The sequence below is a fragment of the Argentina silus genome, assembly GCF_951799395.1.
Source record: "Argentina silus genome assembly, chromosome: Y".
Taxonomy (NCBI): domain Eukaryota; kingdom Metazoa; phylum Chordata; class Actinopteri; order Argentiniformes; family Argentinidae; genus Argentina; species Argentina silus.
In genome coordinates this window covers 17,728,394-17,800,482 of record NC_139654.1, presented here as the reverse complement: position 1 = coordinate 17,800,482, position 72,089 = coordinate 17,728,394, and the positions used below count along the sequence as shown (strand labels likewise).

The 72,089-nt window shown below is 44.9% G+C and overlaps 1 protein-coding gene across 1 annotated transcript; it reads right to left on the bottom strand.

Moving 5' to 3' along the window:
• Nucleotides 1–16,580: 16,580 nt before the first annotated feature.
• Nucleotides 16,581–54,814, bottom strand: LOC310824286 (1-acyl-sn-glycerol-3-phosphate acyltransferase epsilon-like). The gene is made up of 8 exons (XM_083697167.1): nucleotides 54,101–54,814; nucleotides 51,444–51,513; nucleotides 50,590–50,705; nucleotides 44,479–44,568; nucleotides 43,716–43,806; nucleotides 33,533–33,694; nucleotides 32,635–32,758; nucleotides 16,581–17,234 (listed from the first exon to the last, which is right to left on the bottom strand). Exons 1-8 carry the CDS (start codon nucleotides 54,317–54,319, stop codon nucleotides 17,009–17,011), a joined length of 1,098 nt encoding a protein of 365 aa, XP_083553293.1. The 5' UTR covers nucleotides 54,320–54,814; the 3' UTR covers nucleotides 16,581–17,008.
• Nucleotides 54,815–72,089: the final 17,275 nt, after the last annotated feature.

Genomic DNA, 72,089 nt, shown 5'->3' with positions numbered 1-72,089 from the left:
GCATTTCTGAGCAGTTTTGTTCCTCTCCATTTGCTCAGTTTGTAATGATAACCTGATCCACAGTGTGTAATTGATTCCTATGCAAATCAGAGACCCTATAAAAACAAAGATATTAATTCCAAAATTACATGAACTATTATCCTTGCATTAAGATGGACTCAATTCAACTTACTGAGTGATTTGTTGATGACATTTTTGCATTTTAGCTAATTTTAAGAGTGTCATAGCAAAGGGTCTGAATACTTATGGACATTATGTATTTCTGTGTTTCATTTTTAATAAATTTCCTGACATTTCTAAAAACGTGTTTTTGCTTTGTCATTCTGGGGTATTGTGTGTGGATTGATGGCAAATTCTTTTAATTTAATCCATTTTAAATTGAGTCTATAACACAACAAAATGTGGAAAAGGTGAAGGGGTCTGAATACTTTCCGAAGGCACTGTAAGAGACGCATTTGGTCCATCAAAAGATGCAGGATCTTCCGCAACCAAATGGTTAATCGATAAACTTGGACCCTGGGGAGCAATGTTAGTCCAGATGTTGGTGCCCCTGGTCATAATATTAGGAATAATGTTTTGCTTCTGCACCATAATGTTGGTATGTATGTTAGTATGTATTAATATGTATGTATGTATGTACAGTTAGGTCCATATATATTTGGACTCTGACACAATTTTTGTTATTTTAGCTGTTTACCAAAACATATTCAAGTTACAGTTATATAATGAATATGGGCTTAAAGTGCAGACTCTCAGCTTTAATTTGAGGCTATTCACATCCAAATTGGAGGAAGGGTTTAGGAATTACAGCTCTTTAATGTAGCCCCCTCTTTTTCAAGGGACCAAAAGTAATTGGACAATTGACTCAAAAGCAGTTTCATGGACAGGTGTGGGCTATTCCTTTGTTATTTCTTTATCAATTAAGCAGGTAAAAGGTCTGAGTTGATTCCAAGTGTGGCATTTGCATTTGGAAGCTGTTGCTGTGAACGCACAACATGCGGTCAAAGGAGCTGTCAATACAAGTGAAACAGGCCATCCTTACACTGCAAAAACAAAAAAATCCATCAGAGAGATAGTGGCAACATTAGGAGTGGCCAAATCAACAGTTTGATACATTCTGAGAGAAAAAGAACGCACTGGTGAGCTCGGCAACACAAAAAGGCCTGGATGTCCACGGAAGACAAAAGTGGTGGATGATCGCAGGATCCTTCACATGGTAAAGAAAAACCCCTTCACAACATATAGCCAAGTGAAGAACACTCTCCAGGAGGTAGGCATATCATTATCCAAGACTACCATAAAGAGAAGACTTCACAAGAGCAAATACAGAGGGTTCACCACAAGGTGCAAACCATTCATAAGCCTCAAGAATAGAAAGGCGAGATTAGACCAAAAAACATCTAAAAAAGCCAGCCCAGTTCTGGAACAGCATTCTTTGGACAGATGAAACTAAGATCAACCTGTACCAGTACTGGGTGCTCAAGTGGCGTAGCACACTAAGTCGCATACCATATCATCGCAAGGTCCCTGGTTCGATTCCGGCCATCGACATATCCTGCATGTCATCCCTCCTCTCTCTCACCCATCCTTCCTGTCAATCTCTACTATCTCTATCCCAATAAAGCAGAAATGCCCTAAAAACATATATATATGTTATATATAGCATGCATGGCTTCCAACGACACTGGGTCACTAATGTTTATTGATGATGTGACAGAAGCAGCCGGATGAATTCTGAAGTGTTTAGGGATATACTGTCTGCTCAGATTCAGCCAAATTCAGCAAAGTTGATTGGACGGCGCTTCACAGTACAGTTGGACAATCACCCAAAACATACTGCGAAAGCAACCCAGGAGTTTTTTAAGGCAAAGAAGTGGAATATTCTGCTGAGTCAATCACCTGATCTCAACCTGACCGAGCATGCATTTCACTTGCTGAAGACAAAACTAAAGGCAGAAAGACCCACAAACAAACAACAACTGAAGACAGCTGCAGTAAAGGCCTAGCAAAGCATCACAAAGGAGAAAACCCAGCATTTGGTGATGTCCATGGGTTCCAGACTTTAGGCAGTCATTGCCTGCAAAGGATTAAAAATGAACATTTTATTTATGATTATGTTAGTTTGTCCAATTACATTTGAGCCCCTGAAAATAGGGGACTGTGGATAAAAATGGTTGCAATTCCTAAACGTTTCATACGATATTTTTGTTCAACCCCTTCAATTAAAGCTGAAAGTCTGCACTTCAATTGCATCTTGATTGTTTCATTGTTTCAATCCATTGTGGTGGCGTACAGAGCCAAAATTATGAAAATTGTGTCACTGTCCAAATATTTCCGGACCTAACTGTATGTATGTTAGTATGTATGTATGTATGTATGTATGTATGTATGTATGTATGTATGTATGTATGTATGTATGTGTGTGTGTGTGTGTGTATGTATGTATGTATGTATGTATTAATATGTATGTATGTATGTATATATGTATGTTAGTATGTATGTATGTGTGTACCTGGTACATGGCGTTGTGGGCCTCTACTGCCCTCTGGTGGCCCAGGGTGGTGTGTGTGTGTGTGTCATGGATTGGCTATTTTCCCATCATAACCTGACAACATTGACCTCACTGAACTGTTGTTGCTGTTCTTCCACTTCGCCGGGGGTCGCCCACTGGAAGTGTTATTATTGCCTTTTGTGTGCAGGATGTTGCTGCTCTTATTTCCTATGACCGGCAAGCTCTTCTGGACATAAGATAAATTTGTACTTACCACAACTTTGACCTACCGCACACGGATCCCATCTCTAGCTGACCTACAAGGCCTTTGTTTACCTGGCGGGCGCAGGTGAAAGAAATGCCGCAGGGGATGGAGGGCTGGTGTCATGGTCAGAGTGAGACGCCGCAAGGACTGTTCTCCTCTCATGGACCAACGCATTCAACTCCGGCAATTCCGAAGAATACAGGAAATCGAGAGCCGATCTGCGCAGGGCCATCAAGACTGCAAAAAAGAATTACAGAGGCATGGTCGAAACACTATACCAGGGCGCTGATGTGTGAGGTATGTGGCACGGACTACAGACTATTACAGACTATAGACAGAAAGCTGACAGCTTGGGTAACGTAGCTACACTACCGGACAAGCTTAACAACTTCTATGCTCCATTCGACGCCCCCCATCAAGGCTCTCGCTGCTCGCGAAGACAACATGCTAGCAATCAACGCGGCCAACGTGAGGAAGGCTTTTAAGCGTGACAACAAGCCAGTCCAGACGGCATCCCTGGCCGTGTCCTCAGAGTAAGCGCCGACCAGCTGTCAGCTGTCTTCACGACATATTCAATCTATACTTGTCCCAGTCTGTAATACCCACCTGTTTCAAAGCGACCACTACCATCCCAGTCCCCAAGAAGAACAAGGTAACCTGCCTCAACGACTACCACCCCGTTGCACTCACCCCAATCATCATGAAGTGCTTCGAGAAGCTGGTTAAGTCTCACATCAACTCAACTCACCTGCCACTCTGTACCCTCTTCAGTATGCATACCGCCCCAATAGATCCACAGACGACGCCATCGCCTACGCCCTGCACACCGCCCTATCCCACCTGGACAAGAGAATGCTGTTCATCGACTACAGCTCAGCATTCAACACCATTGTCCCCTCCAAGCTCGTCACCAAGCTCAGGGACCTGGGTCTCAACACCTATGTGACGGCGCGTCAGTGCCGAGAACAATACATCTTGTAGGCTGTGTGAGACTAAATGGTAATGAGATAAATGGCATCACGCAATTCCTGCAGATTTTTCAGGTGCACTTTCAAGCTGTGAATCTCCCGTTCTACCACATCCCAAAGGTGTTGTGGATTCAGATCCGGTGACTGTTCATGAAACCAGTTTGAGACGACTTTTGCTTTGTGACATGGTGCATTATCATGCTGGAAGTAGCCATTAGAAGGTGGGTAAATTGTGGCCATGAAGGGATGCACATGGTCAGCAACAATACTCAAATAGGCTGTGGCATTCAAGTGATGATTGATTAACGGGCCCAAAGTGTGCCAAGAAAACTGGATTTGAAGGCTGTATCTCTCGCAGTGAGTGCAGCTCTAAATAGCGCAGTCAGAGCTGCACTCACCGCGAGAGATACAGCCTTCAAATCCGGTGACATCACCAGCAACAAGAAAGCCCGCAACGACCTCCGCAGAGCGATCAAGGTAGCCAAACGGGAATACAGCAATAAGATAGAGTCAAAACTATACAGCAACAACCCACGCAGCATGTGGCAAGGGCTACACACCATCTCAGACTTCAAAGGGAGACCTGGCTGCGCAGCTACTGTAGCTAGCTCTCTCCCGGAGGAGCTGAATAGCTTCTACGCCGATTTCGAGGACTCCAACGCCATCCCACCAGAGAGGACACACACCGCGGACAGCACTGCCAACGCCCTGGTCATCACCGAAGCAGACGTGCGCAGACAGTTTGGGCGCATCAACATCCGCAAAGTGGCCGGACCAGACGGCATCCCAGGCCGGGTGATCAGAGTGTGCGCAGCGCAACTGGCTGGTGTGTTCACGGACATATTCAACCTCTCCCTCTCCACAGGAATAGTCCCCTCCTGCTTCAAGTCAACCACCATTGTCCCAGTGCCGAAGAAGAACAAGGTAGCATGCCTAAACGACTGGCGCCCTGTTGCTCTCACTCCCATCGTGAGCAAATGCTTTGAGAGGCATTTCAAGGCCCAGATCTGCAGCATGCTCCCTCCCACCCTGGACCCTCACCAATTTGCCTACAGGCAAAACAGATCCACTGACGACGCCATCGCCACCGCACTCCATTCCGCCCTCACCCACCTGGAGAAGAGGAACACCTACGTGAGGATGCTGTTCGTTGATTACAGTTCAGCATTCAAAACTATTGTCCCCTCCAGGCTCGACACCAAGCTGAGGAACCTAGGCCTCAACTCCGGCCTATGCGACTGGATACTGAAGTTCCTGTCGGGCCGACGACAGGTAGTGAGAATGGGCTCAAAGACCTCCACCCCTCTGACCCTCAACACAGGAGCCCCCCAGGGCTGTGTCCTGAGTCCCCTCCTCTACTCCCTGTACACCCACGACTGCGTGGCCACTCATGGCTCCAACTCTGTGATCAAATTCGCTGATGACACCACAGTGATTGGCCTGATCACACACGGCGATGAGACGGCCTACAGGAGAGAGGTCGACTGCCTGGCCCAGTACAGCCAGGAGAACAACCTCTCTCTCAACACCGACAAGACCAAGGAGCTGGTGGTGGACTTCAGGAAGAAAGGCCGGGAACAGGACCCTATCACCATCAACGGGTCTGCAGTAGAGAGGGTCAACAGCTTCAAGTTCCTTGGCGTCCATATTTCCAACGACCTCACCTGGGACGAGCACACCAATCAGGTAGTGAAAAAGGCTCAGCAGCGCCTCTTCCACCTCTGGCGGCTGAGGAAGGTTGGCATGGGGCCCAAGATCCTGCGTACCTTCTACAGGGACACTACAGAGAGCATCCTGACGGGAGGCATCACTGCCTGGCACGGCAACTGCACCGCCCTCAACCGCAAGGTGCTGCAGAAGGTGGTGCGGACAGCTGAGCGCATCAGTGGATGTGAGTTTCCCTCCATCCAGGACATATACAGCAAACAATGTGTCAGCAAAGCCCGGAGGATCATCAGAGACCCCAGCCACCCCAATCACAGCCTGTTTGAACTGTTGCCATCCAAAAGATGGAGCCTCAGGGCCAAAACTCAGAGGCTCTCCAACAGCTACTTCCCCCAGGCCATCAGGCTCATGAATAAACCTACCCCGAACCCATGACTTTACCCCCAGCACTCTCACAGAATGGACTCTACCAGCACATAGTCACTTTAACAACACCTCTTACACCAACAGCACAGTGCAATAATAATGACATTCCACTGAACCACTTTACTTTTTTACTCTACTATTTATACTGGAATTGTGTCATGTCTACTGTCTTGTGTCCCCAACAATCGTCACTGTCCAACCGTCTCTCTTATATTGTACTATGTCAATTATTGTCTTGTCTCACTTATCTTGCACTATGTCACTTATTGTCTTGTCCTACCTCATTGCACTACTGCGTATTTGTATTATTTGTATTTGCTGCATTGTCAAGGAACCGAGCCCAAGAATTTTACTCCCTGCACTCGTGTATGAGACGTAACAAATAAACTTGAACTTGAACTTGAACTCCACCATGAGAAGGTGGACAAGTATTCCTAATAAAGTGTTAAGTGAGTGTAGTTTCTCTGGGAGATCAGCCTCCCAGAGAGAGACATAACCTGCTAGCCTGAAACATCATTTCTTTGTAACATCGAATAAAGTACCCTCTCCAACCTTCAGATCTCTTTATTTCATCTCATTGCAAACCTGAAAACTATTGTGTTGCTGCGGTAGTAATTACACATATATCTAACAAGACACAGAAGCTACATTAGCTAGTTGTTCCAGGAAGACAGGACATCGAGGCCATCATCACTGCTATCTCCACCACCACGCAGCAGTTGTAGCTGGCAAAAGAAGTGGATGGCTGGATCAGACAAGTTGGCTACATTCGCTGTGGTTCAATCAATAAGGCAAAGATGTTGTAAACATGTTGTGTTTTGTGTATAAAACTATTTAATTTACTACAAAAGAAACTACTATTTGATTTACCCTTACTGTACGCTATGTAGATATTGCAAGCTAGCGAGAGAAAACTAGACCGTATGGATAAAAAGTATGAAATCCAGGGGCGGGCCACTGCTGTTTAAACCTCCACACAAGGACACATTCTGATGAATGTATGGGGATATTGATACAATCTTAATCAATAACGATAGCCATGTCATATTTATCTAGCTAGATACCACTGTATCTTGACAATACTAATTATTTTAATGAACTGTAAGCCTACCTACATTTTAGCTGCCCCCTATGCTCGAACGCACCATTTGTTTGTTTACACGCTAAGGTTAGAGGTCATTACAGTGGTAATGCTGAAGTGCGTTTCAAATGTAACCGTTTTTAACAGCTCTGCGTTCTTGCATTCTTGTGAGTATGATCTTTCAAGTGTTCTTATAGGTATGTTCTTGTAAGAACGCGAGGACGCAGAGCGCAACAACCCATTTTGGAACACAGCCATGGAGTGTCGCGTCGGAGCTAGTCAGCGGGTATCGAACTCACAATCTTTCGCTTACAAACCGGCCAAGCTAGCTACAACACCAAGAGACTTAACCCCCTTGGCAGAGCTGCTAACGGGCCTTACACAGGGTCGTTGCACTATCCTTTACCAGAACTTAGCGATGGAGAGATGCAGCTGGACTTCGAGGGTTCAAATTGCAGCTAATTTAATGTAAACATGCACAGAATTCAAGCACGAGCGTAACAAATGTGGGCTAAAGTAGAAACACTGGCACCACATATTCCTGAGTATGGACTCACAGTCCAGTGTCCAAGGTACATCTGTGTGTGTGTGTAGTAGTTAGCGTACTGGCCAGCTAGACTTCATAAGAATAAGACGAACATAGCTGGTGTTTGATATTAGCGAGTATGTCAAAACAATCTGTCATTATCGTAACACCAAGGATCAAGGAAGTGATTGGCGATGGCCTGACATTTATTTTAATATACACTGCTCAAAAAAATTAAGGGAACACTTAATCGTCACAGTGTAACACCTGTCGCCGAGGGCGAGTCTAGTATGGCCTTTCTGCCATAAGCATAACTGCTTATGAATGATAAGTTGATTAAAATAGGTGTAAACTGCATCACTGCTTATAAATGATAAGTTGGTTCGAATATGTGTAACTGAATAACTAAATAAGAGGAATTAGAATGCAAGTGTATGACCCTGGGTCAACATATCTGCTTGGGCCTCATTGTGATGACAGCTTACTAACACGGAAGGTACTAAGAATATAGAAATATAGAACTGTTTGATTGTGTAATCTTACTCAGGGATGATTACTGAAGTATGCTACCATATGTACTAATGTTAATTTTGATGATACATAGTTTTATCACGGCATAAGGAGGGTTAATAGTGTAAGACCTGCGGGATGAAGTGGGTCAGGTTGCGGAAATCCCCAACAAAAAGTACCCTTGTGTCCATAATGAAGCATGAGTGTGATAAGAATGTTTAGCAGACACAACAAAACGTACCCTTGTGCCCATAATGTATTATTATCAAATGTATTATTATATGTCTTGTGACACTGAGAGTTGAGGGACAGAGACACTTCCTAAAAATAACTTCCTTAAAAGCACTTCATATGACCTGGCAAAAACACACTGAGTCAACCATAAAGATCCACGCACGAAAATACACACACTATGATTAACACATATATTTAGAGACAAACACACAAAACACCTGCAGGTGTTAGACGAACAGGAAGCCACATAAGAGAGGGTGGGGGCAAACAGGAAGCCACATTGAAGGACTTTTTATCAAGAATACAAAAAGAGTTCCCCGGAACAGTACAACGGTCATTCCCCGCTGAGGAGCGTCAATACCTGGAGGACCGGAGCAGGACTGTGTGTGTTGTAAACTACCCCGGAGTGGAAACTGGAGCTTTCATACTCTAGCATCCGAGCAGATTCTCCTTGACCAGAGCTCACACTCTGATTGAATTCCGACTGACGGCCTGGCCACTCAAGCACAACGGAGGACCTTGGCGGACCTTTCTTTGTACAACAACGGCTCCTTTCCACGGCCGTGGCGGAAAGAGGAACCGGCTACGCTCGACGGAGTGAAACTGGGACTTCTCTAAATTTCACAGGCAGAGTAGGGACAGACTGATAGGTTTTTATTCTTTTCTAATTTCTATCGTTTTTGAATACTACCATTTTACCATTTAATCACTCTGCCTGTAACGCTGCAATGCTTTAAGCCATCATTAAAGAATTTAACCTGCATTTAAAGGAACAGTTTTCTCAATTTTAATTCTTAATCTTAATTTTTATATTTTTTTATTTTTTAAAACTTTAGTTTTATTCATATAAGGAAGTTTAGTATTCCATCCATCATAAGCAATTTTACCTCCTCCTGGTGACATAAAACATAATAGACTACTGTGCATATTACATCCTAGGATCTGAAGGGTTATATCTGGCCCCTTATTACCTCCTTTGGGTAAATTATCCTTACCGATAAACCTTTTATCCGCAACCACACCAACTGGCACTCATGTAAGATTAGAGCAGTCGTTAACCATAGAGATTACCCACTTCTGTGTACGGTTTTATTTGGGGTGATTTTTCAGTGCAACTGAGGTGGGTCGAGGAAGATATGGGAGGAACTATGGGACGTAGACTGTTAACAGCGGAGTGAGTCTAATCGACACCAACCTACATAGGACTATTCAGTAGCTGATAGGGTAAGACCCTGCAGGCTGAGATCCATACCTGTTATCAGAGGGTTGGTCCGGGGCTCCTGTACAGGGCCTGAATTCCGGGGAGACACACCAAGTCAGTTAAACTTCAGGGATATCAATCTGCCCATTTAGGAAGCACAAGTGATTGTGAATCAATTTCACCTGCTTTGGTGCAAATGAAAGTGACAACAGGTGCACTGGAGAGGCAAAAGCAAGACAACCCCCAAAAAGGTAATGGTTTTGCATGTGGTGGCCACAGACAATTGCTCTCTCCTTATCCTTCCTGACTGATTCTTCTCTAGTTTTGTGTTCTGCTAGTGTCCTTGTCACTACTGATAGCATGAGGCGGTACCTGCAGCCCACTCAGGTTGCACAGGTAGTCCAGCTCCTCCAGGACGGCACATCCATACGTGCGGTCGCAAGAAGGTTTGCTGTGTCTCCCAACACAGTCTCAAGAGCATGGAGGAGATACCAGGAGACCGGCCGTTACACGAGGAGAGCTGGACAGGGTCGTAGAAGGGCATCAACACAACAGCAGGACCGGTATCTGCTCCTTTGTGCGAGAAAGAACAGGAGGAGCACTGCCAGAGCCCTACAAAATGACCTCCAGCAAGCTACTGGTGTGCATGTGTCTGACCAAACTGTCAGAAACAGACTCCATGAGGGTGGCATGAGGGCCCGATGTCCTCTAGTGGGACCTGTGCTCACTGCCCAGCACCGTGCAGCTCGATTGGCATTCGCGAGAGAACACCAGAATTGGCAGGTCCACCATTGGCGTCCTGTTCTCTTCACAGATGAGAGCAAGTTCACACTGAGCACATGTGACAGGCATGAAAGAGTCTGGAGACGCCGTGGTGAACGTAATGCTGCCTGTAACATCATCCAGCATGACCGGTTTGGCGGTGGGTCAGTGATGGTCTGGGGAGGCATATCCTTGGAGGGTCGCACAGACCTCCATGTCATAGCCAACGGTACCCTGACTGCTGTTAGGTACCGGGATGAGATCCTCAGACCCATTGTCAGACCTTACGCTGGTGCAGTGGGCCCTGGGTTCCTCCTAGTGCAGGACAATGCCCGGCCTCATGTGGCCAGAGTGTGTAGGCAGTTCCTGGATGAAGAAGGCATTGATACTATTGAATGGCCCTCTCGTTCCCCTGACCTAAATCCAATTGAGCACCTATGGGACATTATGTATCGGTGCATCCGACGCCACCAAGTACTGCCACAGACTGTCCAGGAGCTCACTGATGCCCTGATCCAGGTCTGGGAGGAGATCCCCCAGGACACCATCCGCAGACTCATCAGGAGCATGCCCAGATGTTGTCGGGAGTGCGTACAGGCACGCGGGGGCCATACAGACTACTGAATCACATCATGAGTTGCCGTGATAAAATTCACACAAGTTGGATCAGCCTGTGATTTGAATTTTTTACTTTGATTTTCGGTGTGATTTTGAATCCAGCCCTCAATGGGTTGATGATTTTGGTTTCCATTGACCGTTGTTACGTCATTTTGTTCCCAACAAATTATACAATGTACATCAGTAAAGATTTTCAACTTCAATAATTCGTTCATCAAGATCTGATGTGTCCCTTAAGTGTTCCCTTAATTTTTTTGAGCAGTGTATTTGCATATCCCTCCAGTCTAGTGTCTACTACTACACCATGTATATTCCCCGAAGGTGCCGGGTTCGGCAGTCTGCCTTGTCTGTCCTATCTCTTCTATACTCCCTATATCTAATTCCCCACTGCCTAAAAATCTCAATAAAAATACGGAAGAGGTATGTGAATATATTGGAATATTTCTTGAAGTACAAATGAAAAACAAATGAAAACAAGCATGGTTGGATCATTGCACATTTATATTGTTTCAGATCAGGTTTAATTCAAGTGCCAGCTATTGAGAAAATTATAGGTCATTACAGAATACAAAGTACATCATACTTATAAGGGTCAAAGTATCAAAGGATAAGAGCAGCACGATTTCATAAACCTTCTTAGCAGTGCATTGTAGATGAATCGATACATAATAAATCAAATTGAGTTAACATACAAACAGTAAAGTAATAATAACTTTACAGTTTAAAAATATAGTCTAATCTTTATTCCATGTTGGGAAATATTTCAAAGACATTCTTACCAAACGCATAGGCAGAGGTAGTATTTAAAAGGTGCTGATGAGAGGTTAGCATCTTTTGGTGGTCTCTCAGACTATGATTTTCTTCAATTATATAGTTTTACTTCTGAATGGTAAAACAGATATGTACGAAAAGTGACATTTTGATTCTGGACTTTTGCCTCATTCATAATTTGGGCTCAAATCTAATTTGCAGCAAGCCAAAACTCAAATTCTATAGGCTAACTGTCTAAATAGTTATAAATGGCACTGGACATTGATAGACATTTTGCTCCATAGTATTAAAAATACATTGAAATAAACTCCTCTTCATTCAATGAAACGCCAGGATGGTGTTTATTTTTTATTTTTACTTAAAAGTTTACTTTTTAAGGACTAAATCTGCATTGAGCATTGTTTCTGAAAAATAAATACTTTACACAAAAATGGCCACCATACTGTGCCTACCATAAACTCATAAATTGCAGACATTTTGACCATTTGAGCTGTGCTGAACTGTTCCAGTGCTGTCCAGCAAAGGGAATCCTAGTGCAATCATCAGATGAACAGACGCAGTAGTCCAGGACAAACTTCTCCCTTTGAAAGCACAGTTTTGAGAATAATTGGCACTTTCAGATGGCGTCTTCCAGAATTGTCCGATCATTTGCAATATATTATTTAAATCAGGTCTTGACTGGGATTCTATTGGCTGAAATGAAGTGTGCATGGTAGAACATAAGGCCTTGGAGTGGCATAATGTAATTATTACCACGGTCTTATTAATCCATATGGTAAAGACTCCTTCAAAACACTACTGTAAGTGACAACAGTGGAAAAAGTAATGTTTTCATTGTGAAAAATAAGTATGGATGTACAGTACATTTGACAATACAGTGACATAACAGTGGTTTGGCTTGTACACAAAGGAACATGAAATCTACAATATTGTGATACATACTCGAGTTTACCTTGTCAATGTACACTCACGGAACACTTTATTAGGAACACTATTCTAATACTGGGTAGGGCCTCCCTTTGCTCTGAAAGCAGCCTTAATTCTTCGTGGCATTGAATCCACAAGATGTTGGAAACATTCCTTTGAGATTCTGGTCCATGATGACATGATTGCATCACGCAATTCCTGCAAACTTTTCAGGTGCACTTTCAAGCTGTGAAAGCTTTGTGACATGGTGCATTATCATGCTGGAAGTAGCCATTAGAAGATGGGTAAATTGTGGCCAGGAAGGGATGCACATGGTCAGCAACAATACTCAAATAGGCTGTGGCATTCAAGCGATGATTGATATTTGGTATTAACGGGCCCAAAGTGTGCCAAGAAAACATTCCCCACACCATTACACCACCTCCACCATGAGGTGTACAGGTGTTCCTAATAAAGTGTTCAGTGAGTGTATATAGCCGGCCATATCCTTTGAGTAATCTGTAACATGACGTAAAAAGCAACATATACAAAAATGCCTCTCAAAACAATAATTTCCTTTCGAACATAAAATTAAGGTGTTAAATACCAGCAACCTTATGGTCAATTACAAAAAAAACAAAGCAATATTTGTTGCTCAGATACAGAAAACAGGACATTGCTGACCTGACTATAGATTTTTCAATAACCCTGCACTTGTATCAAATTTGGCAACAATTTGTTTGCAACAACTCAAACCAGCAAAGTGTACATATACAGTAGACAACGTGGCATTAAAAAGAAGAAAACGTTCTGTCACTGAGACCTTCAGGAGGTCGAAGTTTAGAGCCGAGCCACCGCTGCAATGATGTTGCTGGTGAGTTTTTTTTTTTCCAGGTCATTCACCTCATCAAAACCACCACCAGGTGGCATCATTGAGCATAGTGGATATGTTTACAGTGTGTTTACAAACATTGCCATTAATTATGTGAAGAGTAGCTTATGATCAGTAGCTTAGAGAGTAGCTTATTATCAATGTGGATATAATGTTGATCACACGCATTTCAGCAGTAGGCTACTGTATATGGACACAGCGCACTCACAAAGCAAAGAGCGCAGTTCCTGATGATCTTCTGATCTTATCACCCTCGCATTTTGGCTATTTGTATTTGGAATGTGATCAAAAATCTTTATATGACTTATATGACGCCCTCATTTTCTTGTAATTACAATCTCCAAATTTTAACACATACTGTATTAGGCCACAGAATTAGGGGAGGAGGTGGGTGGATTGTAGCGTATTCGGCATTCATAACCGTTTCCCATTAACAAACAAAAATAACTGCAGTGCGATGGACCCTGTAGTATATATTGTAGCGAACGGCGGGGCAGAGCAGCTTGCCTTAAGCGGGTATCGAACTCGCAACCTTCCGCTTACAAACCGGCCGCGCAAACCACAACACCAAGAGAGTTAACTCACTTGGCGGAGCTGCTAACGGGCCTTACACAGGGTCGTTACAATATATTGATGATTTGTGTAAATCGCATTTGTATTCATTTGCATTTTGAGAGCGCCAGGTATGTATAAAAAAAAAAAAGAAAGAAAAAAAAGACGTGTCCAAACTAGTTGTCAGTAATGGTTGTCATTTTTACCAACACAGCCTCTCAATATTGTCCCATTCGTTACCAAAAACCACAGCCTCTCTTGCCAAAGAGGATGGAGAGAGCGCACGGCGGATGATTAGAGCCACCTTTCCTTTTTTTCAAGAAAATATATTTTTCTCGATTGCTCCGATTAACAAACAAAGCCGTGACAATTTATCCGGCACTCTCCCCCTTCAAATGATCCCTACTTTTCTATTCAGTCTCAATCCCACTCATTCTGTTATATTATTAAAGCCAACTGACGCTTATTCATGTTAGAATAATGCGTGATCTGCAATTCATGAGCTGCTATAATAAACTTGATTTTTCACATTTCAACATTCAACTCTGGCACCACTCTGAGTTCACGTTATATATTTCACATATTTTATGTACATATAGCTGAAATGCGTGTAATTAACTGAGAAACATTATATCCTATGAGTTAATTAATATGTAATTTCACGGACACACCGCCACATATATTCCATGTCTGACATAATTTTATTAAGTGTCCATGAAGACATTATTTCTAAATTAAGGTTCATCTAAAGACATCACCCCCCTGACAGCATGTTAGGCAGCACCCCCTCATGAAATATAATTGCGCTAAAACATTTCCCCTGCTTCTCTGCTGAGAGAATGCGTGATGACGGTATGAGAGTAGGTCCTCGTTAAAAATTACCTGATATTTAAACCATTTCCACTCTTCATCTCCGCAATTCATGAACTGCTATAATAAACTTGATTTTGCCAATCTGATGAGGCAAGCTGATAGGGCAAACCATTCTCTTCTCCATTCACCGATCTTCTCACTACCTTGTGGTGGCTTTCGGCAGCACTTGATACCGCCTATAAGCGCAGCGGCGGCGTGCAGGGATTAAACCTCTTACCTACTGTACATCCTCTGTTAACCATAAGAATATATGCATCTGTTGGACAAACACGTACCAAAGTTTTGTAATAAGTACTGGATACCTGTTTATCAATACCTGTGGCAGAGAGCCTAACCCTAAACCTGACAAACTAATGGAAGATTACAACATTTTGAAAAGGGATGCTGGACATTGAACATGCAAAAGTACAGAATTGGCACGATTTTATAATGTGATGACATTTTAGGAAAACATATGGCTATTCTTACTTTATGGTTGAAGTAAAGGGGCAATGCATTTATATTTTCTCACCTTACTGGACTGCAAGTTCAGACAAACAATCGTAGAGCAAGGAGCAAGCAGTTTCTCCTTAAAGCTATTATGGTTGAAGGTATGCAATGAGCCACATATTTTGACAAAATCGTAGAACTTCCAAAATCTAAACAGCAACAAATGCTTTGTTTAGAAAACACACCACTCTGCCTCACCGGTTAAGGAGAGAGCTAGGTCTCTCCATAAATGAAGCTTGCATTAGTTCAGGCAGGACACTAAGTCGAATGGTGCAGCTGTTCGTCAGGTGACGGACGCCTCAGGTGACGGACAGCTGATTCACAAGTATGTAAAACATCACATGTTCAGGGATTAGGCTGAAGCTGCCGTGTTGTTAGGTTCAGGTTAGTTAGGTTCTCTTCACGGTCTTTATCTACGCATGCGCCGCAGCTCCTCTATTAGTTTTGGGGGTCTTAAAAAAATCGGTTTAGAGTATGGTGCAAATTATTATCCAGCTCAAGGTGCCTGGACGCCTGGCCTGCCAACATGCCTTGCCCCCCTTTCAGCTAATGATTCTAGTCTAAACGTGTTACGTCCTGTGTGTCCACGGGTGCTCCATACATGTAATTGGGGTGGCAAAGCCAACAGTAAAAGTATGTACAATTCTGCTTGGTCTTATAACACTCTCGGCTGCATTTTATTTGGTGTTATGTCTATTAATATTCCTATGGTATGTGCTTTAGTCTCTGTTTGAATCACAGAAACTACAGCCTCCTCTTAAGGCTCAGATGGCAAGCATTCTGTTCTGTGGTGAACGATGCCTACTAAACCGATGTTCACCACCGAGGAAGGCAAACCTATGACCAGATGCTGGTTCGCACACGTCTCCGGCTCCTGTGCCAATGTTGTGGGCTATGTCCAGGAACATACACACTTCACTCCTTCTGCATCGTGGATGAAATCAAGCACAAAAAGCGCAGAGTACCGCTAATGTATGACATGGAGATATGATGGTGCGCAGCAATTAACAGCCTGACCAGGCAGATCTTGATAATTCATTGTGGGTCGCAGACATGATCTGAGCAGAACTATGTGGTGGTTTCGTGACATCCCTTGGTCAATCCTGAAACATTTGCAGGAAAAAAGTGATGGATTCACTGTAAAACACAAAGTTCACAAGGTAGAATATTCCCATGTACCTAGATAATGTAGGAAAACATCTGGCCTTGTACGGGGGCTGACTAGCTTAAGAATCTCTAAAGGGCTGTTGCATTTAGAAGACCCTGCCCTATAATACAGATGAGAAGGGCAACGGAGAGGTCGCTGTGAGGGGGTAATAGTGAATAGTTGAGGTCACATAATGCTAGAATGATGAAAGTCTGAACACTGAAGAAGGGTGTGGGGGGACACCGGAACGGTCACCTCGCGTGAAGCAGGAACAGAGGCAATCACCACAGACACAGTTTTAGTTTCACATAATGCTAGAATGAAGGATCCAGGATGCAAAGCATTCGTCCCTGCACTGAAGAAGGTGCAGGGGGACACTGGGAGGGTTTTTCCTGATACACAAGCCACAGTTGCATTGGTGTTTGTTTTGTTGGGGGTTTGATAAGCCATGGGCTGCCTGCCATATGGTATTTTGTATTATATGTTGTTAAATTTAAGGCAGGGAGCTATACAGAGCAGAGCTATCCAATTACACCTTGTAATCTATGTCCATTTCATTAAACAATGATTAAACCGACGTGTCTTGACTGAACTATGGCAAATGTCATGATGGCAGCCATGTTCCCTCTCCTTAGGGACTTACATTCACCCAGAGCCATCCCAGCAGTGTCCCACACACCCAGGTTCTCACATAGAGTTTCCTGCCAGACTCCGTCAACAGCATTGACACGGTCAGTCCTCCCAGAAACAAAAGAGACGGCAATGTCTTGATGAGGCTCAGAGGCGACCTCTGACCTTCCCCAGGGAATTTGCACTTTTTGTTGGGCTCCTCCGACTCATAAAAAGTAGTCAGCAGCCTGTGGGAGAAAGACAGTTGATATTCCATTGTAAAATGATGATAGGCCAAAACAGAGATAATAATAATAATAAGCTTTTATATACATAGCACCTTTCATAGATAAGAATGCAGCTCAAAGTGCTGTACAATATTGCGCAAAAGAAACAGATTTAAAAAAACGAGAACAACCAAAACATCAGCAAAGTGCTGTACAATGCAGTGCAAGAGCAGATTCAAAACAAAAACAACTATAACATAATTAATCAATCAATCAATACAAAAAAAGCAGCATCACTCAATCTAGTTGCATAGATAGTTGATCAATACAATAAAATCAGCAGAGATAGCAGTATAGATAAAATGCTAATTGAAAGCTAAATTGAAGAGATAGGTTTTTAACTGGCGCTTAAAGATGTTGACTGAGCTTGCTTCCCTGATTTTTTGAGGTACCATATTCCACAGTTTAGGGGCATAGTTAATAAATGCTGCATCACCAACTTTCTTTTGGGTTTTGATAGTAACCTTCAATAAGCCAGCAGCAGAGGACCTGAGTGCTCTTGACGGCGTTTAGTGCTTTAAATATAAGTAGAAGGACTTTGAAGTCAATTGTAAATGATACAGGGAGCCAATGGAGAGCAATTAAGACTGGAGTGATATGCTCTCTCCTCTTAGTTTTTGTCAGTTGCCTAGCAACAGAGTTTTTAATTAGTTGGAGCCTGTCTATAGACTTCTTGGAGAGGCCAGTAAAAAGTGCATTACAGTAGTCAAGTCTACTTGAAATAAATTAATCCATTTTTCAGCATCCCACTGAGTTAAAAATTGATTAGATTAGATTCAACTTTGTCATTGTGCAGAGTACAAGTACAGAGACAACGAAATGCAGTTAGCGTCTGACCAGAAGTGCAAAAAAGCAGAAAAGTGCAGTGTGAACAGTATATACAGGTAGTGCAATAAATGAGAAATATAGTAGTGCAGTGTAAGCAGTATATAGATTAGCAGTAGCATTATAAGCAGAATTAATAGAATGCAGTATGAACAGTGTAAGTAGCATATGAGCTGTATAGACAATGCAGTATAAGCAGTATATATGTATTAACAGTACAGAGTAAATAGCAGAATAAATATGGAGTGCCGTATGAACAGTATAAACAGGTATGTACAGATATGTGCAGTGTATTAACAGTAGTATTAAAAAAATATATAAGGATATGTGCATTATGAGCAGTATAGACAGATTATGAACAGTATAGACAGATATGTACAGAAGAGCAGTGGTATGTAGTAAGAGCAGTGTGTACAAGTGAGTATACGGTATGTACAGTTTATAGGAATACTGTAGGGTAGAGTAGTGCAATTGTCCGGGGGGGGTGGGGGGGGGTAGGTTGTCACCTAGGTGCAGAGTTGGAGTTCAGTAGGGTGACAGCCGCAGGGAAGAAGCTTCCTCTGAGGGGAGGGGAGTGGGGTGAACAGTCTGTGATTGGGGTGAGAAATGTCCTTGACGATGCTGCGTGCCTTATGCAAGCATCGTTTGCCCTGGACAGCCTCAATGGAGGGGAGTGAGGAACCGGTGATGCGTTGGGCAGTTTTCACCACCCTCTGCAGTGCTTTCCGGTCAGATGCAGAGCAGTTGCCATACCATACTGTGACACAGTTGGTGAGGATGCTCTCGATGGTGCAGCGGTAGAAGTTCACCAAGATCTGAGGAGACAGGTGGACCTTCTTTAGTCTCCTCAGGAAGAAGAGACGCTGGTGAGACTTCTTAATCAGGGTAGAGGTGTTGAGGGTCCAGGAGAGATCCTCAGAGATGTGGACACCCAGAAACTTGAAGCTGGTGACTCGCTCCACCTCAGTCCCGTTGATGAGGATGGGGGTGTGTGTGCCAGCTTTTGATTTCCTGAAGTCCACAATGAGCTCTTTGGTCTTCCTGGTGTTGAGAGCCAGGTTGTTGTCGTTGCACCACATTGTTAGGTGCTGGACCTCCTCCCTGTAGGCCGACTCATCGTTGTTGCTGATGAGACCAATCACCGTTGTGTCGTCTGCGAACTTAACAATGGTGTTTGAGCCATGTACAGGTGTGCAGTCGTAGGTGAAGAGGGAGTAAAGGAGGGGGCTCAGCACACAGCCTTGTGGAACACCGGTGTTCAGGGTGAGGGTTGAGGAGGTGTGGTTGTGTAGCCTAACAGACTGCGGCCTGTTGGTTAGGAAGTCCAGGATCCAGTTGCAGAGGGAGGAGTTGATGCCCAGTTGATTGAGTTTGGAGGGGATGATGGTGTTGAAGGCTGAACTGAAGTCAATGAACAGCATTCTCACATAGGTGTTGTTATTGTCGAGGTGGGACAGGGCGGAGTGAAGTGCCGTTGAGATGGCATCCTCTGTACTCCTGTTCTGCCTTTAGGCGAATTGGAAGGGGTCCAGTGTGGGTGATAAACAGGTCCTGAGTTGAGCTCAGACCAGCCGCTCGAAGCACTTCATGATGATGGGCGTGAGTGCAACTGGGCGGAAGTCATTAAGGCTCGTTGCAGTGGAGTGTTTTGGCACCGGCACGATGGAGGTGGTTTTGAAGCACACGGGGACAGCTGCTTGGGCTAGGGACAGGTTGAATATGTCAGTCCAAACCTCAGTAAGCTGCACAGCACAGGCCCTGAGGACACGTCCGGGGATGCCATCAGGACCAGCAGCCTTACGTGCATTAGTCCTGCTCAGTGCCGCACACACGTTGGTGGGAGAGAGAGTGAGGGGCTGGTGATCTGCAGGGAGCACAGCCTTGATGGCCACCTCCTTGTTGTCCCTGTCAAAGCGGCCATAGAAGTGGTTCAGCTCATCAGGCAGGGAGGTGTCGATGGAGGGAGGGGAGGTGTTAGCGGGTTTGTAGTCTGTGATGGCCTGGATGCCTTGCCACATGCGTCGGGGGTCAGAGTTGTTCTTGAAGCGATCCTCTATCCTTAGCTTGTGGTTGTGCTTGGCCTTTTTGATGCCCCTCTGCAGGTTAGCCCTGGATGAGCTATAGGCCCGAGCATCCCCTGATCTGAAGGTAATGTCGCGCGCCTTCAGCAGAAGTCGGACCTCACTGTTCATCCATGGCTTCTGATTAGGGAAAGTGGTGATCCGTTTGAGTGTGGTGACACTATTGATGTTGGAATTGATGTAGTCCAGAACAGAGGAGGCATATGAGTCAATGTCCGTGTGGGAGTCATGGGTGGCCTGTGTGGCAAACACACCCCAGTCAGTGTTTTCAGCCGACAAGAACTTTTGGACATCGGTTCTGGCATTCCAGACATCTTTATCGACGTAATACCTGAGATTGCCAAAACAGCGGGACCAGCTAACTCCGCTACACCGACCGGAAGCAACCCCAGACCGGCTCGGAAACGTAAACACAGGCGTGGTAGCCGAGTTGGGCTGAGAGCTCGGCTCAAGCTAACTCCACATCGACTCTCACTACCAAGCCTTTTCCTCGCCAATGTTCATTCCCTGGCAAACAAGATGGATGAACTGCGGCTGCGGATCACCACACACAAATGGATTATGGACTGTAATATCATGGTTTTCACGGAAACCTGGCTCAACAGCGAGGTACCCGACAACGCTATCGAGCTAGCAGGGCGCTACGTCCTCCGAGCAGACAGAACAGCGGGTGACTCCGGTAAGACCAGAGGTGGAGGTTTGTGCATTTATGTGAACAAGACGTGGTGCACGGACACTACCATCACCAAGAGTCACTGCTCAGCTAACCTAGAGTTTCTCATGGTTAAGTGTAGACCTTTCTATCTGCCCAGAGAGTTCACATCCACTGTTATCACGGCAGCCTATATCCCCCCGGATGCTAATGCTAAGATTGCCATGAAAGAACTGCATACTGCCATTAGCAAACAGCAGACTCTGCATCCCGAGGCAGCCTCATTGTCGAGGGTGACTTCAACCACTCCAATTTAAAGACTGTACTGCCCAAATTCCACCAAAATCTCTCATGCCCCACCAGAGGAGGCAGGACATTGGACCATGTATATACCAACGTGGCTGATGCTTACAAAGCCGTTCCCCTCCCCCACCTAGGTCAATCCGATCACCTCTCGTTTTGAAAACACTGACTGGGGTGTGTTTGCCACACAGGCCACCCATGACTCCCACACGGACATTGACTCCTCTGTTCTGGGCTACATCAATTCCAACATCAACAGTGTCACCACACTCAAACGGATCACCACTTTCCCTAATCAGAAGCCATGGATGAACAGTGAGGTCCGACTCCTGCTGAAGGCGCGCGACATGGCCTTCAGATCAGGTGATGCTCTGGCCTATAGCTCATCCAGGGCTAACCTGCAGAGGGGCATCAAAAAGGACAAGCACAACCACAAGCTGAGGATCGAGGATCACTTCAAGAACAACTCTGACCCCCGACGCATGTGGCAAGGCATCCAGGCCATCACAGACTACAAACCCACTAACACCTGCCCCCCCTCCATCGACGCTTCCTTGCCTGATTAGCTGAACCACTTCTATGGCCGCTTTGACAGGGACAACAAGGAGGTGGCCATCAAGGCTGTGCTCCCTGCAGATCACCAGCCCCTCACTCTCTCTCCCACCGACGTGTGTGCGGCACTGAGCAGGACTAATGCACGCAAGGCTGCTGGTCCTGATGGCATCCCCGGACGTGTCCTCAGGGCCTGTGCTGTGCAGCTGACTGAGGTTTGGACTGACATATTCAACCTGTCCCAAGCCCAAGCAGCTGTCCCCGCGTGCTTCAAAACCACCTCCATCGTGCCGGTGCCAAAACACTCCACTGCAACGAGCTTAAATGACTTCCGCCCAGTTGCACTCACGCCCATCATCATGAAGTGTTTCGAGAGGCTGGTCTTAGCTCAACTCAAGACCTGTCTACCACCCACACTGGACCCCTTCCAATTCGCCTACCGGCAGAACAGGAGTACAGAGGATGCCATCTCAACGGCACTTCACTCCGCCCTGTCCTACCTCGACAAGAGAAACACTTATGTGAGAATGCTGTTCATTGACTTCAGTTCAGCATTCAACACCATCATCCCCTCCAAACTGATCTCCAAACTCAGTGAACTGGGCATCAATTCCTCCCTCTGCAACTGGATTCTGGACTTCCTAACCAACAGGCCGCAGTCTGTTAGGCTACATAACCACTCCTCCTCAACCCTCACCCTGAACACCGGCGTTCCACAAGGCTGTGCGCTGAGCCCCCTCCTTTACTCCCTCTTCACCTACGACTGCACACCTGTACATGGCTCAAAACACCATTGTTAAGTTCGCAGACGACACAACGGTGATTGGTCTCATCAGCAACAACGATGAGTCGGCCTACAGGGAGGAGGTCCAGCACCTATCAGTGTGGTGTAACGACAACAACCTGGCTCTCAACACCAGGAAGACCAAAGAGCTCATTGTGGACTTCAGGAAGTCAAAAGCTGGCACACACACCCCCATCCCCATCAACGGGACTGAGGTGGAGCGAGTCACCAGCTTCAAGTTTCTGGGTGTCCACATCTCTGAGGATCTCTCCTGGACCCTCAACACCTCTACCCTGATCAAGAAGGCTCACCAGCGTCTCTTCTTCCTGAGGAGACTAAAGAAGGTCCATCTGTCTCTTCAGATCCTGGTGAACTTCTACCGCTGCACCATCGAGAGCATCCTCACCAACTGTGTCACAGTGTGGTATGGCAACTGCTCTGCCTCTGACCGGAAAGCACTGCAGAGGGTGGTGAAAACTGCCCAACGCATCACCGGTTCCTCACTCCCCTCCATTGAGGCTGTCCAGGGCAAACGATGCTTGCGTAAGGCACGCAGCATCGTCAAGGACATTTCTCACCCCAACCACAGACTGTTCACCCCACTCCCCTCCGGGAGGCGCTACAGGTCTCTACGCACCCGAACCAGCAGGTTCAGAGGAAGCTTCTTCCCTGCGGCTGTCACCCTACTGAACTCTAACTCTGCATCTAGGTGACAACCTACCAACCCCTGCACCCCCCCCCCCCCCCCCGGACAATTGCACTACTCTTACCCTATAGTATTACTATAAACTGTACATACTGCATCCTCACTTGTACACACTGCTCTAATACTACATACTACTGCTCTTCTGTACACATCTGTCTATACTGTTCATAAGGCACATATCCTTATTTTTTTAATGCTACTGTTAATACACTGCACATCTGTACATACTTTTCACCACCCTCTGTACATACTGTACATATCTGTTTATACTGTTCATACTGCATTCCATATTTATTCTGTTTATTTACTTTGCTTTAATGTTACTGTGTAGTGGTTTGCGGGATCTGAAGAATCTCGAGGATCACCAGTTCAAAGTTGCAACAATCTCCATGTTTATTTCGCACTCTACATTCTCAATCCCAACTCATTCACACTTCCTGTTTACATACCTAATTTGTCCCTCTGTCACCACGCTAAGGCACCTGGGTAATGTAGTGAATTCGTCTACGCTCAACCAGTAGGTGTCTAGTCACCACACAGGTCCCCCCCAGAATTCACAAACACTGACTTCCCATAACGCGCCGGGGCTCGGATGACCCGTCCAAAGCGGCTACTGGACTCCCGAACCTGGGATGGAGAGCCTGGCCCGGAATCACTAGGATTTCTCTTCGTGCCCGTACCAGCAGGAGGGCGGCCACGGCGTGGTGGACGAGCCACCTCCACTTCGCGTTCCCCATCCAGATGAGCTGGCTTCAGGCGGTCCACCGAGATATGCTCCCTATTCCCCCCTGTGTCAATGACAAAGGTCTTGTCGCCTGTCTCCACGACTCTGTAGGGGCCATCGTAAGGCGGCTGTAGAGGGCTCCTATGTGCATCGTGGCGGATGAACACATATCTCGCTGACTGGAGATCATGAGGGACATGGACGCGTGGCAGGCTGTGATTTGAAGTGGGAGTCGGCTTAAAGGCACTTGCCCTGTCCCAGAGATCACGCAGTTGCTCTGGTGCCGACCAGGGAACGGTAACCGAAGGAAAAAAATCACCCGGCACTCTAAGGGCCTGGCCATAGACGAGCTCCGCCGAAGAAGAGAGGAGGTCCTCCTTAGGTGCAGTACGAAGTCCCAGCATCACCCAGGGTAGCCTGTCGATCCAGCTATTGCCCTGGAGGTCCACTTTCAGCGCTGCCTTCATGGAACGATGAAAGCGCTCACACAGGCCATTGGCCTGGGGATGGTATGCTGTAGTCCGATGGAGTGAAATACCCAACTGCTGAGTGATAGAGGTCCACAGCTGTGAGGTGAATTGTGGCCCCCGGTCTGAGGAGAGGTCAGAGGGAACCCCGAACCGGGCAATCCAAACCCCAATGAATCCACGGGCCACCTCAGCTGTCGTTGTTCCTGACAGTGGAACCACCTCCGGCCACCGTGTCGTTCTGTCCACCATCGTTAGGAGATAGGTGAACCCTCCGGAGGGAGGAAGAGGTCCAACCAAGTCCACGTTGACGTGGTCAAAACGCCGTTCCGGGACTGTGAACTTCTCCAATGGCGCCTTCACATGCCGATGGATTTTTGTGCGCTGGCATGCAATGCATGTGTTGACCCAGCCGCGAATGTCCTTCTTCATGCCAGGCCAGACAAATTTCCCTGTCACCAGACGCTGCGATGGCTTCCGGCCCGGGTGTGACAGGCCATGTACGACCTCAAAAACCGTCCGTCTCCACATCTTGGGTACCAGAGGACGGGACTGGCCAGTAGAAACGTCACAAAGCAGCGTCGTACCCTTATCATCAAAAGGGACATCCACTAACCGAAGCCCTGTAGTCGCCGTCCTCCAGGCCTGAATGTCAGGGTCAGCGGCTTGGTCCACAGCCATGCGGGCATAATCGACGCCGAGGTGGACAGCGCTGGTGAAGGTGCGAGAAAGGCAGTCGGTCACGGTGTTCTGTTTCCCTGTTATATGTTGTATGTCTGTGGTGAACTCAGAAACGTAGGACAGATGACACTGTTGCCTGGCCGACCATGGTTCCGACACCTTAGCCATGACGAAAGTTAAAGGTTTGTGGTCCACGAAAGCAGTGAATGGTCGAGCCTCTAGGAGGAAACGGAAATGTCTGACTGCCAGGTAGAGGGCGAGTAGTTCACGGTCAAACGTGCTGTACTTTTGCTCACTAGCACGGAGCTGCCGGCTAAAAAAAGCAAGTGGCTGCCAAACCCAGTCAACTCGCTGCTCCAACACCGCACCAACTGCGCGGTCCGAGGCATCAGATGTCACAGCAATGGGGGCATCCGGCACAGGATGTGCTAGCATGGTTGCGTTCGCCAGCGCGTCCTTGATGGCAGAGAATGATCCCGACATTTCACTAGACCAGTCAACAATGTGCTTGGGAGGTTTGTCCTTAAGGACCCCATACAGGGGGCGCATGAGGTGGGCTGCTCGTGGAATGAAGCGATGATAAAAATTTACCATCCCCAGGAACTCCTGTAGGGCCTTCACCGTTGTGGGGCGTGGAAACGGCCGCACCGCCTCCACCTTTAAGGGCAGTGGGGTTGCCCCGGTAGAAGTGATGGCCGAGAAAATCAATGGAGGGCACCCCAAACTGGCATTTCGCTGGATTGACAATCAAGCCATGCTGCCGCAAATGAGTAAAGAGGAGGCGGAGGTGTGACAGGTGGTCTGCCTCGGATGTACTGGCCACCAGGATATCATCCAGGTAAACAAAAAGAAAAGGCAAATCACGCAGCACTGAGTCCATCAACCGCTGAAAAGTTTGGGCGGCGTTCTTCAAACCGAAAGGCATTCGTAAATACTCAAAAAGGCCAAACGGCGTGATGACTGCCGTTTTGGGGATGTCGTCAGGATGGACTGGCACCTGGTGATACCCCCGAATGAGATCCACCTTTGAAAAAATAACTGCTCCCGCCAGGTGGGCTGAAAAATCCTGAATGTAGGGAACAGGATACCGGTCCGGTGTAGTGGCATCATTGAGCCGCCGGTAATCACCACACGGGCGCCATCCTCCATTGGCCTTGGGCACCAGGTGCAAAGGCGAGGCCCAGGGACTGTCAGACCGACGAATGATGCCAAGTCTCTCCATGGAGCTGAACTCCTCCTTGGCGATCGCCAACTTGTGTGGGTCCAGCCGGCGGGCTCGAGCATGTACCGGTGGACCGCTGGTTGGTATGAAGTGAGTCACGTTGTGTCTTATGGAGCTCGCTGAAAACGTCGGCGTTGTGATGTCAGAAAATTCCAGCAGGAGTCGGGCGATATCATCAGCCGGTGAAAGGGCAGCGGCCAGCCTTGTTGATGTAGCGGTGCTGTGCTCACAAGCCAGTGGAGCAGAAGGTCTCAGCGTTGACCAGCTGACGGTTACCCACATCCACCAGCAGCCCATTAGCGCAGAGGAAATCAGCACCCAGGAGAGGGGTGGACACCTTCGCCAACACAAAGTCCCAAGAGAAACGTTGTCCAGCAAAGCACAGTGTTAAGGGCCGTGTGCCAAACGTGGGGATGGGGGTGCCATTCGCTGCTTCAATTTGGCTTTGGGTCCCACTTTGGCTGTTCGAATATCCAAAGCTGATGCAGGCAGAATGCTGACCTGAGCTCCAGTGTCACAAAGAAATCTACGGCCGGAATTAGAGTCAGTAATGAACAGCAAACCGCTGGATGGGCCGACACTCAGTGCTGCTAATGGGTGGCGGCCAATGCGTTTCCCGACCAGCTACATGGTGGGAGGCACTTCTTTGCTCTGTCACCAAACTTGCCATGATAGAAACAGAGACTTGACTTCCCACAGCGAGCCACAGCGCTGGCGGAGACGGTGTGTGTGTGCGGTTGATGCATGCCTTCCACACTGGTAGTGCTGGTGTTGGTAAAGGGCGTGACCGAAAAAGTCTTCCTCCCAGCTGAAAAAATAACATCAGCCTCCTTGGCCAACTCACGAAGGTCTACCTTCACAGAACTGGTTAAATGCAAACGAATCTGGTCTGGGAGTTGCTGCAGAAATAGCTCCCTAAAAAGGAAACATGGTTGGTGATTGCCAAGCAGAGCCAGCATATGGTCCATTAACTCTGAGGGCTTTGAGTCTCCAAGCCCAGGGAGAGACAGGAGCTGCCGAGCTCGTTCTGGTTCTGTCAATCCAAAAACTCCCTTCAGGTGTCCTTTAAGAGTGGTATATTTGTCCCTGGCTGGTGGGTTTTCTATCAGGTTTATCACCCGCACAGCAGTTGAACCCTTCAGAGATGCTAGCACATAGTAATATTTTGTGTCCTCTGAAGTTATATCCTTGATGGCAAACTGAGCTTCAGCCTGCACAAACCAAGCGCTAACATTGTGCTCCCAAAACTCAGGCAACTTGAGAGCAACTGCATTCGCCATGTTCAAAAAAGCTTTGAAAAACGTCCAAAAAACTTACGTCAGGGTCACCAATTGTAGTGGTTTGCGGGATCTGAAGAATCTCGAGGATCACCAGTTCAAAGTTGCAACAATCTCCATGTTTATTTCGCACTCTACATTCTCACTCCCAACTCATTCACACTTCCTGTTTACATACCTAATTTGTCCCTCTGTCACCACGCTAAGGCACCTGGGTAATGTAGTGAATTCGTCTACGCTCAACCAGTAGGTGTCTAGTCACCACAACTGTTAATATATATATATATATACTGCTTATATACTGCACTGCCTATACAGCTCATATGCTGCTTATACTGTTCATACTGCATTCTATTTATTCTTCTATAATGTTACTGCTAATACATATACTGCACTACTTATACTGCTCATATACTGCACTACCTGTATATACAGTGCCTATAGAAAGTCATCATACCCCTGATTTAATACTTTGTAGAGCCACCTTTTGCTGGAATTACAGCCATCAATCTGTTTGGATATGTCTCTACTAGCTTTGCACACCTAGATTGGAGAATATTTGCCCATTCTTCCTTGCAGAATTGTTCGAGTTCAGTCAAATTCCGTGGTGAGCGGCGATGGACTGCTCTCTTCAAGTCCATCCACAGATTTTCTATCGGATTTAAGTCAGGGCTCTGACTTGGCCACTCAAGGACATTGACCTCTATCCTTAAGCCACTGCGTTGTTCTTTTGGCGGTATGTTTAGGATCGTTGTCGTGTTGGAAGGTGAATGACCTGCCCATCTTCAGCTGTCTAGCAGAGGGACGCAGGTTGTCCTCAAGAATTTGGGTGTACTTGGCAGCATCCATTTTCTCTTCAATCCTGACCAATTGCCCAGTGCCTGCTGAAGAGAAACATCCCCACAACATAATGTTGCCACCACCATGCTTCACAGTAGGTATGGTGTGTTTTGGGTGGTGTGCTGTGTTTGGTTTTCGCCAAACATTGCGCTTGGAGTTCAGTCCAATCTTAGTCTCGTCTGACCATAAAACCTTTTTCCACATGGCAACAGAATCTTCCAGGTGTGTTTTTGCATAGCACAAACGAGACTGACTGTGGCACTTTTTCAGAAAAGGCTTCTTTCTTGCTACCCTGCCATACAGGCCAGCTTTGTGTGAAGCTTGTGAGATTGTTGTCACATGCACAGAAAAGACCAGTCCCAGCCATAAAGACTTGCAAGTCCTTCAAAGTTGCCTTTGGCCTCTTGGTAGCTTCTCTGATCAATGTCCTCCTGGCTCGGTCATCCAGTTTGGACGGACGGCCTGATCTAGGCAAGGTGTTGGTGGTGCCATACGCCTTCCACTTCTTAATGATACTCTGAACGGTACTCAGAGGGATAGCTAAAGCCTTCGAAATCTTTTTGTAGCCTTCACCTAACTTGTGCCTTCCTACAAGTTTATCCCGGTGGTCTTTTGAAAGTATTTTTCCAACCATGGTGAATTCTTCGCACTTCTAGTAGTGGAATCCTCAAGAAACAGCTGGTTTTGTTCTGAAGTAATCAAAACCACTACAATTGATGTCAGGTGGGGGGCAATTAGCCTGGTGTTTGATCTGGAAGTTGATTGGTTGCACCTGAGCAAGTTTATAATGGTATACTCTAAGGGGCTGATCACTTTACCAAACCAGGTATTTCACTAATTAAATTTTAATAATTGTCCAGAATTTAAAAAAATGTTATTTTCACTTTGATGATGAGGGTTATAATGTGTACATACAGCTCAAAAAAGTTAGATTTTATTTATTTTAATTTCCAGGGTGTAATGTGACAAAAGGTAAAGATTTCACAGGGTATGATGACTTTCTATAGGCACTGCATTGTTCACACTGCACTTTTTTGCACTTCTGGTTAGACGCTAACTGCATTTCGTTGTCTCTGTACTTGTGCTCTGCACAATGACAATAAAGTTGAATCTAATCTAAAGACCTCTTCACCCCCACTGCCCCCCTGTACAAGTTTCTCTCCTTCCATATATTTATATATATAAAAAAAAAAATCCTTCTTCTTTGTGACTGCCTATGGCCCCTGGTCTGAGCATTGATTACTTTATCTTATGTTGACTGATGGATAGATGATTCACTTACTTAAACAAATGTATTTGTTGTAAGTCGCTTTGGATAAAGGCGTCTGCTAAATGCCATGAATGTAAATGTGGGAATTAAAACTCAGATCAGAGTCTAAGATAACACCAAGACTTGGAACCTCTGACTTAATTAAGGGGGCTAGATTCCCAAGGGTGTTTAAAAGCATAGCCAGTTTGTCTTTGGGGCCAAGTAAAGAGGATTTCAGTTGTGTCCTCATTTAGCTTTTTCGTTCATCCATGTATTGACAGACAGTTAGCGAGGGGGCAAATAGCATTAGTATCATTTGGTTCAACAGAGATGTATAATTGAGTATCATCCGCATAGCTATGGAAGTTTACATTGTGTGCTCTGATAATGTCGCCAATGGTAGCATATATGCACAGTGAGAATATTAAGGGACCAAGGCAACTTCCTTGTGCAACACCAAAACGTATATCATACTCATCCGATACATGATCTCCAAGACTGACATCGAATTTTCTCCCTGTAATATATGAACAGAACCAGCTTAGGATGCGATCAGAGAGACCAACCCAGTTTTGAAGACGATTGATGAGGATTCTCGATCAATTGTGTCGAATGCTGCACTTAAATCCAAGAGAACAGAGACCTTATTAGCATCAGTGTTTAGTCTGAGATCAGTAAGAATATTAGTGAGAGCAGTCTCTGTGCTATGATTAGACCTGAAACCTGACTGAAACTTTTCCAGAATCTTGTTTTCGTGTCGGAAGGAGTTAATTTGATTATACCCCAACTTTGAGTATCTTGCTAATAAAAGAGAGATTGGATATTGGTCTATAATTAGTTTGAGTCTCTCTATCTAAATTAGATTTCTTCAGCAATGGTTTCACAACAGCTGTTTTAAAAGCATCTGGAAACAAGCCTGAATGAATTGCCTCTGGAGATGTGTTGATTGTCAAGACAGGGTTTGCAACACTGTCAAAGACTCGCTTAAAGAATGCAGTGGGGACAGGGTCAAGATGAGACGTGGATGAGTTGCTCTCGGCTACAGTATTGTAAAGTTCTGCTGCAGAAATGCTCGTGAATTTATCAATCTTCACATGCTTATTACACGTTTTATTATAAGGGTCACAAGTGTCAATAATCCCACCCTTAATGGTTATGATTTTATCGTTGAAGAATTTGACAAACTCCTCGCATTTCGAAGCAGAGGCTTGTGAGAGAAAGTCAGTAGAAGCGGCAGGATTTAGCAGCTGGTTAATAACAATATTCTAGAGTCGCCAGCATTGTCACTAATCATCTTAGAGGAATGTGTTTTTCTTGCTACGTGTACTCCCTTATTATAGTCAGCTATTCCTTATAAATGCCACAGTGAACCTGTAATTTGCTTTTTCTCCACTGCCTTTCCGCCAACCTTCTCTTAAGCTCTTTAGCAGAGTTGTTTAACCACGGAGGTGTTTTCTCACGTGACCTCTTTTTAACCTTTAGTGGAGCCACACTGTTTAGAGCACAAGACATGATATTGTTAAAGGCATCCACCATTTCATTAAGCAAATAGGTTTGAGTACATGGATCAAAAGAACTTCCGCCGAATCATCTAGAAATCGCTTTCTTTGTTTTCCTTGGCAGAGTCAAAGCAGTATCAAAAAACACACAGAAATGGTCAGAGATAGGGATATTAGATACTAAAAGATTTACGATGTGCAGCCCTCGTGACAGCACCAAATCTAGTGAGTGACATGTTGAATTCGCTCAAAGCTGTCAAGTAAGCCTGAGAATTCAATAGTTTTGGTATGACTTTTTTTGTTTATATGAATGTTAAAATCTCCATTTAAAATGATCCTGTCATATCTAGTGATAGCAATAGATACTAGTTCAGTGAAATCCAATACAAATAGTGGTAGTTGCTTTGGTGGCCTATGATAAGTAGTCATTTCAGCCTTGAGTTCAAAAGCAAGATATTCAAAGGAAGAGAAATTGCCTAAATTGATCTTAGTAACTGTGAACTGGTTTGAGTGTAAGACAACAATTCCACCTCCTCTTTTGTCATGTCTAACTGACTGAAAGAAATTGTAATTTGGAGGGCATGTCTCAACTAAAGTTGCTACACCATCGTTGGTAAGCCAGGTCTCAGTTAAAAACATAAAATGCAGCTTTTTCTCAGATATAAAATCATGAATAAAAAAACCTCTTATTTGTTAGAGATCTGACATTTAGCAAAGCCATATTGATTGTGTCAGATTCAGTGATTTTGTTTGATGGTAGGTGAGTGTTACCTGTCTCTACAGTGATAACATTGTCCTGATTTCTGGCCTGGACTGGCTGGATTTTAAGATCTTCAGGTCTGACTGTACACCAGACCGGGATGGTGTATTGTGATGAGGGTGAAAAGTCAGTGAGTTCTCCACTGGGTCCCATCTTATTCTGTGGCTAAACATGGATAGGACCTCTGTAACAGCAGGGACCCTGCCCATATCAGTTGTTTATCCTGAGGGGTGATGGTTGAGGGGGTCGGTGGAGGAGGTTTGGGTTCGGGGCCAGGTTTGGTTGGGCAGTGATTAGCCTTGGGGGGGCTGGGGGGGTACGCCGTGGTGGGGACATAAGGAGTTGGGCAGTGATTAGCCTTGCCTTTCTGACTTGCTGCCGGAGGGTCTTGGGATTTAATAGCCATCGTGACGTGTTTCCATATCAGCAGTTAGATTCAGATAAGGGTTTGAGTCATCACTGGAGGAGTGAGGAGCGTCTTTGTTCCTTCAGTTATAAACCAATATCCAAAAAATAAAGATTAACGTGTACCAAACACGAAAGGCAGCTTCATAAGCAGCTAGAAATGACAGTAAGCAGCTAGAAATTTAACCAGCTGTCTCCTCCAGCTTCTCTACTCTGTGGTGATGAGATGTAATGGTCTCAACCTTGGCCGACATTTGAAATTTGTGCATAGCAGGTGGGTCAAAGTGTTGTAATGACAGACAGGGTTAAAGAGAGGAGGTAAGAGGATACTCACTGGTCCTTGATCTCAAATCTCTCATGCAGCCACCTGCGGAAAAACATAGCCTCTTGAGGAATTTCCTTCATGTCCACACGTTCAAAGTTGATGTGGACTCTGGGGCATTCTTTACATAGGAATTCTGTCAAACAAAAAACATGAATGAGACAGAACACCACCAGGAAAAGCCTATCAGCCAAATGCCACGTAGAGTCAGCATTCAAATCAATGGGAAACAGGTTGTGGATGAGGCACAAGTCAGGGAAAAACCACTATCAGACTATCACAAAAAGAAGTTCACATATTATAAGAGTACGAGAGTGGGGTGATTCGACTTGCTTTGTGAAACCATAGATGGTGGAATATAAAATAACATGCTGTCAGGTGTCAATATTTGAATGGTCTCTTTAAAAGCCCTGGTTTTCCTATACTATAATATGTATTATAATTTCTATTATAATATTCTGATTTAGGATCTTCATATGACTAATCCAATCGTCACAAGAGTAAAGCAGTCGTTAAAATCATTACTGCACATTAGTGAGGGGAATTTCCATGATTCTATGCCAACATGGAGATACTAGATCGTATCAGAAAGTCACATAACTTGCTCTTTCTTTGGGGAGGCTCAATTAGGCCAGAGAGTCAGCCTTTCTTGTGACCTATTGAAAACATCTCTTACATGATTGATTGACAGTATAACTCCTGCCATCAGAATGGCACAATTATCCTAAGGCTTGTTTTGTTTCAATGATAAAAACAAAAATATACACATCAGCTTTGATTTCAAGTTCAGTAATGAGCAAATATTTTATTCCTCAAGAGGAATTTAATAGATAAGAATAAAAGCTTGGACAATGTAATTAATAGTCACCTCACTAAGATATGTAACACTGGAAATGAAACACCCTCTTACCTGGCATGGACGGGGCAGGCTGTCTTTGACCTTTGGCGTTCAGTGTTCCCTCATATGCGACTGTGACATCATAAACAGCATCCAGGTGGTCCTTCATGGTCTCTATGGCCATATGAGAGGCTCTCATTCTGGGGGTCAGAATGTGCTTCAGAAGAGCCAGTCCTGTGGGAAGTCAACAGCTTGTACATGTTAAAATGTACAAGATCATGACAAAGATATTTGGACAAACTGCAGTAAAAACAATGAAAAATCAAGTCCATTATACACTGTGTGACTAGCTTATGACATCTTCCAAATACACTCACCTGCCACTTTATTAGGTACACCTGTTCAACTGCTCGTTAACGCAAATATCTAAATCAGCCAATCACATGGCAGCAACTCAATGCATTTAGGCATGTAGACATGGTCAAGACGACCTGCTGAAGTTCAAACCGAGCATCAGAATGGGGAAGAAAGGTGATTTAAGTGACTTTGAACGTGGCATGGTTGTTGGTGCCAGACAGGCTGGTCTGAGTATTTCAGAAACTGCTGATCTACTGGGATTTTCACGCATAACCATCACTAGGGTTTACAGAGAATGGTCCGAAAAAGAGAAAATATCCAGTGAGCGGCAGTTCTCTGGGCGAAAATGCCTTGTTGATGCCAGAGGTCAGAGGAGAATGGCCAGACTGGTTCGAGATGATAGAAAGGCAACAGTAACTCAAATAACCACTCGTTACAACCAAGGTATGCAGAAGACCATCTCTGAATGCACAACACGTCAAACCTTGAAGCAGATGGGCTACAGCAGCAGAAGACCACACCGAGTGCCACTCCTGTCAGCTGAGAACAGGAAACTGAGGCTACAATTTGCACGGGCTCACCAAAATTGAACAACAGAAGATTGGAAAAACGTTGCCTGGTCTGATGAGTCTCGATTTTTGCTGCGACATTCAGATGGCAGGGTCAGAATTTGGCGTAAACAACATGAAAGCATGGATCCATCCTGCCTTGTATCAACGGTTCAGGCTGGTGGTGGTGGTGTAATGGTGTGGGGGATATTTTCTTGGCACACTTTGGGCCCCTTAGTACCAATTGAGCATCGTTTAAACGCCACAGCCTACCTGAGTATTGTTGCTGACCATGTCCATCCCTTGATGACCACAGTGTAACCATCTTCTGATGGCTACTTCCAGCAGGATAACGCGCCATGTCACGAAGCTCAAATCATCTCAAACTGGTTTCTTGAACATGACAATGAGTTCACTGTACTTCAATGGCCTCCACAGTCACCAGATCTCAATTCAATAGAGCATCTTTGGGATGTGGTGGAACGGGAGATTCGCATCATGGATGTGCAGCCGACAAATCTGCAGCAACTGCGTGATGCTATCATGTCAATATGGACCAAAATCTCTAAGAAATGTTTCCAGCACCTTGTTGAATCTATGCCACAAAGAATTAAGGCAGTTCTGAAGACAAAAGGGGGTCCAACCCGGTACTAGCAGGGTGTACCTAATAAAGTGGCCGGTGAGTGTCACCTAGTTGTTGTATAAATGTGAATCAAACCTGGAATCATTTATCACCACCTGCAGACCGTTTTACTCTCCACGTGAATTTACTTCTTTTATATTGGCTGGAGTTTACATCCCCCCGCAAGCTGATGTGAAAGTGGCTCAACGTCAACTCGCCGACCAAATATTAGGAGTGGAGAGAAGGAGAGTGAACATGTATTCCCCAGTTATTGTCCTTGGGGACTTTAACAAGGGCAACTTAACTCACAAACTTCCTAAATATAAACAGTTAATCAAACGCCTGACCAGGGAGGAGAAGATTTTGGATCACTGTTACAGCACCATCAGCAGAGCTTATCACGCAGTTCCCCGCGCGGCACTGGGACTATCTGACCACGCTCTTATTCATCTGATCCCGGCATACAGGCAGAAACTGAAACTTTCTAAACCTGCTGTGCGGACATCTAAGAATTGGAGCAGCAGAGAAGCAGTGGAGGAGCTGCGTGACTGCCTAGACACCACAGACTGGGACATTTTTAAGACTGCTTCTAACAGCCTGGACGAATACACAGAGTCTGTGACGTCATACATCAGCTTCTGTGAGGACAGATGTATTTCAACACGCACCAGGGTGAGTTACAACAATGACAAGCCCTGGTTCACAGCAAGACTCAAACAGCTTTGTTTGGAGAAGGAGAGGGCTTTCAGGAGTGGAGACAAGGAAAGGTTCAGACTGGCTAAGTGCACGTTTGGCAAGGAGATTAAGGAGGCCAGACGACAGTACTCAAAGAAGCTAGAACAACAGTTTGCAGCCAACGACTCCTCGTCAGTCTGGAAAGGCTTTCGAGTGATCACAGACTGCAAAACCAAATCCCCCCACTCTATGGATGACCTCAGCCTTGCAAACGACCTGAATGACTTCTACTGTAGAATCGACAGACAATAGAGCAGTCCTGACTCTGACCCACACAACCAACCCCCCTCCACAGCTATCACACCTCTTCTTCCCAGCCTGGACAGAGACAATACCCCCCCCCCCTACACAATGGACCCAGACAGCCCCTCCCCCCATCGCACCTCTCTCCGTCCAGGAGAGAGATGTTAACAAACTGTTAAAGAAACAGAACCCCTGCAAGGCAGCTGGACCAGACACTGTCTCCCCCTTCACACTGAAGCACTGTGCAGACCAGCTGTCTCCAGTGTTTACGGACATCTTTAACACCTCACTGGCTGAATGCATGGTACCTGCCTGCTTCAAAACATCCACCATCATCCCAGTTCCCAAAAAGCAGAGGATCACAGGCCTTAATGACTACAGACCAGTCGCCCTGACCTCTGTGGTCATGAAGACCTTTGAGCGCCTCGTGCTCACCCACCTCAAGGCCATCACCAACCCCCTCCTTGACCCACTGCAGTTTGCCTATAGAGCCAACAGGTCTGTAGACGACGCAGTCAACATGGGACTTCACTTCATCCTCCAGCACCTAGACTCCCCCGGCACCTATGCCAGGATCCTGTTTGTGGACTTCAGCTCCGCATTTAACACGATCGACCCAGCTCTACTCCAGGACAAGCTATCCCAGCTGAGCGTGCCTGAGCCCACCTGCAGGTGGATCACTGACTTTCTGACAGACAGGAAGCAGCAGGTACGGCTGGGCAAGCTCGTCTCGGAGCCCCAGACCATCAGCACCGGAGCCCCACAAAGCTGTGTGCTCTCTCCTCTACTCTTCTCCCTCTACACCAACAGCTGCACCTCTAGCCACCCTTCTGTCAAACTCCTGAAGTTCGCGGATGACACAACCCTCATTGGATTAATTTCATCATCATTCAGTCTGAGTATTCATATACTCTCATACTCAGTCATTCAGATTCCTGGGGACAATAATTTCAAAGGACCTCAGATGGGCGGAGAACATCACCTCCTCCATCAAGAAGGCCCAGCAGAGGATGTTCTTCCTGCAGCAGCTGAAGAAATTCAACATGCCGCAGAAAGTGATGGTTGAGTTCTACACGGCCATCGAGTCCATCCTCAGCTCATCGATCACCGTCTGGTCCGCTGCCAAGGAGAAAGGCAGATTGCAGCGGATCATTCGGTCAGCCGAGAAGGTCATCGGCTGCAACCCTGCCATCTCTCCTGGACCTGTTCCACTCCAGGACCAGTAAGAGAGCAGGAAAGATCATCGCTGATCCTTCCCATCCTGGTCACAACCTCTTCCAGAGACTTCCATCCAGCAAAAGGTTCCAGTCAATCAAGACTAAAACCTTGCGCCACCTGAACAATTTCTTCCCCATGGCAGTGGGGCTCACAAACAAGCCCCATTTGTTTTTTTATATCCATGCACCAACCTCACCAAGTCAATTTCCTGTATGTGCAAATATACTTGGCCAAACAAAATAATTCTGATTCTGAACAAGATGGCGCCGTACAGAGCAGCCTCGGTTGGAGCAGCTCTACAAATCTATGCTATTTTGTTGTTATTTGTTACCTATTGTGTGCAGAACGTCTCTGCTAACTAACTAACACTACTGGACATCAGAACAATCAACACTCAACGCAAGTTTGTCCCACCACTATTGGATCGTGCTGTACCGTTGGCTTACCCGTTGGGGTCTATTCCCCAGAGGAGACGCCACAGAGAACAGAGCGGGATTCTGACCAGACTAAGATGCCGAGTGAACCATCCGCCCCTCCTGTGTAAACTCCTCGCCAATGTCCTGTCCCTGGACAACAAACTGGATGAACTCAGGAAGGATTACTTTCCAGCGGGATATTACGCAGTGCCCTCATATTTACCGAGACCTGGCTTGCTACTGCGGTTCCCAACCTCGCCATTGTTATTGATGGCTACTCGCTACACTACTCGCTGGACAGGACTCTAGACTCCGGAAAGGGGAAGGGAGGTGATGTATGCTTTATAATAAACAACAACTGGTGCACGGACATTGAGACTTTGTCTACCCTCAGACCCTTCTATTTGCCACGAGAATTCTCGTCCATTATCATTACCGCTGTGTATATACCTCCCCAAGCCGATACTAAAATTGCACTGAAAGAACTGTATACAATAGTTAATAGTTAACCACTTTCATTGTGACTGGGGACTTCAACCAGGCTAAACTGAATAGCCTCCTCCCTGGTTATCAACACATCTCCTGTCCCACACGAGGCAATAACATTCTCGACCATTGTTATACTCCTTGGCAGAATAGTTACAAAAGCGCAGATTCACCCTGCCTTCTGCAAATCCGACTACACCTCTGTTCTGCTCCTGCCGACCTACAGACAGAGGCTTAAGCAAACGTCACCAGTGTCGCGTGTTGTGCAGTGCTGGAGTGAGCTAACTGAGGATACGCTTTAGGGATGTTTTGATTGTACGAATTGGAGTTCAAAGCCTCCGCTCACAACATCAACGTTTTCACTGACTGTCACTGGTTTCATCAAGCATTGCATAGACATCAATGTTCCTACTGTCACGGCACGGTCATTCCCCAACTAAAAACCATGGATTAACAGTGACATTCGTGCCTTACTGGAAGCATGGACCACCACATTCAACTCAGGGGACTTGAATGTCTACATCATGGCTGCCCAATTTGGGGACCGATTATATTTGGCCCGCACCTTATCCACTGTATAATTTTTTTCCCGCCATCAGCGCTCGGAATCTGCGCTCGCTCTCATTGAATATTATTTATTGGTGCACTTCCACTCCTGACCAGAGAATAACATTGTGATACAATGACGGTAGGGTGGCGCTGTTGAGCTCCTACCAGATGCAATCCGGTGAGGCGAAGACCAGTGAGTGAGAGGATGCAAGGATGGAGTGTGTTAAGCAGTGGCACACAGACAAGCGAAAATTCAAAAAAAGTTGGGAACATGATTATCTTTTTACCGAGGTCGATTCCACCGCAGTGTGTCTGGTATGTAAGCAGAGGGTCGCTGTTTCAAAGGAGTACAACATTCGTCGTCACTATGAAACTATGCATTCTCACCAGTTCGCAAAATACACAGGTGACGATCGCAAGCTGAAGGTAGCAGACTTGCTAAGAAAGCTAACCACACAGCAGCGAACTTTACTTCAGCCGTCCACTGCACAAGAAAATGCCACTCGGGCAAGCTTTTGCTGCGGGTGATTTTGTCAAAGAGTGTCTGACAATTGCTGCTGAAGCTGTGTGTCCAACTCAGATGCGGGCATTTTCTCAGATTAGCCTGTCACGGAACACGGTCACCCGCCGCGTTGAGGACATGGCCGAAGACGTTCGGGGCCAGATAGCCCAAAGAGCAAGTCGGTTTTCTGCCTTCTCCATCGCAAGCGATGAAAGCACCGACATATCTGACTCAGCACAGTTGCTGGTGTTTTTGCGAGGCGTCAATGAGGACTTTGAAGTGTGTCAAGAACTAGCGGGCCTTGAAACACTGAAAGGGACAACAAGAGGTATCGATATTTTTATGGCAGTGCAGCGAATTATGGACAAGAACGGGTTGAAGTGGGAAAACCTATCTGGCATCATGACTGATGGAGCCCCGGCCATGGTCGGTAAGAGAGCAGGCCTAACTGCACTTGTGTCGGACAAAGTCCGTGAGTTTGGTGGCTCGATTTTTAAATACCATTGTATTTTGCATCAGGAGCAACTGTGCGCTAAAAACATCGGCCTGAAGAACGTGATGCAGGATGTCGTTGGCATTGTCAATAATATTCGCTCAAAGGCGCTCTCACACCGTCAGTTCAAAGCTCTTGTTGATGAGATGGATGCCCAGTATGGTGATGTATTGTACCACCAGGAGGTGCGGTGGCTGAGCCGTGGGAACGTTTTACGACGTTTCTTTGAGTTGCGTGAGGAAATCAGGGTGTTTCAAGCCACAAAGAAGAACAGCATCCAAGTGCCCTCGGACAACCACTGGCTTGCAGACCTGGCTTTTCTTGTGGACATCACAGAGCTGCTGAATATCCTCAATCTTCAGCTTCAAGGGAAAGACCAGATAATCACTCAGATGTATGACCATGTCAAAGCCTTCAAGCAAAAGCTCCAGTTGCTTAGCAGACATCTCTCAACAGGTGAGATCTAACTTTAATATGTTATTGAACACAACAATGTAGTAGGCTTGTTATTGATCACAACCATGTTATTATATTTGTGTGATGCATGCATACTTTGTGTTTGTGGAAAATGGATGTTCTATTTAAATCTAGGCATTAAATCCAATCACAGAAGCAGTATTTGTTTTTCATACTGCAGCCATAAACAAAAAAAAAGTACTTTTTTCTCATTTGATTGATGTTTGGTATTTAATTGAAAATCAAATGAACAATCTTGCATCTTACATTGCTCCTTTTGTCTTTGTGTCTGTACATTCAGGAAATTTGGCACATTTTCCCAGCCTCAGAGAAGTTGGGTTGATGGAGGAAGACACACCAAAATACCTCGACATTCTCAGCAATCTTGTGGTGGAGTTTGACCATCGCTTTGAAGATTTTCGTGGAAATGAAACAGCATTTGAGCTGTTTGCGCAACCCTTTTCTGTAAATGTGGATGCAGTCAGTGAGGAGCTTCAAATGGAACTTTTGGAACTTCAGTCTGATTCAGACCTCCGTAGCAGGTTCAGAGAGCTTTCCTTACAGGACTTTTACAAATGTGTTCCTGCACACAGATATGGCAAGATCCGCAAACATGCACAGGTGATGTTATCCCTCTTTGGAAGTACCTCTGTATGTGAGCAGGCTTTCAGCCTGATGAATCTTAATAAGTCCAAACTAAGAAATGCTTTATCTGACTCTCACCTACATGACATTCTCACTTTGTCAGTTAGTCAGCTGGAGCCTGATATTGAGAGACTTTTAAAAACCAAGGACAGGCTTCATGTCTCCCACTGATAGGCCTAGCCTACTTCAGGCAGGATGTGTAGGCCTAGGCCTCCAATGTGTCAGAGTATGTTCTGCTCTGTATGATTAATGGGGGCATGTTTTGTCCCATGTTACTTTGTTTATTGCACTTGTAAGTACAGTACTGATTTCTACAAACCTTCTCAAGCTGTTGTCCAATTCTACTACTATTCCTGATTTAAAAATGATTGTTCAAACCAGTGAAGAATGTATTTTGGTCCCATGGAGACATGTTTTGTCCCATGTTACTTTGCACTAAATGTCTTTGTATTTGAAGATATAGGCCCAAGGCCTAGTAATGTTCCATGTCTGTCTTCAAATATTTCATGGTGCTTCAATTATTTTTCTAATTTAAAGAAGCCAGATTGACGTCAGTAATTTTTTGAACATTAATGTGAAGCACAATAAACAGTGTCATTCCTTTTTCGAAATTACTTTGTGATAGTGTTTATTTTGCACACGCATGCTATATATACCCATATTTAACTTAATGTACTGCAAAATTAACATTTTGGCCCACGACCCTCCCCCAGATTAAATTTTGGCCCTCCGCTGGGAAGAATTTGGGCACCCCTGGTCTACATGAAGTCCAGAATCGACCAGTCATCAGGGGTGCCAAGAGGAATTACAGGGACAAGATTGAATCTCATTACCAAGGCTCTGATACGAGAGGATTACAGAGGAGAGGAGGACGTCCCCACCATCAACTCAGAGATGTAAGAGGAAGGCTGGGAAGATCGTCAAGGACAACAGCCATTCCAGTCACACCCTGTTCTCCCTGCATCCATCAGGCAGAAGGTACTGAATTGGTTTTCCTGTCCTGCATTGCCAATTGTCCTGTCTTGTTGTTGGTAGAATGTCGGTCTGTTCCAATTCTCAACCTTTTCCCAAAAATGTGCACTCCCCACATGGGGGGGGGGAAGAATTGATTGCATGGCCAATAAACAGTCTTTGTCTTCCTCCTTTTAATGCTCCCACCTTTCTGAAAGCAGATAATGTAATGTGCACAGTCTAAATCCCTAGAGTGGTTTACTCAGATTTATAGGGACAGGTGACATTCATTGTTTTGATTCAATGATACACATTTTTCTAGTAAAGTGTGCACAGAGTATCACATATTGCACTGCAATATAACTGTGATGGTTATACGCCCTGCGTAAGTAATGGGACGGTGAAGCATGTTTTCTTCTTTTGGCTCTATACGCCAAATGTTTGGATTTGAAATCAAACAATTACTGTGAGATTAAAGTAAAGATGATCAACATTTATTTGATGGTTTTTCCGTACATATTAGTGTCACCATACAGACATTACAACATGTTTTATGCATACTTCAGGGTACCCAAAAGTAATGGGACAACTGTCTTGACTGTTTCTGGTAAGTCAGGTGTGTCATCGCATCATTTGTGCATAAGAGAGCGGTCAATGTCTACTATTGATTCTAGGCTTTGCGTTTGCCTTTGGATTCTGCTATTGGTGTCCGTCAACATCAGGACCACGACGGTGTCAATTAAAGTCAAGGAAGCCATTATCATAGGCTGAAAGTGAGAAATATCAGAAACATAGCCAAAACCTTGCCGAAGGTTCCAGTGTGGAACATCATTAAAAAGAAAAAAGCACTCGTGAGCTCAGCAATCTTAAACAGCCTGGTAGGCCAAGGCAGACTTCTACATTGGATGACCGAAGAATGCTCACCATGATTAAGAAAACCCCCAAAACAACACAGATCAGGAACACTCTCCAGGAGGCAGGCGTGAATGTGTCAGAGACTACCATCTGCAGAATACCTCACCATCTGAACTACAGAGGCTTCACTGCAAGGTGCAAACCACTAGTTATCCTCAAAAAGGATGGTCACTTACAGTTTGTTAAAAAGTGCCTAAAACGTCTACAGAGATCTGGAAAAAGGTCTTGTGGACAGATAAGATGAATATTATCACGTACCAGAGTGAGGATCTGCCAAGATTTACAGCATACCACCTCAACTGTGAAGCATGGTGGAGGGGGTGTTATGGTTTGGGCATGTATAGCTGCCACTAGAACTGGCTAACTTGTCTTAATTGATGATGTTACTGCTGACAGCAGCAGCAGAATGTATTCTGAAGTGTACAGAAACAACTTGTCTGCTCAAGTACAAGCAAATGCCTCCAAATTCATTGGATGGCGCTTCATCGTACAATAAGACAATGACCCCAAACATACTTCCATCGCAACTAGGGATTTTTTCAGGGCCACAAAGCGTAAAGTTTTTGACTGGCCAAGTCAATCTTCAGATTTAAATCCAATTGAACATGCATTTAATTTCTTGATAAGATTTTAGGCAAAAATACCTCAAAACAAACAACTGGAGATGGCTGCAGTACAAGCCTGGCAGAGCATCACCAGAGAAGGGTCAATGGATCGCAGACTTCAGGCAGTTATTGCATGCAATGGATTGTAAACCAAATACTAAAAAAGTGCTTAATTTGGACATTCGATAAATCTGTTGCATTACTTTTCGGTACCCTGAAACAGGGGGGAGTATGAAAGGTGTCATCATTTCTGAATGGTGAAACCAATATGTACACAAATACCATCAAATAAAGGCTGAACATTTTTTATTTCAAATCCAAACTTTAGAACATAAAGAAGAAATGCTTCACTGTGCCATTACTTAAGCAGGGCACTTGTGTAATGAAGTCCTAATATAGAGAATAAGTACCTGCTACCATACTCGTATCCAACACTATTCATTTCTCTTTCCCATCAGATATCTCTTAAGAATACACTTGCTTGAAATAAATGAGTACACAACATTATAAGCACCTTCTTTAGTGGCAAAAGCCTGACTGTCACTGATCACCTTCTTCAGTTCAGGGTTATATCGGGTTCCTTCTGGGAAGATGACAAGATACATCTGCACAGAAAGCAAATACAAGGTATGCCAGGTAAAGTCTTTCATGAGGTCAGCACATATTAGCCATTACCTTACAGGGCACACAGTTGGAGACGATCACTCCGACCAGACTTGTAACATTTAGGGCCGAGGTGTACATAGATAAGACAGTTTGACAACATGACTACAAGACACTGACTAAAATACCTTCTCAAACATCCCTGTTTTTATACTTGGCTTAAACAAAACAATAGCATTTACAGACTATAGCAACTTAATTGGGTGCCAAGTAGTTACGAAATCATAACAAGATGCTGCTGCTTGAGCTCAGGGCATTGGTCCAGCACAGGGTTACACAGAAGCCCAGACAGACAGATATAGACACAGAGGAATAATTTCAGAGAAGCCATGCCAGTGACCAAAAGTACCCATTACAAAATATTTCCCTCTGGCGGTTTATGTACTTTGTATACTTTATGTTAATAATTCTCTTTAAAAAAATATATATTTATGATTGGGAAAGGAGACAGACTTGGTACTCATGGTATTCACTAAAACCCCATCCATTGAATCTATTAGAATAAAGTTACAGTATGAACATTTTCAAAATTACATGCGACGAAACACAAAAATATGGTGGGAAAATAACATTATAAAAACAAAAACCTGTCAGCATGTTCTTTAAATACTTACTGGTGTTCCTAATATCGTCTGTGAAAGGAGTTTCTTTTTCATTGCCTTCTCATCAAACTTTGCACTTCGCTTCACATAGACACCACCATGCTGAAAAAATAACATGTAATAAATAAGGACACCAAGGGCTGATTTCCCAGACAGTGATTAAGCCAAGTCTTGGACTACAGTACTTCAAACCTTCAATGGAGACTCTCCATTGAAGATGTATTTTAGTCTAAGACCAGGTTTAATTTGTGTCCTGGAATCCGGCCTGAAGTGTTTTCTTCACTTAGAAGAAAACATGTAGGCCTAGATCACTTCAACGATACTTAAACGTATCATCAGTCAGCACAATACAAAAAAACATTAATGACAATTCAAACTCACTTACAAAGGTAATTTTGGATAGATATACAGTGGGGGGAAATAATTATTTGATCCCCTGCTGATTTTGTTAGTTTGCCCGATTACAAAGAAATGAGCGGTCTATAATTTTTATGGTACTTTTAGTTTAACAAATAGAGACAGAATATCAACAAAGAAGTCCAGAAAAAACACATTATATGAAGTTATAAATTAATTTGCATTTGATCGAAGGAAATAAGTATTTGATCCCCTACAAACCAGCAAGAATTCTGGCTCATACAGATTAGTCCTGTCACTTTAGGAAAAGTACTCCTAATCTCTGCTTGTTATGGGTATAAAAGACACCCGTCAATAGAATCAATCTCTTCCATTCCAACCTCTCCACCACCATGGGCAAGACCAAAGAACATTCAAAGGACATCAGGGTAAGAGTTGTAGACCTGCACAAGGCTGGAATGGGCTACAAGACCATCAGCAAGAAGCTTAGTGAGAAGGAGACAACTGTTGGTGCAATTATTAGAAAATGGAAGAAATACAAAATAACCATCAATCGCCCTCGGCCTGGAGCTCCATGCAAGATCTTGCCTCGTGGGGGAAGGATGATCATGAGAAGGGTGAGGGATCAGCCCAGAACTACACGGGAGGAGCTTGGTAATGATCTCAAGGCAGCTGGGACCACAGTCACCAAGAAAACCATTGGTAACACACTACACCGTAAAGGATTGAAATCCTGCAGTGCCCGCAAGGTCCCCCTGCTCAAGAAGGCACATGTACAGGCCCATCTGAAGTTTGCCAATGAACACCTAAATGATTCAGAGAAGGCTTGGGAGAAGGTGATGTGGTCAGATGAGACCAAAATTGAACTCTTTGGCATAAATTCGACTCTTCGTGTTTGGAGGGAGAGAAATGCTGAATGCTACAATCCCAAGAACACCATCCCCACCGTCAAACACGGAGGTGGAAACATTATGCTTTGGGGTTGTTTCTCTGCTAAGGGTACAGGACGACTTCAGAAAAAATAAATTATATAAAGTTATAAATTCATTTGCATTTGATCGAAGGAAATAAGTATTTGATCCCCAAGCAAAACATGACTTAGTACTTGGTGGAGAAACCCTTGCTGGCAAGCACAGAAGTCAGACGTTTCTTATAGTTGGTCACCAGGTTTGCACACATCTCAGGAGGGATTTTGGTCCACTCCTCTTTACAGATCCTCTCCAAATCCTGAAGGTTTCAAGGCTTTTGCTTGGCAACTCGAAGCTTCAGCTCCCTCCACAAATTTTCGATAGGATTAAGGTCTGGAGACTAGCTAGGCCACTCCATGACCTTAGTGTGCTTCTTCTTGAGCCACTCCTTTGTTGCCTTGGCTGTATGTTTTGGGTCATTGTCATGCTGGAAGACCCATCCACGACCCATCCTCAGTGCTCTGGCTGAGGGAAGGAGGTTCTCATCCAAGATCTTATGGTACATGGCCCCATCCATTGGCCCCTCAATGCAGTGAAGTCGTCCTGTACCCTTAGCAGAGAAACAACCCCAAAGCATAATGTTTCCACCTCCGTGTTTGACGGTGGGGATGGTGTTCTTGGGATTGTAGCATTCCGCATTTCAAGATTCAAGATTCTTTATTTGTCACGTGCATACAAGTATACAGTGAAATGCAAAAGTGACAGTGCCACAGAGTAGTGCAACAATACGTTTTAAAATAGAATAAAATAGAAGTACTAAAGAATATACAGTATGGACAGTATAAACAGTATAAACAATATGAACAGTATAACCAGTAAGCATATAAGTAAGCAATATAAATAGCAGATGGATGATTATGTGTGTGCATATATGTTAAGATGACAGTGCATGTGTGAGTGACTTGAGGGGGGCACTGGTGGGGTCATCGTTGACGATTCTGATGGCGTGGGGGAAGAAACTCAGCCTTAGCCTCTCTGTTCTTGCTGCATGACAGCGGAGGCGTTTTCCTGACCGCAGCGGCTGGAACAGTCCATGTTTCGGGTGGTGAGGGTCCTTCATAATCCTGTAGGCTCTGGTCCTACACCTCCTGGTGTACAGGGCATGGAGAGGGGGGGTTGGAGCTCCCATGGTTTTTTCTGCCAGGTGTACCACCCTTTGCAGAGCTCGCCTGTCCTGGGCCGTGCTGTTACCGTACCAGACGGTGATGTTGCCAGCCAGGATGCTCTCCACAGCTCCAGAGTAGAAGGACTGAAGGATCCTCCGGGAGACTCTGAATTTCCTCAGTTGCCTGAGATGGAACAGGCGCTGCCTTGCCTTTCCCACCAGAGAACTGATGTCTGTAGTCCAGGTCAGGTCTTCTGAGATGTGGACTCCCAGGTATTTAAAACTGCTCACCCTGTCCACAGCAGTCCCTCCGATGTCCAGCAGTGTGTAGGCCCTTAGTTTTTGTGCTCTCCCGAAGTCCACAATCAGCTCTTTTGTCTTGGAGACATTCAGGATGAGACTGTTCTCCTGACACCAGAGTGACAGGTCCGCCACCTCGTCCAGGTAGCCTTTCTCATTGTTATCTGAGATCAGCCCCACCACGACCGTGTCGTCCGCAAACTTGATGATGGAGTTTTCGCTGGACTTCGCCACACAGTCGTGGGTGTACAGGGAGTAGAGGAGGGGACTAAGGACACAGCCCTGGGGGGACCCTGTGCTCAGTGTGAGTGAGCTGGAGGTGTGTCTACCCACCCTGACCACCTGTGGCCTGGCCGTCAGAAAGTCCAGGATCCAGGCACACAGGGGAGTGTTCAGTCCTAGACCAATCATCTTATCAGCCAGTCTGGTGGGGACTATGGTATTGAACGCTGAGCTATAGTCTATAAACAGCATTCTCACATAGCCCCCCTTCTGCCTGTCAAGGTGAGAGAGAGTGGTGTGGAGGACCTGGGAAACTACATCGTCTGTAGATCTGTTTGGTCTATATGCGAACTGCAGTGGGTCCAGGGTCGGAGGGAGGGAGGAGCAGATGTAATCCTTAATCAGCCTCTCGAAGCACTTCATGACCACTGAGGTTAGAGCCACGGGTCTGTAGTCATTCAAGCAGGCTGGGGAGGTGATCTTGGGCACCGGGACGATAGACGATCTTTTAAAACAGGTGGGAACTACTGAATTAGCCAGTGAAAGGTTGAATATAGTGGTGAACACAGGAGCTAGCTGGTTAGCACAGGTCTTGAGTACTCTCCGAGGTATGCCATCTGGGCCAGCAGCTTTCCTTGTATTCACCTTCAGCAGAGCCCTCCTCACGTCGTGTTCCGTCACGGAGAGTGCTTGCTCTGCCCCAGCGTGTGAACTCCCATCAGCCGCGCTAGCCAGCACTCTGACGTTGTTGTTGTTAGCCGGCGCGCTAGCTGTGGTGTTGCCAGCCTCAAACCGTGCATAAAAAGAGTTCAGGTCTTCGGCTAGGGAGGCATCTGCACTTCCGGTTGAGGAGGGTGTGTGCCGGTAATCCGTAATAGATCGTAGTCCTCGCCATAGTCCCCTGGTGTCGTTGCTCTCCATCTGCGCCTGCATTCTGTCTGCGTATCTCCTCTTGGCGGCTTTCACCGCCCTCCGCAGTTTGTAGGACTCCGCTTTATACTCCTCCATGCTGCCGGATGCCAGCCCGGAGTTGTAAGCGGCGGTGCGAGCCCTCAGAGCGGCACGGATGGAGCTGTCGACCCAGGGTTTCTGGTTGGGGTAGATCTTTACCGTTGTCGTTGGTACGATGTTATCGGCTAATGTGGAGATGAAGTCCAAGACGGTCTCTGTAAACTCGCTGACATCGCTGGAACTTGATTGAAACATATCCCAGTCGACGTCACTCAGCGCGTCTTGTAGCGCGGCCTCTGATTGGTCGGACCACCGCTTTCCCTCCCTTTTCACGACCGCTACCTGTTGAATCCTCTGTTTGTAAACAGGCATCAACAGAATGGCGCAGTGATCTGATTTCCCAAAGGGAGGGTGGGAAACAGCTTTGTACCCATTCTTAAACTGAGTATAACAATGGTCCAAAGTTCTATCTCCCCTGGTGGCACACTTGATGTGTTGACGGAAGTTAGGCATAACTTTTTTAAGGTTAGCCCGATTGAAATCACCTGTTACTATCATCGCCGCCTCAGGGTGGTTGCTCTGATGCCGGCACAGCGTATCATGTTGGGTCGATAGCGCTGCCTCGGTGTTGGCCTGTGGTGGAATGTAGACGGCAGTGATGATGACTGAGCTAAACTCCCGGGGAAGGTAGAATGGGCGGCATGAGATGGTCAGATGCTCCAGGTCAGCCGAGCAGGACTGAGAAAGCGTCGTTACGTTGTTAGGGTTACACCAGTTGTTGTTGGTCATGAAACAAACTCCACCACCCTTGGATTTGCCGGACTCCTCCGTTCTATCCGCCCGGAAAACAGAGAAGGACTCGGAAGGGCAGATGACTCGGTCCGGTACCAACGAGGTAAGCCATGTCTCTGTTAGACAAAGGATGTTACAGTCTCTTACGTCTCGCTGGAAAGTAATCCTCGCCCTTAGATCATCCATCTTGTTCTCCAGAGACTGGACATTAGCAAGAAGTATGCTGGGCAGAGGTGGACGGTGGGCCTGAGCTCTCAGCCGGTTCCGAATGCCTGCCCGCTTTCCCCGGTGTTTCCTCCTCTTTTTTGGCGCGCTCCCATTGTTGTTATCGTGGGGGGTCCTTCTGATCTCCGCCGGCCACGCCGTGTCGATAGAATAATTATCCAAAATACTTGGTCTTAAGTTGTAGTTTAAATGTAGAAGTGTGTCCTTGTCGTAGGATGTCAGTGCCAGTGAGTTTCTCACAATGAGAAAATTTAGAAAACACATAAAAGCTAAAAAAACGCACATCCTCTGCGGAGCTCTCACAACGGCGACCGGCATCGGCGGCGCCATTTTCACAAAACTCTCCCTCCAAACATGAAGAGTCGAATTTATGCCAAAGAGTTCAATTTTGGTCTCATCTGACCACATCACCTTCTCCCAAGCCTTCTCTGAATCATTTAGGTGTTCATTGGCAAACTTCAGATGGGCCTGTACATGTGCCTTCATGAGCAGGGGGACCTTGCGGGCACTGCAGGATTTCAATCCTTTACGGTGTAGTGTGTTACCAATGGTTTTCTTGGTGACTGTGGTCCCAGCTGCCTTGAGATCATTACCAAGCTCCTCCCGTGTAGTTCTGGGCTGATCCCTCACCCTTCTCATGATCATCCTTCCCCCACGAGGCAAGATCTTGCATGGAGCTCCAGGCCGAGGGCGATTGATGGTTATTTTGTATTTCTTCCATTTTCTAATAATTGCACCAACAGTTGTCTCCTTCTCACTAAGCTTCTTGCTGATGGTCTTGTAGCCCATTCCAGCCTTGTGCAGGTCTACAACTCTTACCCTGATGTCCTTTGAATGTTCTTTGGTCTTGCCCATGGTGGTGGAGAGGTTGGAATGGAAGAGATTGATTCTATTGACGGGTGTCTTTTATACCCATAACAAGCAGAGATTAGGAGTACTTTTCCTAAAGTGACAGGACTAATCTGTATGAGCCAGAATTTTTGCTGGTTTGTAGGGGATCAAATACTTATTTCCTTCGATCAAATGCAAATTAATTTATAACTTTACATAATGTGTTTTTTCTGGACTTCTTTGTTGATATTCTGTCTCTATTTGTTAAACTAAAAGTACCATAAAAATTATAGACCGCTCATTTCTTTGTAATCGGGCAAACTAACAAAATCAGCAGGGGATCAAATAATTATTTCCCCCACTGTATATTACCTGAGAGAAATACCATCCGTATAACGGGAGCCACTTCAGGCCATCTTTAAGGACGTATCTTACATGGCCGAGGGCGTCCTGCCTAATAGCTAACATGTCAGCAATGATCCAGTCCGCTGCATGACAAGACAGAGTAAAACAAGGGTTAGAATTGTCCAATGATTTATGTATTCTATTTTCAAGTATTCTATGTGCCCCTCACCTCTGGCCTAGTAGCAACTTATCAAATAAACAACACAGATACTAAATAACACCTGGTGCTAGAGAAAGCGAGTAGAGGGATATGGACCTGAGGCCTCCATGGGTAGTTTATATAAATTTCTCTGGGAGATGAGTCCCAGAGAGAGAGACATAACCTGCTAGCCTGAAACATAATTTCTTTGTAACATTGAATAAAGTACCCTCTCCAAAAGACGTCAACCTTCAGATCTCTTTATTTCATCTCATTGCAAACCTGAAAACTATTGTGTTGCTGCTGAATAAATTACACATATATCTAACAAAGCCGCCATATCATCTCCTTTCTTTTGTTTCACCATCTGCCAAACTTTAAAGGATCAGGGTGCACGATTCGAAGAGGCAGCCACCAGAGACGGGAAATTGGTGAGTCCACTCCCCTGACCAGTAACAGTGTCAAATCGGACACTCCATTTCAGAAAGCGTGTTTCAGGACCATAACTAAATAAATAAAATATTTATTTCAAGGGATCTCATTCCCTGATCCCTACAACCATTAGGAAGCTTTTACAAAGCGTGAATGTTACATATTGCACCTTTAACTTTGAACAACACATTTATTTTCCTTCAAATTAATACAAAATTACAAACACATCTATCTGAATAGGTAAGCTCACCCGTGCATTGATGGTTGGAAAGGTAGACCACATTCTCTTTATTCTTTGGTATGTTTCCATGGATAACAATCTGAAAGAGGGATGAGCACAGGTTTCAATTACAATAAAGAAAGAAACTTTGGAAATAAACTGATTTAGCGATTATGTTGGTTACCAACTGATAGCATTTGTGCCAGTCTTTGAGACTACACTTTCAACTAGCATTTTGCTGTGAAAAACCCACTTCCAACTCAAGAGCCAAACCAACACTATCAGGGGAAGTTTGCCTGACACAGATTAGCCAAATCCTGGACTAAATCACATTTTAAATGGAGACTCTCCATTGAATGTGATTTTTAGTGTAGGACTAGGCTTAATAAGGAAACTAGCCTTCAGTGTTTTGTTTATACATACAAGCTGCCAAATGGTGCCACATAGCCAGAGAGTTTATGATGTGGTGATGGATATACAAATGATGCTAATCATTGATTGCCAACAATGCTTTCCTCGAAAGCAAAGAGAGGGGAGAAGAACCAAAAAGAGTAGGCCTAGGGTGACTGTCAAAAGTGGGCTATTCTTGACTGGTCTTTTTCAGACACACCCCAAGGAGACCTTCTGTCTCATAAAATAAACACTGATAAAGAAACGGCAAAACACGAAAGTACAACGTCCCAAACGGTTACACAATCTTGGCTATGGCATACTAAGCCAATAGTCTATACTCAAATAACATACGCAGGGTTCTCCCAGGATTTTGGGGATGTTTGAACAGTGTGGAGCTCAAAACCTGACTTGCGTTTATTCATGTCAAAATGCGCAAAAATTCAGATAAAAAGCTGAATTCATTGAGGAACGTCATAACGCTTTCAGTTTAGTTTTTAACAACGATGCCGTTGGCGATCAACAAAGATAGTTACTCTACCATTACTAAATATATAGTTTAATTTGCCTTGCAATGTTTACAGTGGCGCCGCCAAGTTCACAGCGTTGGCGCAGTGCCACTCTTACATTCTTTGGGGAGAACCCTGATAAAACCATCAGGAGGTAGGCCTACAATAATTCAACTGTTGTTCTCTGTGCAGCAATTACACAGAATAGCTCTCCATCACTGACTGATAAATTAATCTGTTCATGAAGCCAGGTTTCTACTTGGCATGACTACCTTCATGCTACTCTGAGGAGACAGGCATTTCTGGCTCTGGTTCTTCAAGTTCCTCCTGTAGATTGATAAAAAAAAAAATAATAATGTTTTGCCTGAATTGTATTCGTATAGCTCAGGGCCTCCAATGTGGTCAGCATACAGTGCCTTCAGTAAGTATTACATTTCTAAAAATGATTTCCCCTTTGACATGATGGGGTATTTTGTGTAGATCACTGACAAAAACAACAACAATACAATACAAAACAACAAATCTATAAAGTCAGATTGTAACAACAAAATGTTGAAAAGGTGCAGGGGTGGGAATATTTTCTGAAGGCACTGTATTTCATTCAGTCATATCCAACATGAAACTGGAATAGTCATCCACAATCAATCAAGATGGCGCCTCCTACAGCTGCCACGGTGTGTTGGTGCGCACTTCTTTGTTTGTTTTTAATTCTGTTAATTGTGATTCCACTAGGTTTATTTTCACGAGAGACGAGATACTTAATATCAGGTAATATCACCATCTGATTTATGTCCCAACTTTCTCGCCTCATCTGTGGATTTACTGGACATTCTGGTCAAAGGTACTCTGGCCCTTGGCCAAGCAGTGAGGCGGAGAGGTAAGCGCGGCGGGGCTCTGGTGCACTTCAGGGAGAGAAGATTACGCTCACCTCTAGACCGCTCATTTCTTTGTAATCGGGCAAACTAACAAAATCAGCAGGGGATCAAATAATTATTTCCCCCACTGTAGCTGACCCTCCCATCCTGGTCACAACCTCTTCCATTGACTTCCAACCGGCAAAAGGTTCCGGCCAATCAAGACTAAAACCTTGCGCCACCTGAAAAGTTTCTCCCCCATGGCAGTGGGGCTCACAAACAAGCCCCCTGCCTCTCACTGACTCTGGGACTTCCACCGCCCCCCCTCCCCCACCCTGTCACATACACAATGCACTGACAGTGTCATTTATAATTATTTAAAATGATTTTAATTTATAGTGTACATGCCCCATAACCATTCCACAGCCTCTAGCCTCATTGCCACTTAGCCTCACACAGCCTACAAGATGTATTTTTCTGCTGTTCTTTTTTGTAAATTTGTTTATTTTGTAAAATTTCTGTCAATACTTGCCATTTTTTATGTCCATGCACCAACCTCACCAAGTCAATTTCCTGTATGTGCAAATATACTTGGCCAAATAAAAGAATTCTGATTCTGAATTCTGATTCAATATGGAGGTGGGTGATCTAAGGAGGTCAATGTTGTAAAAGTGTTGTTCTTGTTGTAGTTTACCAACATTACATGTTAACACTTCAAATCACCCATGGTACATACAGCTGGAGGTAAGACTTATTTTACACTTAACTGAGAGGATGGAGTCACCAGATTCATCTCATCATCATAGAGAAAGAGGTTTTGACCTCTCAAATATGAGGAGAATATGCTGTAGCTAACAGTGCCATGAGGAACTGAAAGAGAGAAACAGGACAGTACTCTGTTATAAAAAAATAAATTAAAAAAAACTTCACACACCTCCACCCCCGTGTAGTTTTCAAAGAAAAAGAGGACCATGCTCTGGTAGATGGAATAGATGTGGTCGTCCATCTTATGGTAGACTCTTGCTGGTAGAACCGTAGACAGGAGACGCCAAGCACTCCATGTCAGCAGATAAGCCGGGGCTGTGCCGAGCATTACCGCTGCAGGAAACCAATACCGCAACGAGTACGTGTGCACAACTAGAGAGAGCAGCATTCTGAATGTTGTATTATATTGACAACGACAAGCTATAGGGTACCTTGCAATAACGATGCTAGCACGTCTAACTTGTAATATATGGTTGGTTGTTCTTGTTCTCTCTGGAAAGTTACCTAACCTGAATGGCACGAGCAGATTGCCCAACAACTGTCAAACTGCAAGAGTACTGCCTGCTAACTAACATGTAGTGGATTTGACGCTAAATCTGCTACGAATATATGTTTTCCAAATTATAAAACTGCATAGCTAGTATAACGCAAAGCATATTACAGCACCCCAATAACAATCAGCAAACGTCCTCGGACCTTCGCTTCGGTTACTTTACCTTACCTAGCGATTTCTCTGCGGCTAATACTAGTAGCTACACTTCTCAACGGGCCCATTTGCCAAACGTTAAATCTGTTTCTTACAAAACCATCACTACAACTGCAATGGTTACTCACAATAACATTGTTAGTAACTATCATTACGTTCTCTTCGGCATAGACTGTCTGCTAGCTAGCTGCCAAAGTCATACACACGCCTCCTCCTCATGGAGTCCATGTTGAAAAAGAGAACCACTTGCTAATGTCGTGAAAGCTGATTGGTTGAAGTAAAAGTTCTGAGGTGGTGGTTGCTAAGGGGGGTGAGTGGAGAGAAGAGTACTGGGGCCACTCAATCAATTGCATAGCGGGTATAATAATAATTGATAGCGGGTTTCCACTGTAATGCAAAAATATTCTTATTTTAGAGCAATAATTGTTAATGTGTGGCTTCATGTCCGTAACCAAACAATATCTACACTTTAAAACTGAAACAAGTCGAAACTGCTTTTCTATTGCATTACCTCTGTGGTGCTGGCCCATGGATCATGAATGAATCTTCATTTGAGGATTATCTATATATCTGTAGTCTACAGTTAACACAATTGGACATATTCATTAGACTTCAGTCTTACCTGAATCAACATATCAACCTCAAAGCAAATGTATGGGCTTCAATGAGAACATCTGAAGGTAATTGTTTTATTAATCAGATAACACAATACAGCATAACAATAAAATGTAATATTTTTGTTAAACAATGGTAACCCATTCATCCAAACAATGTTTATTTATTTGGGTCCTGGTAAAATTTGTATAGACGAGTTCATAGCCTGGCCAAACAAACAATTCTGTCCATCAAACAATTCATCTTCACAGACCAACTTCATATGAATGGGATTTCCATTCCAAGTCATAGCTCTCAAAGGGAAGTTGCTTGAGATGTGTGATACAACCAAAAATGCATTTTCAAAAAGAAAGATGCAATTTAGTCAAAACACAATCTACAGTCGGGTGGTTGTTTATATTGTTCACATTGTTAAGCACTTTGTGACTAAACTTTTTTTTTGCGATACAAATACATTTGATTGTTGGAAATTTGAAGACGGGGCAAACAACTCACAACTTCCCATACATTTTCTAAACCAGAGCCAACCACAAATATAGTACCCCAATATAATTTAATTAATTAATTTTTTATTCAATTATACACTCACGAACACTTTATTAGGAACACTTGTACACCTTCTCATGATGGAGGTGGTGTAATGGTGTGGGGAATGTTTTCTTGGCACACTTTGGGCCCGTTAATACCAATCAATCATCGCTTGAATGCCACAGCCTATTTGAGTATTGTTGCTGACCATGTGCATCCCTTCATTGTCACAATTTACCCATATTCTAATGGCTACTTCCAGCATGATAATGCACCATGTCACAAAGCAAAAGTCATCTCAAACTGGTTTCATGAACATGACAATGAGTTCAGTGTTCTTCAGTGGCCTTCCCAGTCACCAGATCTGAATCCAATAGAACACCTTTGGGATGTGGTAGAACGGGAGATTCACAGCTTGAAAGTGCACCTGAAAAATCTGCAGGAATTGTGTGATGCAATCATGTCATCATGGACCAGAATCTAAAAGGAATGTTTCCAACATCTTGTGGAATCAATGCCATGAAGAATTGAGGCTGTTTTTGTTGTGGAATTCTAAGTTAAAATACTTTGAAATAAAATGCCAAAGACGAGAGCTGATGGTTTCTTCAGAGACTTTAGTAACAAAGCAACAAAGCCGAGGTGGTTCGCGAAGCATCCTGTTTGTCCCTCAGCACACCATGTTTATACAATTTCCAATCTTTATCAAATTTAGGTTCCATCCCTCATATGCAAATCATTCACACTTCCTGGCTGTTCGCCACCAATATCATTCACCCGGTTCCTATACCTCGTCACGGTTTGGTTTCCCCTCCCATTTCTGAAGACAGTTATCGGGTTGTTACAAAATTGGTGGCGAGCCCATCGTAATTATCCAAAACAATATTACTATTAATATTATCACCCCCGGTACTGGTTAGTACTGTTCCTGCTCTTACCCTCTGGGTACCTAGTACCCCTTGGCTCTGCTTCTTTCATGCACCAACTTCTAGGTACTTCTTGATACCACTCCCTCCATAAATCATTACTCCATCTGTACATCAACCTGTTTTCTTAGGAAACGTTTATAATTGTTTTTCATAACTCACTTTTGGCCTCTTTGTCCTGTCCTATGTGGAATGTTTCTAATTGGTTTTCTCAATTTCCCATACCTCACTCTTGGCCTCTTTGTCCTGTCTTACTTGTTATATTCTCTCTTTATTTGCTATAGAAATTTACCATATTTTGAGAGCAAAGGGAGGCCCTACCCAGTATTAGTATAGTGTTCCTAATAAAGTGCGTATATGTTTATTTTGCTAACCAAAACATATCAGCTGGAATAGCATAAGCATGAGAAACATTGAGTTGACATTGTTACGGTCCCTCTCACTGACCGGCCCTCTGGCACCACCTTGAGGCCCCGGCGATCATTGCTGGAGCGTCAACCTCCCAGTCGACAGCGCACCTGTTCCCTGTCTCCACTCAGCACACCTGCAAACCATCAGCAATCACCGCCCTATAAGAACCCTGCCTGAACTCTAGTGATGGGCAAATGAAGCTTTTGTGAAGCACTGAACCACTTGAGCCAATTGTTTCGAAAATGGGTTCATTACTCGAAGCTTCAGTTACAGTGACCTCTCCTGGCGAAGTGCAAGGCTGCAGTCAAATTAGGCAGGCTAGTTGGTGGACAGGAGGCTTTTAATTACACGCACGCACGCACGAACACACACACACACACACACCTCAATGAGCAGTGTTGGAGAAACTACTTTACTTTTGTAGAAAAGATCTTTTGTTCTGAAGCATCTTTGCTTTGATCACCCTTGGATTTAAAGTATTGTAACGACCCTGTGAAAGGCCCGTTAGCAGCTCCGCCAAGGGAGTTACCTCTCTTGGTGTTGTGGCTAGCGCGGCCGGTTTGTAAGCGAAAGATTGCGAGTTCGATACCCGCTTAAGGCAAGCTGCTCTACCCCGCCGTTGATACAGTATCTTTGCTTTGATTAAATTCTTTGATGCACACACACACTAAGACTGAATATCATGTTCTATTTACAAATAAAGATTGATGAATGTGTGTATTGTGTTATTGAGGAGAGAGTGCTGGGGAAAATATGGCATAGGTTGGGTGTGTTTGTGTAACTATGGCAGGGGGTGATTATGTGGGATGGGGAACACTCAAAGATTACAAGAAGAACACTCAGAGAATACAAACGCAATACCAACAACTCAACAGCAACAACGCACCTACTACGACAATCCACAAATTGTGCATTGTTTAGAGCGGTTATAAAGTGTTGAGGCACTCAAATTCAAAGCTGTCGCAACCTATCACCTGTCAGAATCGAGACGAGGCAGTGCCAGTGAATCACCTGATTGGACCGCGAACCAGTCAGGTGATTCATTCAGGCAACGAAGCAGTTGCTGCTTCGGACGTCATATGTCACGTGATTTTTTTCGCACCAAAGCAAGCTTTGAAGCAGTGCTTCGATAAAATTGTTGGTCAGTGTTTGAAGCACGTATCGAAGCTTCAGTGTCAAACTGCCATCACTACTGAACTCCACTCCAGTGCCAGAACCGTGTCCCACGGTAACTCTTGGAGTATCACATACACGTCCAGCCTTTGCATATCCTCCTGTGTTTCCAGTGTTTGTTTTGTGTTTCACCGCGTTCTCCTGTGATCCCCTAGAACCCTCGTCTTCCTCGGATTCCCCCTCGTCTACCTTCCACGGATCTAGCCCATTCCTGTTTTGACTACCCGCCTGCCTGCCGAACCCTGGACCGACCCTGGACGACTCTTAATTGGATTATCCTTCTCTCTCCTACCCCTTTTCCCCTTTTATTATTAAATACGCCTTCGGGCTAAACCCACCACCTTCTCTGTGTGCTGTCAATCTGGTTCTTCAGATATTCACGGGTAACAGACATCTTACCTAGCACCCACTGCTCAGAGAGAATATTGCTTCCCTCTGGTCTCTTGCCCTTGTACTCCCCTACACAGGTGCCTGCCTGCCGGACTGTTTTGCAGGCTGTGCCTCTACACAGCTAGATGAGCTCCACCAGGCTCTGGGTGGGTGGTTGAGTCCCTCCTAAAGACCTCGTCACCCCCACTACCCCCCTGTACAAGTTTCTCTCCTGTTAATAAAAAAAAAATCCTTCTTCTAGCATTGTGACTGCCTACGGCCCCTGGTCTGAGCATTGATTACGTTATCTTATGATGACTGATGGATAGATGATTCACTTACTTAAACAAATGTATTTGTTGTAAGTCGCTTTGGATAAAGGCATCTGCTAAATGCCATAAATGTAAATGAGTGTGAAGGGACATGGAAATGGCAGGCTGGCCAAGGAACAGGTCTGCTGGTGCTCCCCACCAGACAGGTGCTGCTGGAGGCAGCAGATCTGGGAGGAAAGATTTGGAAACTTAAAAAAAACAAAGGTCTTAAATCCAACTAATAGAGTTGAAATTAACAATGATGAATACATTTAGCATATTATTTATTTAGCGAACCCTTGTCAAAACTAAATGGAGACTATTGCAGTGTTTTCATCTCACAAGGCACATAACATCTCAAATTAATTAATGATGTGTCTTCATTTGGCATGTAAAGGGATAACCACCACATTTCACAAAAACAATTGATACTGTAAACAAAAACAACACTGCTTGCTTGCAAAAGTCACTGCATTTAATGATCCCTGAAGACTTCACACTCTTTACACTCTTGACCGAAATGTCAGTGATACGAAATGCAGTGACTTTTGCAATGAAGCAGTGTTGCATGGAGTTTTTCTTTACAGTTTCATGGTCTCTACTCTGTTTGCACCTGCAGTGACAATATCAGGTGTGCAGATACTTTCTTTATACAAAACAATTGATGGAATAAATGTATGTCCTGTCTTATCATTTCAAAACACAGAATTTAAAATTCTATCATTGTGCCATATTCTATCATTGTGACAGAATACCTCTAGAAGGAGAAACAGCAGCATTTTCCATCTAAGTTCGCCTAACCGAAGAGTGGTCCTTTGCATTGAGTTCTTGTTGACATCCCCTGCAGAGTATAATAAAATGTACCCCAGACTCAGAGCTGACCAAACCTTCCACTAATCCTTTACAGCACAAAGATTACGTTATAAGCATGTAATTAAGTGGTTTGGCATTGAATAAAATCAACGACGTGTCTCTTATCGAAATAATGAAAATGTATCTATCTACATCCTCCAAGCCACTCTAAGAACAGTCTATTAACTTAATCTTGACAAAAGTGTTCTTGACAAAAGTGTTTAGTTGAAGTAAATACAAGTGAATTCAATGTGTAAAACACAATGTGAAATGTGAAATAACAAGAGATACAAGTTTCAAATGAAAAGTGAATGCCTACCCACATGGGAACCATAAAAAACATTTAACAGTAAACATATGCCTACATATGTATATATTATAACACGAGTCATGATTACTTGTGTTTTTTGTAATCTGCGCCCTTGCTTATTGTAATGACTGAAATATGAAAACGCTCATCACATGGAAAGAACTCATTCCACTAATTTTGCTTACTTCTTTCCATTGTACTATTGTACGTTTGGGGTTTTGGTACGTTCAGGGCACCAATACTGAACTTTATCTAAAGGTGGTCGGACACCCAGACCAAGTGGGCATTTATACTTTGCTGTGAGACAAAACATTTGTTGTTCACAAAAGCCATGGACTCCATGGATTCCCATCTCTGTATGAGCACTACCCATTATCCACATATCCTACTAGGAGAAGACGATGGCAGAGGTCTTATGACATTGGCTGACACACTTCATCGTTTTCAGTTGCTCTGAGTAATACATCAAAGGTTAGATACAGTGCGATTCTCTGAGCCTGTTTTGAGTTCTTTGGGCTGCAGTCCAGGCTGGCTATTCTTCCTGCTTTAAACGCTGAATGAGAACATATGCAGCCTTCTCTGACATTGTGTTCAATCTTAAGATGTCTGAGTGGTGCTCTAAGCTACAGGGGAAGTTTGAAGAGCTGCTCCATGGGTCAGTTGCAAGGCTGAATGGGACAATCTGCTCCTTTTTGAACGAGTGCCAGAAAACAGGCTTTAACCCTCCTGTGGTGTTCGGGTCAAATCTGGCCGATTTACAACTTTAACTCATCATAAATATTGTGTTTTTCATTTGATTGCCTCAAGATCTTATGATATCCTCCACACTAGGCATTTGAACATATCAAATTGCTGATCACCACTTTCATTGAATTTTGAGTGGTTTAGTCAACCTTTGTTACACCTGTGGTGTTCCCGGTCAAAAATGACCGGCCATAAGAAATGAATGGGAAACACTAAATTATGTTCATCCAGCAGATGGAAAACATCCCCATACACACACCCAGTCACCCACAACCACAACCCCCTCAGCCCCCACCCCTCTGCCCCCCACCCTTTCATCTATCCCCCCACCCCCCCACACACACATTCGCGCCCCCCCACCCCCTGCACACACACACACAGAGGGCCGTTGGTTCTCACACCTTCAAAGCAAACAATTTGGTGTTAGTTATGAGAACCTTTCTTTCTGTGCTTACTGTATGTGCCCATCCCCCCACGGGAACCACACCTTCCAGACTAAACAATGTATCATATCTTCTCACAGACCCCATATATAAAGCCTTCTTCGTGCCTTGCTCTCATTTTACTCTGTGAACACAATGTATAAGCGACTGAGAAGGCGACTGTCTGTCAGAGAGGCTCTGGACCATATTTTCGATGATGGAGAGGAGATGACATGCTTTCACCTTAAAAAGGTCTTTAAACAAAATTTGGTGATGATTTATGGTTTTTGTGTGAAAATAATAGCAGTTAAAACAGACCGGCCAAATTTGGCCGCGAACACCATGAGTGGCAGGGTAGCAACGAACACGACAGGAAGGTTAAAGCATTTGGCCCTCTCTGTATATAGCAGCTGCATTTTATCACTGTGTAATCAAGGTTTGGTATTGTAAAATGGTTCAGAGAGAGAGGGTGGACGTGAGAGCTTTCAATTGTTTATTTATCCAGGTTAGTCTCATTGAGATGAAATATTTTTTTCAAGAGAGACCTGGTCCAAGGAAAACTATATTTCAGACGATTCACAAACGAGGACACACATACATCACAAAACAAATTACAGACGTAGACACACTTACATTACAAACTGGTCTTTTTTTTAAAAATTATTTCTATTTTATTTTATTTTAAAACTTATTGTTGCACTACTCTGTGGCACTGTCACTTTTGCATTTCACTGTATACTTGTATGCACGGGACAAATAAAGAATCTTGAATCTTGAATCATCACAATCATAACACAATAAAAACAAATCAGACATAGGCACACCATAAAAAAGGTTAGCAATATAGACACACAAACATACAATACATTAATAAATAAAATCAATCATACAGTTAGGTCTGGAAATATTTGGACAGTGACACAATTTTCATAATTTTGGCTCTGTACGCCACCACAATGGATTTGAAATGAAACAATCAAGATGCAATTGAAGGGCAGACTTTCAGCTTTAATTCAAGGGGTTGAACAAAAATATTGTATGAAACGTTTAGGAATTGCAACCATTTTTATACACAGTCCCCCATTTTCAGGGGCTCAAATGTAATTGGACAAATTAGCATAAACATAAATAAAATGTTCATTTTTAACACTTTGTCGAGAATCCTTTGCAGGCAATGACTGCCTGAAGTCTGGAACCCATGGACATCACCAAATGCTGGGTTTCCTCCTTTGTGATGCTTTGCCAGGCCTTTACTGCAGCTGTCTTCAGTTGTTGTTTGTTTGTGGGTCTTTCTGCCTTTAGTTTTGTCTTCAGCACGTGAAATGCATGCTCGAGCAGGTGATTGACTCGGCCATTGCAGAATTTTCCACTTCTTTGCCTTAAAAAACTCCTGGGTTGCTTTCGCAGTATGATTTGGGTCATTGTCCATCTGTACTGTGAAGCGCCGTCCAATGAACCTTTTGGCTGAATCTGAGCAGACAGTATATCCCTAAACACTTCAGAATTCATCCGGCTGCTTCTGTCTTTTGTCACATCAATAAACACTAGTGACCCAGTGCCATTGGAAGCCATGCATGCCCATGCCATCACACTGCCTCCACCATGCTTTATAGATGATGTGGTATGCTTCGGATCATGAGCAGTTCCAAGCCTTCTCCATACTTTTTTCTTCCCTTCATTCTGGTATAGGTTGATCTTAGTTTCATCTGTCCAAAGAATGCTGTTCCAGAACAGGGCTGGCTTTTTTAGATGTTTTTTGGCGAAGTCTAATCTGGCCTTTCTATTCTTGAGGCTTATGAATGGTTTGCACTTTGTGGTGAAACGTCTATATTTGCTCTTGTGAAGTCCTCTCTTTATGGTAGACTTGGATAATGATATGCCTACCTCCTGGAGAGTGTTCTTCACTTGGCTGGATGTTGTGAAGGGGTTTTTCTTTACCATGTGAAGGATCCTGCAATCATCCACCACTGTTGTCTTCCGTGGACGTCTGTTTTTTTCTCAGAATGTACCAAACTGTTGATTTGGCCACTCCTAATGTTGCCATTATGTCTCTGATGGATTTTTTTTGTTTTTGCAGCCTAAGGATTTACTTGCTGTGGGGGGACATGCAGCGTTCGGCCTGTAGAGGGAGCTACAGGACCGTGGCCAGGGTTACGGAAGCGAGGCTTTGTTGCACACCTGTTGCGAATGAAGCCTCGTTAACGAAATGGTTTAAGATGTGTGTGCCTCTGCTTTCGCACCTTGGGGCAGGCGCCGGCCTCTCCTCCGGCGTCACGGCTCCTTCCTGGTCGGCGGGAGGGAGAGATGGTCCTCCGCCAGGGTAACGGCGGCCGCAAGAACCTGGGGCCGGTGGTACTGGACCCAGGCGGCGGTCCGGGCCGGGAGCCCCGTGAGGAACTGCTCCAACACCACCCAGTCCCCGACCTCCTCCGCCGAGCTGTTCCCTGGGTCCAGCCACCGCCACGCGCTGTCCCGCAGCCGCTGGGCGTAGGCAAAGGGCCGGCTCCCCTCCCCCATTGCCAGGGCCCGGAACCGGCGACGGTGTTCCTCCGGGGTGAGGCCCAGGCAGTCTCGAATCGCCCGGGCTAGGGAGGGATAATCCCGCTGGGCGGCCGCTGGCAGGCTGTGGGTAGCGAGGTGCGCCTCGCCTGACAGGAGGGGCAGCAGATGGTACGCCCACTCGCCGTCCGGCCACCCCGAGATCCTCGCCGTCCCCTCGTACACAGCCAGGAACGCCTCCGGGTTGTCCACGTCCCCCATCTTCTGGAGGTGGGCGCTTAATGTCTCCATTTTCCTTTACTCTCCGCCTTTCCTCTGTGCCCCACGTTGGGCGCCAATGTAACAATGTCCTGTAACACAGAGGCCGACTCAGAATGTCGGGTAAGGGAAAACCCAGTTTATTTACTCCGCGTACATTTAACTCTTGTATATGTCAGGTCCTGTTCGACTTTTCAGTCACAGCTTTCCAGCTCCCTTTCCGAAAGCAGAGGCACACACACCTTAAACCATTTCGTTAACGAGGCTTCATTCGCAACAGGTGCGCAACAAAGCCTCGCTTCTGTAACCCTGGCCACGGTCCTGTAGCTCCCTCTACAGACCGAACGCTGCATGTCCCCCCACACTTGCATTGAGAGCTCCTTTGACCGCATGTTGTGCATTCACAGCAACAGCTTCCAAATGCAAATGCCACACTTGGAATCAACTCAGACCTTTTACCTGCTTAATTGATGAAGAAATAACAATAGCCCACACCTGTCCATGAAACAGCTTTTGAGTCAATTGTCCAATTACTTTTGGTCCCTTGAAAAAGAGGGGGCTACATAAAAGAGCTGTAATTGCTAAACCCTTCCTCCAATTTGGATGTGAATACCCTCAAATTAAAGCTGAGAGTCTGCATATTAAGCATTTAAGCCCATATTCATTATATAACTGTAAATTTAATATGTTTTGGTAAACAGCTAAAATAACAAAAATTGTGTCAGAGTCCAAATATATATGGACCTAACTGTATGTACCACCTCAAGAGATTGACAATTACATGAACATGTACACCAACCAATCTTTTAAACTCGTCCAAGTAAACAACATCCTGGAGTATCAAACTAGTCTGACCATGGAGCTAAGTAATTAAAAGATGTTTTGCCATGATCTGGTCAGATTTGAAATGGTTAAAGGTAAGTGAGAGTGAGAGCGAAACTGGTATTTATTTTCTGATTTTATCAAAGAAGAACAAAAATAAAGCTGCAATTTTCCCAGAATGGCCTTGTTGAGCAGAGTATAACAATGCTTATGTAAAGCCAATGAGGACCAACCAACAACAGTGTAGAGATCACAATGATGTGTCAGACACTTTTTGTTACCTCTTCATCCCCACTACCCCCCTGTACAGTTTCTCTACTGTAAATAATTTATCCCTTTACTGTAAATAAATAGGCCCTTTATTTAAAGTTATCCTTCCTTCTTCTTGCATTATGACTGCCAATGGCTACTGGTCCTAGCATAGATTTGTTTTTCTTATGATGACTGATGTATAGATGATTCACTTAAGCGTAAGTCGCTTTGGACAAAGGCATTTGCTAAATGTCAAAAATGTAAATGTTAGTAATAAACCTTCGGGCTGCATAGAATCAAATGCCTTTAGGGTCGTGCTTGAGTCTGCATCTAAATAACATCACCATAGTCCAAGACAGACAAGAATATACACCGTACCAGCTCTTTTGTCACGAATCAGAGACCGAACCCAAATGCAGACTAGGGACAAGCAGGTAAGTGTAAAGCAAGTGGATTTAATAAGACAGGTATAATAGAAAGGAGCAGGTAGGCAGACAGGTAGTCAGACAGGCAGGGGTTGGGCAAGCAGACGGGTAGTCAGACAGGCAGAGGTCGAGCAGGCAGGCGGGTAATCAGACAGGCACGGTTCGAGCAGGCAGACGGGTAATCAGACCGGCAGGGTACTGGAAGCGTGGCACAAAGACAAAACCGTGAATGGCAAACGATCTGGCGTTGACTAGCAGCAGGTGCAGGGTATAAATAGTGGAGAGTCGATTACTAGATTGCCGACAGGTGTGCTAGTCACCGCCGGCAGAGATCATGGAGGCAGAGTCGTGACATCTTTCCTGGCCTCATAAGAAAAGCAAGCCTTATGCCGGTAATAAAAAACAATTCTCACCTTGAGCTTCTTTACCAGGTTCTTAACATGATTAGTGAAGCTCAGCTTTTCGTCTACCAAGATTCCAAGATATTTGTATGATTGAACATGCTCTATTGGGAGACCAATCCAGTGTTGTAATCACATGATTTTCACAATATTTGGAATGAGAGAATATCATGTATTTAGTTTTGGAGGAGTTTCAAATCATACAAATTCTGCTGAATAACATTAAAAGCTAACTGTGCATTGCTAAAAGCCATAAATAGACTCCTACCACTTGAGTAGACTTTCGTGTCGTCTGCATAAAAATGTAAACCAGCAGTATTAATATTGTTTCCAATACTATTTATGTAAACAATAAACAGTAAAGGCCCTAAGATGGACCCCTGAGGCACATCTGAGGTGTCTTACTTACCACACACTGAGTTCGGTTTGCTAAATAGTCTGTGAACCACCTAAAAGCACTACCATTGATCCCAATACAACTCAATCTATTAATCAAAACATCATGGTCCACTGTATCAAATGCTTTGGACAAATCTATAAATACAGAAACACAATGCTGCCCCACATTAACGGAAGTAATGACAGCAGTTCTGAATATTACTGAAATAAAAAAAGGGTTCAGCCATAGACACATCACAAAGGAAGTCTCGCATAATCAGCTGAACCCAAGGCAAACACGTGGCACCTTCTCCATTCCTGTTGTGACTAGTAAGAGATTAAACAAAGGGAAACTTAGACACACTGCTAACTCAACAAATTTAATAACCATCCCTTTTGGTTTTTGCAAACCAAAATCAACCTTAGAGCCTATGATTGAAGTCAATAACACCATCAAGATGGGTCTACTTAATGGTAGGTCTCTTGCTAACAAATCATTTTTAGTCAATGATCTTATTACCACTTTTAAACTTGATTTTATGTTTTTAACTGAAACTTGGTTGGAACAAAATAACAGTGCAACCATTCTGATAGAGACAGCTCCTCCCAACTATAACTTCTTGAATGTATGTAGATCTGGAAAAAGAGGTGGAGGGGTTGCTGTTATATTTAAAAATGTATTTCTGGGGAAACAGATGTCATTTGGTGATTCACATCATTCGAATACCTTTGTGCTGTATTGAAATGTTCCCCCAGAGTTCTCCTGTTAATTATCTACAGGCCACCAAAATATTCAGCAAATGTTTTCGATGACTTTACAGAATTATTGTCTAGCATCTCCACTGACTTTGACTGTCTAGTTATAACTGGTGACTTTAATTTTCATGCTGATGATTTGAATGACAAGAGTGCAAAATAATTCTTTGTTATTCTGGACACATTTGAACTGTCTCAACACATGAAAGAGTCTACTCACTGTAAGGGGCATACCCTGGACTTGATTATCACAAAGGGTCTCAGTGTTTCTGATATTTCTGTGATTGATCCTTCCCTGTCTGACCACTTTTGTGTTTTCTTTGATATATCCTTTATTCCTGACATACAGATCAAATCAAACACTGCCAAAAAACGGTATATCAATGAATATTCTAGTGCACTCTTTAAAAGCGCCATCTCCATGCTACCACCTCCCACCCCATGTTCTGATGATCTTGTAGATAACCTTAATTCCAAAATTGTGAAAGTTATAGATGTCATTGCACCTGCTAAGGTTAAAATGATTTCTGGTAAGCAAAAAGCACCCTGGAGAAATGTTGCTTCTGTAACAGCCCAGAAAAGAAAGCTGAACACATCTGGCGGAAAACAAAACTTCATGTTCACCATGACATCTATAAAGAGAGCCTCCGTGCCTACAATTTAGACTTAAAAAGTGCTAGAGAAACCTTTTTCTCCAATATCATTAACAGCAACACTAATAATGCACAAACCCTATTTGCAACCGTTGATAGACTAACCAATCCCCCAACACAAATACCCCCTGAACTCCTTTCCACCCAGAAATGCAATGAGTTTGCATCCTTTTTTCTGATAAAATTGAAGGCATTAGACGCGCCATCAATATTTCCACTTCAAACAAAAATGTTGGATCACCACCTTGTTTAGACAAAAGTAACGTTGCAATAATGCTATGCTTTAATGTCATAGACTCTAAAACTCTTGTGGAAACGGTGACACAACTAAAGCCATCCACCTGCTGCCTCGATGCTTTATCTACCAGCTTCTTGAAGAATGTTTTTGACTGCCTAGCAATAGACATACTGCAAATAGTTAACAGCTTTCTCCAATCAGGCAATTTTCCAAAAGCCTTGAAAACTGCAGTTATTAAACCCCTTTTAAAAAAGCGGAGCCTAGATGCCTCTATCATTAACAACTACAGACCGATATCAAATCCACCCTTCATAAGTAAAATCATTGAGAAAGTTGTCCTTCAGCAACTTAATCATTTCCTGACCTCAACTGGCTGCTATGACAACTTCCAGTCAGGATTTCAACCTCTTCACAGCACCGAGACTGCTCTTATTAAAGTTGTAAATGACATCCGTCTTAACACAGACTCTGGCAAAATGTCAATATTAATACTATTAGACCTCAGTACTGCATTCGACACTGTTGACTACTCAATACTTTTGGACAGGTTGGAAAACTGGGTTGGGCTTTCAGGCACAGCTTTAAGTTGGTTCAGGTCATATCTACAAGACAGGAATTATTTTGTCTCCATTGGCAGCTATGTATCGGAACCAATTAACGTGACGTGCGTTGTCCCCCGAGGTTCAATCCTAGGGCCGTCTTTATTCAACCTCTACATGCTCCCACTTGGGCAAATCATGCAAAATAATAATATTGACTACCATTGCTACGCCGGCGACACTCAAATCTATATAGCGCTATCACCGTACGACTATCGCCCCATAGATCTGCTGTGCCAGTGCATTGAGCAAGTCAAAGACTGGATGTGCCAAAATTTTCTTCAATTAAATAAGGACAAAACCGAGATAATTGTTTTCGGCGAGAAAAAAGAAAGGCTGAAAGTTACCCAACACCTTCACTCTCTGTCCTTGAAAACCAAGCCAGAAATCTCTGGGTTATTATGGATTCGGATCTACATTTCGACAGCCACATCAAATCAGTAACAAAATCGGCCTACTATCACCTTAAAAACATAGCAAGTCTAAGAGGACTCATGTCCACACAAGACTTGTACATGCCTTTATTACTAGTAGGCTAGATTATTGTAATGGTCTCCTTGCAGGTCTTCAGAAAAAAACTCGTAGGCAGCTACAGCTTGTTCAGAATGCTGCTGCTAGAGTTCTTACCAAGACCAAAAAATGTGAACACATTACGCCAATTCTTAAATCCTTACATTGGCTCCCCGTATGTCAGAGAATTGATTTCAAAATACTGCTGCTCACCAACACTCACCGGCCACTTTATTAGGGACACATGTACATCTTCTCATGGTGGAGGTGGTGTAATGGTGTGGGGAATGTTTTCTTGGCACACTTTAGGCCCGTTAATACCAATCAATCATCGCTTGAATGCCACAGCCTGTTTGAGTATTGTTGCTGACCATGTGCATCCCTTCGTGGCCACAATTTACCCATCTTCTAATGGCTACTTCCAGCATGATAATGCAACATGTCACCAGTTTCATCTGAAACTGGTTTCATGAACATGACAATGAGTTCACTGTACTCCAATGGCCTCCACAATCACCCGATCTCAATCCAATAGAGCACCTTTGGGATGTGGTGGAATGGGAGATTCACAGCTTGAAAGTGCACCTGAAAAATCTGCAGCAACTGCGTAATGCTATCATGTCAATGTAGCCCTATGGAAAATTAGGCCTAACTGTTAAAAGTTCTTTGATTAATAAATAGTATAAATAGAGTTTCATGGGTGAAGTTCATGTATTGAATTATGATGTAAAATGTATTTTGTTTTCTTAAATACTATGTTCACAATGCAGAATAGTGTAAAGGAATTTACTTTTGATTTCTGTGAGAAAAGATTCAAGTGTAAAGTTTGTGCATTTTGTTTATTTTCATGAGCCAATGAAAATGTGAGTTGAAGGTGTCAGGTGGAAGAGAAGTTAGTTAGATTCGGGATGGCGAACGAAGAGAACGCATGGAATGTGCTGCTGTGTGGTCGAGTAAGGTTAATAGTGTGGAAATAGGTAGCCCACTTATTTCTGTGTTTAGAACAAGGTAATAATGCGAGTGCACAACCCGTGAACTCTATAAGTTATTACGTTCGGCGTATGACCTGTGTGGGGGGACATGCAGCGTTCGGCCTGTAGAGGGAGCTACAGGACCGTGGCCGGGGTTGTGTCGGCGAGACTTTTGTTGCACACCTGCTGCGAATTAAGTCTCGTCGGCGAATGTTTAAGATGTGTGTGCTTCTGCCATTTCGGGAGGCGAGGTGAGCTGGGAACGGCGGAACGAGAGAGAGAGAAAGAGACGACTGCAAAGTCGCCGAGTGACAATTAAGGAGGCTGGAAAGCCAAAAGGACATTTCACGAACTATATGAATAAACGGGAGAGATTCCCTTACCGTAACGCTGGGTCTGCCTCTGTGTATAAACGGACATTGTTACATTGGCGCCCAACCTGGGACACAGAGGGAAGGCGGAATGGAGGCGTTAGCAGCGGCGATGTCGAGGATAGCGCTTGTCCTCGAGCAGCAGACGACGCTGGAGGAACTAACGGCGGCGAGGATCACGGACAGTGCCCTCCTCCAGGACCTCACCAGGGTCGGCGGGCCGGCGCCGGGGACCGGAGCGGCACCAGGTCCCCCCAAGGTCCAGTACCACCACCCCCAGGACCTCCAGACCGCCGTCGGACAGGCCGAGGACCATCTCTCCCTCCCACCGCGGGGGCCACAACGACCAACCCCGGCCCCGCGGCAAGGGGGGGGGGGCCAACGCCCAGGAGGAGCCGGGGGAGCAGAAGGAGAGAGGCCGGCGCCCGCCCCGAGGACGAGATGGCAGGGGCGCACCTATCCGGAACCGACCCCGGCCCCACAGGGAGCACCTCGAGCGACAGGGGGGGTGTGTTGGCGGTGCGGACGGCCGGGCCACGTGCAGGCCGAGTGTCGGCCGATGGACATGGGACGGGTCGTCCGCATCGGCGACATACCGGGCCCTCCCCCCGGACCAGGAGCGGCGTATCGTATTCCGGTAAGGATACAACATGATACGCACCAGGCATTCTTGGATTCGGGCTGCATGCAGTCCATGATCCAGGCCTGGTTCAGCCTGGGGGCATTGTTGAAGGCATCGAGGGTGCGGGTGAGGTGTGTGCATGGGGACATTCACGAATATCCGGTGGTCGCTATCGAAATTCATTTTGAGGGGAAAAACCATAGTGTACAGGCGGCGGTTAGCCCACGCCTCACGCATCCCCTGATTCTAGGTGTGGATTGGGAGGGGTTTCCTCAAGCGGTAAAGAGGGCTACCGGGATGCGTGCACGACAGCTAGGGAGGTGTGTGGCGTGTAATGTGCTCTGTGCCGAGGCGGTGCCTCGCGACACTGCCGGGGAGCCGGAGCCGGCGGGGGCGCCTCACCCCGAGACTTCCTCGCCGAACTATCCGCTGCTAGGCGACTTCCCCCTCGAGCAGTCTCGTGACGAGACCCTCAGATCAGCCTTTGACCAAGTGATAGCAATTGATGGTACTTTGATACGGCCAGACACAGTGCGCGCCCACCCCTATTTTGCGATTATCAGCGACAGGTTATATCGAGTAAGTCGTGACTCACATAGTCAGGAGGAAGTAACCCAGTTGCTGGTTCCCCGCAGCCGCCGCGAAATGGTCTTCCAGGCGGCTCATTTCAACCCCATGGGGGGCCATCTAGGGTATGACAAAACACTGCACCGTATAATGGCTCGATTTTATTGGCCGGGGATTCGGGCAGAGGTGCGTAGGTGGTGCGCTTCCTGTCGGGAATGTCAGTTAGTAAATCCCCCGGCCATTCCACGGGCCCCCTTGCAGCCCTTACCATTGGTCGAGAACCCGTTCGACCGCATTGCGATGGATATTATCGGGCCATTTGAGCGGAGCACACAGGGTTATCGATTTGTGTTGGTCTTGATAGATTACGCCACCCGATACCCCGAGGCAATACCTCTGCGCAATATCTCTGCCAGGAGTGTAGCGCAAGCATTGTTTCAAGTCATCTCCCGCGTGGGAATCCCGAAAGAGA

What these genes read in the sequence shown, in the direction of transcription:
- LOC310824286 (XM_083697167.1), bottom strand. Translation starts at nt 54,319, where the DNA reads ATGCTGCTCTCTCTAGTTGTGCACACGTACTCGTTGCGGTATTGGTTT. An exon ending in GCCTGCCCCGTCCATGCCAG is followed by an intron (nt 32,759 to 33,532) that starts GTAAGAGGGTGT and finishes TTTGTTTGACAG; the next exon opens with AATTCCTATGTAAAGAATGC. An exon ending in AGATTTGAGATCAAGGACCA is followed by an intron (nt 17,235 to 32,634) that starts GTGAGTATCCTC and finishes TTTCTCCCACAG; the next exon opens with GCTGCTGACTACTTTTTATG.